The sequence below is a fragment of the Pteropus medius genome, unplaced genomic scaffold, assembly GCF_902729225.1.
Source record: "Pteropus medius unplaced genomic scaffold, Ma_sr-lr_union100, whole genome shotgun sequence".
NCBI lineage: Eukaryota > Metazoa > Chordata > Mammalia > Chiroptera > Pteropodidae > Pteropus > Pteropus medius.
Window position 1 is genome coordinate 64,611,645 of NW_024349800.1, and position 68,447 is coordinate 64,680,091.

A 68,447-nucleotide genomic window follows, 5' to 3' on the forward strand; every position below is an offset into this window, starting at 1 on the left:
ACCTCCTGGAATATGCCACCCATGCTTGTCTAAAGGAATGACCATCTGTCCCAATTATATAATACTATGTCCCTAATAAAATATTGTCCTTGTTTATACTAATAAACATAATAAAGACTAATCTATAATTACCATAATTATCATTATATTAAAATACATTGAAATACAAAGATTAGATGCCGTTGCACTAATCTTTAGCTATTATTAATCATCTTGTTAAAACTCTGCTTCTCTGTTCTGAATTTAAAGAGAAAATAATCTTCAAAGCTCTGGACTTTACCTCTGGGCAGCGGTTTGTTGTGAAATGTCCCACCCAACAGAATTCCTCCCACTTTTAATTTCTCAGTTTGAGATCTGGTGCTTAACACTCCCTACGGCAGTGATTCTCAAATTTTAATGCACATTGGGATCACCTGGAGAGCTTACTGTAACAGATTGCTGAGCCCTGGCCTGGAGTTTCTCCATCAGTAGGTCTGGCGTGGTGCCTAAGAATTTGCATTTCTAACACCTGAGGATATCCAGGTATGCTGCTACAGATCCAGGGACCCATTTTAAGCACCGCTGCTCTGTATAACTATCTGGTCCAGTTCTTTCCAGGAAACAGAAATTGACTTTCTATTGCACGAGTCATTTTTTATTCCATGTAACTTCACTATTACCCAGAAACCTCTTTTTTTTCCTAGCTTTATTGAAATATAATAGATTATTAGTTGCTCATATTTACATTGTACAATTCAATGAGTTTTTTTTTCAATTATAGTTGGCATACAATAATATATTAGTTTCGGTTGTACAGCATAGTGATTAGAGATCTATATAACTCAAAAATGATCACGCCGCTAAATCTAGTACTCCTCTTCCCCCTTACATATTTATTACAACACATTGTTAACTATTTTCCTTATGCTATACTATATATCTCCATTGTGTAACTATCCACTTGTATTTCTTAATCCCTTTGACTTTTTACACTGTCACTGTCGCCCCAATGCCTTCCCATCTAGTAGCTCTCGAAATATTCTCTGTATCTATGAGTTCATTTCCATTTTTGTTGTTGTTTATTTTGTTCTTTAGATTCCACATGTATGTGAAATCATGTGATATTTTTCTTTCTCTATATGACTTAGTTCTTTCAACTCAATACACTCTAGGTCCATCAAGGCAACATTCTTTTCCATCCCCTTCCTTTTAGTCTGTGTGTGTCTTTGAAATGAGTCTCTCGTAGGCAGCATATGTAGGGGTCTTGTTTTCTTATCCATTCAGCCACTCTATCTTTTGGTTGGACCGCTTAATTGTTTTCCATTTGAGATACTTGTTGATAGGAATGTAGTTATTACCATTCTTTATTCATGTTTTTGATACATGGTTATTTTCCTTCTTAAAGAAGTCCCTCCAACATTTCCTGTAATACTGGCTTGGTGGTGATAATTTCCTTTAGCTTATTTTTGTCTTGGAAGCTCTTTATCTGTCCTTCGACTCTAAATGATAGCTTTGCTGGATAAAGTGTTTTTGGTTGTAGATCTTGGGTTTTCATCACTTTGAATATTTTTTGTCAAGCCCTTCTGTCTTGCAAAGTTTCTTTTGAGAAATCAGCTGCCAGCCTTATGGGTGCTCCCTTGTAGGTAACTCATTGCTTTTCTCTTTCTGCTTTTAAGATTCTCTCTTTGTATTTAACCTTTGGAATTTTAATTATGATGTGTCTTGGTGTGGGCCTCTTTGGGTTCATCATTTTTGGGACTCTCTGAGTTTCCTGGGGTTGTACATCTATTTCCTCCATCAGGTTAGGGAAGTTTTCCATCATTATTTCTTCAAATATATATTCGACTTCTTATTTTCCCTCTTCTCTTTCAGATACCCCAATGACACAGATGTTTGTACATTTAACTTTGTCCTATGGCCTCTTTAAATTATTATTATAATCTTGGCTTCTTTTTTCTTGCTGTTCTGAATATTGGTGGTTCGATCCTCTTCCTTGTCTTCTGTCAATTCCCTCTAATATACTCTTCATCTCAGATAATCTATTCTTCATTTCTGACTGGTTCCCTTTTATAATTTCCATTTCCATTTTTATGGTTTTTTTTTTTTATCTCTTTGTTAAAGTTCTCACTGAGTTCATCTACACTTCCCCTAAGTTCTTTGAGCATCTTTATAACCAGTGTTTTGAACTTTGTGTCTGTTAGATTGCTTGACTCCATTATACCTGGATCTCTGTTCTATTCTCTCATATGATTTCTGCTTCTTTGTCTTCCCATTTTGGCTATTTTTCTGTGTCTGTTTCTAAGTACTAAGCAAAGCTCCTAAGTCTCCCGGTCTTATTAGCATAGCTTTGTGTAGTAGGTGTCCAGCAGCACAGTCCTGAGGGGTTCAGCTGCAGGCCAAGTTTAGCCCAGCCTGTGCCCCTCCAGGGCCACTTGTTAAGATTCAGCAAGCAATCCATACATGCTTTGCTTGCAGTTGCCTCAAGAAGCCATGTCAGAAATGGAGGCCAGCTGTCACTAGTGTGGGGTTTGGAGCTGATCAGCAAGGGACACAGGACTCACTGAGGACACAACTGAATGAGGTTTGGATAGAGCTGTAGGTTGGGGGAGATGAAGTTTCCGGGAATCTTCTGGGTGGAGAGATCTCTGTCATCCAGTTTGATGATGTCTCAGCTATGGCAGCGCTGCGTCTACATGCTGGGAACGGGGAGAGCTCAACAGAGGAACAATGGATACCGCCAGCACTTCTGCCTGGGAGAAAGCCTCGCCTCCGGCCCTCGCTCTAACAACTCAGTGTCTCCCTGTAAGTCCCTTGGTGCCCCCCGAGCAGCCAACCTGGTGCTGGTGCTTGGAGTGAGCGAGTCCATCACGGCAAGAGTCTGCTCATAGACATGGCCCCTTTAAGAGGCGTCTGCAGCTGCCCGCTGCCGCTGCCGCAACCTCTGTCCCACCCAGCTGCTGGCGACCGGGCAACCTCGTGTCTTCGCCCCCTCCTACCTTCTACCGTTGCAGGGTGATTTCTTGTTTCTCTTCTAGTTGTAGTGCTTCTGTTCATCTAGCCCCGAGGCAACTGTTTGCTCTGTGTTTCAGTCACAACTTTGATTTGGTCTCAAGTATAGAATTTGGTCTCAAATTCTATACTTTTAGGATGAACAAAGCCTCTATCATCTACATCACTTTGCCCAGGCTCCTTACCCAGAAATCTTGATGCCACATCCAACCCTATATCCTTAGGCAGACACTAAGGGCTTATTTCTGCTGCCAACTTTTATCTCAGACCAATTCTAGTTCGGTCCTTACTCAACAACTACCCACCACCAAACCCACCCTCAGAAATCTGGGCCTGGCCTGGACCAGATGCTGGTATTGTGAAAAATTACACAAGATTGTACCTTTTTTAGTCTTTTCATCCTATATGCTTTCTCTGACCAATTTCATATATAGTCATTACCATTTCAATTGTCTCCATTGATTCTCCAAAAATACACCTATAGTTCTGACCCCCAGATCTGCACATCTCAATTTCCCGTGTCCATCTCTACCTTGATGGGCCATAAGTATCTGAAACTCACTGCATGGGTGGCATTGAGTTCCCCAGATACATTGAAGTCTTAACCTCCCTGTAAATATAAATATGACCTTATTTGGAAACAGGGTCACTGTAAATGTAATTAGTTAAGATGAAGACATACTACAGTAGGGTGGACCCTTAATCCAATAGTCTGTTGTCCTTAAAAGAGGAAAAGAGACATATCACACACAGGGAGAAAGCAGCCATGTAACCATGGAGGTGAAAATTGGAGTCGTGAAGCTACAAGCTGAGGCACACCTAGGATTGCTAACAGTCAACAGAAGTTAGAAAAGGCAAGGCAAGATTCTCTGTGGCAGGTGTTAGAGGGAGCATAGACCTGCTGACATTTTAATTTTGGATTTCTAGGCTCCAGGACTATGAGACAATAAATTTCTGTTGTTTTAAGACACCTAGTTTGTTACAGTAACTCTAAGAAATAAATATACTCATCATACCCAAAACTGAATTGAATGTCCCCTATTCTCTAAAATAATGCTAACTTGCTTCTTCTTCTAAGTTCTTTTTTTAAATAATAGCATTACAGTCTACAGTCTTCTCAATCATACAAGCTAGAAACTTGGGTTTCTTTTATATTCTTCTTCACCCTTCACATCCTATAAACTACCAATTTGTATTACCTCTGTCCTTTGTCTAACTTTCCCTTTAACATCTTAGCCATTGCAGCAAATTTCAAAGCCATTCCTTTTTTTCCCCTTCAACTTCTCGTATTTCCAATTAATTTAAAAATATCCGCTACAATGGTCTATTATATTAAACTACTTATAATGGTAATAATTACCCTTTATTGAGGACTTACTTTGTGCCTAGAAACGTGCTAAGTTCTTCCACATGTATTTAATTTCCACAATTTCAGGTGGTAACTAGATGGTCCCCGACTTACTATGATTTGACTTATGATTTTTCGACTTTATGATGGTTTGATAGTGATATGCATTCAGTAGAAACTGTACTTCAAATTTTAATTTTGATCTTTTCCTGGGCTAATATGTGGTACAATACTCTCTCGTGTTGCTGGGCAGAGGCAGCAGCCACAGCTCCCAGACAGGCACATGTTCAGAAGGGTAAACCACCAATTCTCTACGGTGTACTATGTTGCCAGCGTTTTTGGATATTGTGTTCCGAGTATATTAAAGGTAGACTAGGCTAAACTATGTTTAGTAGGTTAGGTGTATTAAATGCATTTCTGACTTAAGATATTTTCAACTTATGACGGGTTTATTGGGATGTAACCCTACCATAAGTCAAGGAGCATCTGTACTATTAATATCTTCAGTTTATGGATCAAAAAACGGGTGCCCAAGTTCATGAAGCTATCAAATGTCAGAGTTGGGATTTGAAGTTTTATCCACTCTGCTACACTCTTTGTAGCACATTATTAAAATACAAAATACTGGGATGGCACTCAGGCCAACCCGAAGATACTTTTTCAGACTTGTTTCCGATATGCTCTTCTACAACCCTCTGCTCCAGGCGAACCAGGCTACTTACTCATCATCCCTGAACATGTGGATTCACTTTCCTGTCCTTGGGCTTTGATGATGAGTTCTTGCAATCTAAAAATTCAAGAATTTTTCACCAACCAAAATCCTTCACATACCTCAACGCCATGCTTACCGATGATTCCTTTCACCAATACCCAAGTCAGAATAACCTGTTCCTTCCTCTGGGTTGCCTCCTTAGAACTTATGTCATTCCACCCACTTTATAACTAGCCATTTACATGTTTCTTTGTTCCACGGTCTTGCTGGCCTCTAAATTCAAAAACCGTGTCATTTAACTTTGTCATTTACTTTCCTCCCATCTTTTATAACAGTGCCTCAATAAATGTTGATGGATTTGAATTGCTAATAACGGCAATAGTAACCATGATAATAATGTTAGCAAGCCTTTGCTAGGCATTAATATTCAACAGCTTCAGTGATATTCAAAAAGTAAAGTCTTTTATTTAAAAACATTGCATTAGTTTTTCTCTTTCCACAACTAAAAAGAAATTTCTTAATCTAATTACTATTTTGATGTAATATGGGAAGCTTCATTTGGAACACCTAGCCATTTCTATTCAATTTGATACTCTGTGTGATACTCATTTATTGTCTGGTAATATCAAAATCTGCCCATAATCCTTTAGAAATAAAATGCTCCCAAAGTGTGTGTGTGGGGGGGGGAACACCCACTCTTGTTTCCTACTCTCCAAAAGATATTCCATTTGTTCCTGGATCTTGAAGCAGGTCTGCAGTTAGTAATTTTAGGTTATGTGCCAGCTAGTCTGGAGCTAATCTAAGACTCAGTTATATTTTATGATAGGGGATCAGACTGAATTGACAACACTACATGCACCTCACTGCCCTCCCTGTGCTGGCAGCTTAAACCCAGCCTTCATTTATTTTGGAGTCTCTGAAAACTGATATAAGATCAAATTCTATACTTCTAGGCAAGCAGTGGGAACACGAAGAAGAAAACAGAGAAGAAACTAAATGATCCCGATGGGAAATCAAGCCACACTGAACGTTCTGGCAAAGTAGAATAACTTTCTGCTTAAATGAGAAATTATTTAGAAGTCAGTCACATGTGAATCATTAACCAAAATGGTTATAAATGTGGGTGCCGTCATGAGGAACAAAGTGAAGAAAATGATTATGAAATAATTAAAACAGTATATCCCACAAAGCAGAGAAATGTGATGAAAAATAAAGTGATCACTCTTCCCTCTTGGGCTTTTTATATTTTTTTCCAAGCTGGAAAAATACCCCTGTTTCTGCCCATAATTTGAAATATCTAGAACATTGAATTTATTGACAGCAAATATACTTCCCATCTAATTAGAGAAATCCTAAAGGGAAAAGAGTGCTATACACATCAGGGGTACCCTAGAGACTCAACTGTTCATAACTCTACATGAATGGGGAGAGAGGAGTGCCATATTCCCATTAAAGAGCAACACAGTTGGTTAAAGAATGAACAAAAAACAGCATTTCTTCATTAGTGTCATTGCAGGAAGCTGATGTGAAAGCTGGAGGCCATCAAATGGGATATTGCAGCAATAAAACAGAATAGAAAAATGAAATGCTCCATTCTCTTGTCAATCTCACATGCTTGTTTCTTTCTTTTTAGTATACTAAGTGCTACCCTGGTAAGCTAATGCATATTTGCGGTTTTGTTTTGTGCTTGGTAATTGTGCTATAGGCACTTATTCACTTGATAGAATTTGCTTTAAATGAAGGAAACTGGCAGGTTGGTAGAAAAAAACCAATGTTGCCGAATCACCAATTAAGGATACTGCCGGAGGGAAAACTGGTCCTGAGACTGTTATCATTAAAAATGATATAATGATGCTATGCTTCAAAAGGCATTTTGAAGAGACACTCAATGAAGGCGATAAGAGAGATGGATTACAGGGTGGCTAATATATATGACTGCTAAATTTAAATCACAAATATAGATACAATGGTAGTAGGTACAGTCATTTTTGCAAAAGTTTGGACATCTACACAACAAATATATCCGATCATGATGCAGTTGACTGGAGGGCTGATTCTCCGTAAATGGAGGAAGTCTTCCTCATAATCAATTCTATTCAAAACTCTTTATTGTGAAGGGATGTCACCTTGGTAGGCAGTAGGGGTATGAAAATTAAGAAGCCATAGTCCTGGCCCATCCTTTTGGATCTCATAATTTAGCAAAGGAACAGGCAGCTCACAGGCTAATTGTATGTAGTTTTAAAAGATGAGGCAGAAAATTCCTCTACTTTTCTCATCGGGTCACCTATCAGTATCAGGGTGATCTTGTTTTTTCTCTAATCTCCCTCACTCTTTTCTCCTATATTATCCTTGATTTTGTTCAATTTCTCTCGTTTCACCCCAAGACCCAACTCCATCTGGAGAGACAGTATCAAATCCTAAATGTTTTGGAATTGTTAGAGAGGCTTTAGTTCCTTCATATTCACAAATAAATACACCTTTTCTCTCTCGCTAGTATGAGACTGCTTCTCAAGAATTAACTTCAATGAATTATTATGTTAATCGTGTCCTTGTCTCTTTACTTTGTTTTACCAAAGACCTGCCTCTGCCACCAAAGTGTAAAAGGAGGAAGAGGGAAGAAAGTCCCATCTTGTTAGAGAAAAGATGCACCAAAACAGGGACATGAGCAAGTCCTGTGAAATTATTGAGAACGTGGGGGTGACTTCTATCATGAGAGACTTCATGGAAGAGGTGGTTTATTGAATGTGATATTTCTGCTCAAGACTGTGCTCTATACTGTCAAATTACCTAAGGTACCTATGACCCCTGTCCTGAAGAAGCTCCGAATCTAGCCAAGGAGATGAGATAAACACACTTGAAATAAAAAATACAACTTACAGTTACATGTGTGATACAAATGCATTGAAATTTTTACAACTGAAATTCATTTCTTTGCTATATAAGAGTTGAACTAGGCAAAAATAACTTTGCTATTTTTGCTACTTTCCAGGTGTTAAAGAACAAAATGCAACCCTAAGATCTAATTGGCTCTCCTAAGCAATTCATGAATGAGCCACCATCCCATCTAGCAATTAGAAGGGCACTCAGAGTTGTACAAAGGGCAAAGATTTCACAGGTGGAAAGAGGGTAGGACTAAGAAGTTAAAAGAGTGGATTGTGTCAGGCCAGGACACCTTCCCTTAGGGGAAGGCAGAGGGTTCTTATCAGGCACATTACCTCACTACAGTTGTCCCGGAAATTCCAGAGTGATTGGTTTAAAATTCCACTCTTAGGAGAGGATGAAACTTCAATTAGGTTAGTTATTAAGTTCTGGTTTGTTGATTTGCTTAGAAAAAAGTGACCCCATTATGGCCTTTCCTTTCTTTTTCTTTTTTTTTCAAAACAGGAAAAACTTATTTCTGGAAGTTAGCACTGTGAGCCAACGAAAATAGCTCACTTATCAAGACTAACAGCTTGCCTGTCAACATGCTAAGACCTTGCTCTGTGTGGTTACCATCCAAAGCTCACCTGTCATCAACTGATGTTTCCTCACTAATTCTCTACCTTGTAAGACCTGCCTTAAACCATCAGCCCTGGCCTTAAAATAATAAAAATATCCATCTCTGATGTCCCTGCTTCGAGATACTACTAAGACTGTGAAAATGACACTCTACTTTATTGCACTGACTCTAATAAACCTTGCTTTGCTTCATCCAAAGTTTTTCTGGTGCTCTTTTTGGTGACCGACAGAACAATTAAACAATTTTCCATAAAGATGGATGTCTGGGTTACCTGGTAATTTCTGTAGCCATACAGTCTGTGCATGAATTGTTCCTTTATCTTTTAATGTATCTGAGCATGGGGCCCAGAAATAAAGCAACAGCTGTGACTGAAAGGTCATGCATCTAAAACACCAATAAAGCATTGGATTAAAAGCGCAAAAAATAATATAAACTGAGCCACTTTAAAATGGAGTGGGAGCTGTCATTCCAGAGAAACTGCTGTGCATTTCTGATGCCTCAAACCTCTGGAATGTTATAACTGGGAAAAATAACTTTGGACTGGGCCTAGAACAACATTGTATTCCAAACAACTGTTTGCGAAGATAACAAGATGGCAGATACTATGACTAATGATTAAATCTTTAGAATTAGCATCACTATGTTACCTTATCTGCACCTATGGAAATGCCTTCCTTCATTGATGTAATTATTCCTTTTTTTTTTTTTTTGCCTTCACTTTCTAATCAGAACACTATTCAGGGTCCTGCCTGAATCAATGGTTCCTGAACAGCTATTCTCTTGGATCTCAAATAACTTCTTGTTGTCTCTCACTTTGGCCTTTTATTTTCAGGTTAACAAAGGAAACCATTCATCTGAGTGACCTGGGGCATGGTGCTGACGATGTCAGAGGCTGGAGTTGAGATTCTGGCACAGCTTTGAGTAAGGTTTTGTAACCACCTCATTCCCCAGGCTCTGTTAGCCAAGGTTCTTCCTGGAAAAAAAAAAGAAGAGCTTAAGTCATGTGAGTGCCAGGGGTCAGATACACACTGAATTGTCTGACAAACTGGGGGTGGAAGGACACTCTAAGGGAGCCAACTTATAAAGAAGAGTAGGGCACAAAAATTCATCATAAGGTGAGAGAAGATGGAATGAGCATCAGTGCCCAGCATCAGTGCATGTGCAGCTATATGCAGCCCTCAGCTTTTGGACTTAGCCAGGCCCAGTCATCCTGAGGGCACACATACACTCTGAGAAATGTGTATAACTAAAAGAGCCATCTCACTGGACTCAGCAACACCTTGGTGCCCAAGCTACCCGGCAGTGGTTGTCCCCCAAGTGAGTGAAACAGATGGAAGAAGTGTTTCTCTGGTTCAGTTCTTAGCAGATCAGAGGAGCTTGAGGCGCAGAGGACTGGAATGGTGGGGGCTAAGTATCTTTACGTTGGCAGGGCAGAGGCCCACAAAGAAGGTGCATGTCAAAGCAATAGAGGGCAGAGAGTGGCCTTCAAACATGAACATATGTAAGACACACACCACCCCAAACTTCCAAAAGAGCTTTGGGACTGGGATTTTATCAGGAACCAGAACTACTTTTAAGAGTCATCAAAGCTGAGAATTAATAATATTTAGGTATTAAATTAAGAATTAATAATATTTAGGAAAGCCAAGTTTGATTCCACAGGCTGGTGATGCTTGGAGACATCTGAGTCGCATCGCACAAGATGATTGATTTCCTGTAGAAGTCCTGTGGGAGGGAGGTGGCCTTGCGGTGGTGACTATGCATGCCAGTGCAGGAGATGATCGAACATCATTGTTTCTGTGTGTCTTTTGCTCATTGAATTCTTACTCTCTATAGACTGATCATACTGGAGAAGCAAGCAGTGAAGAGTATCAGGAATTATAGAACAATGAAAGCCAGTGGGAACTGGAAGGGTCACAGGAAAACGTATGTGGCAAAGATAGATGGCCTACAAAGGCTGGTAGAGAGTGTTATCATTATCTGTCTGATTCTATGTGTCCGCACACATTTACTGTCCACAGGCTGGGACCCCAGCAGGCAGAGCAATTATTATCTCAGAGTTTTTGTGCTTGGGAGAAGGAAAGAAAGGCAGAGGCACTAGACACAGTTATGTTACTATCTAGCACTTACCCCCCCGTTGGCTCTGTATATTGATGTTAATTACACATCCTAGCTTTCCCTTGGTAGCACTTTCAGATGATCTGTCTCACTCTTGGGAGAATGGTTAGGATAAAGAAAAAAATCGAGGTGCCAAATTATCAATGTTATGGCTCCAGTGCTGTTCTTTAACTAGCCGTGGGCCTTTGAGTAAGTCCATTTATCTCTCTTAATCTGTTCCTTCATCTGTAGCAAAAGGAACTCATACCAACCTTACGTAAATGTGATGCCCACTGCTGGCTTCCATTCTTCCTTTCATTCACAATAAAAAGAATGTAGCAAGGCATAGGACTGACCAGCTAGCTTTCACCATCTTCTGTGCAGAAGATGTGACTAAATTTTCTACAGTAAAATATGGCAGGAGTGACATGTCCCATCCTGGCCAGGTGTCTTGAAACCAGACCAGAAGAGGTCATTTGCTTTCCCCTTTGTACCGGCTGCAACCTAGATGAGGTGCCCACTCAAAATTAGACAAAGAAACAAGATGCACAGGAATTAGGACCTTGAATAATTGTGAGAAGGAGAGCGGCCTACTAAGTCAGTCTGTTTACATGAGGAAGAAATAAAATATCTTGCTCAAGCTATTGTATTTTGGGGGTCCCTAAAATTTAACCTTATCCAAGCTGAATACTGTTAGAACTACAGAACCACCAAAGCCAAAGAAAATAGAGGATATGACAATCTCCTTATAAACTAAAGTGTTTTACAAATAGATTATGGCTGCCACATAATTGAATGAGTCATCAATGGAAGTAACAATTCTGAAAAACTAAAAATATCCAACTGCCAAACTAAATTATCCAGCCTAAACTTACTACACGGAACAAATTAAACAAGGGTAATAGACACACGTTGCTATCTGAGTGTTTGATTATCAACTCTCGTGTCCTGTTAACACACATTCTCCTCTTTGAGGAGTCTTGGGAGGTAGGGGCCACAAAGCCTGAGGGGCCACATCCCATCTGTCTGCTTCTGTACTTAACCAGCCTAATTTGAGGATGGCCAAAGTTCATTGCCCATCACATTGCAGAGTGGCAGCAACAGACAAGACCTTGCCTGGGGCCTGCTCTTTGCCACCAGGAACCTTGGCTGATGCCCCAGGCAATTGTCAGCTCTCCACATCTGAGCTCACTCACAGATACAACTTAAACAATTAAACAATATCTGTTTCGAGAATCTCCCAGTTCCCTTCATTATAGCCCTTCACGAATCTTCTCAACATTCCTGAGAAAATGGAAAGCAGGTGTAGCTTTCCTAACCTGACAGCAAGCAGATGTTTGGGGAAGGAATTAGCCAGGCCACGAGGGCCTCAGTGAGCAGAGGCACAGCTGCCCTGGGCACCTGCATCAGACCAGAGCTGCTCAGCCCGCTCTCTACCTAAAAGAGTGTCCTTTCTGCCCACTGGCGGGCCAGGGTACTTGACCTGTCTGCTGTTGGAGATTAGAGACTCATTCCTTTGTATTTTCCAGGAATCATCTTTTTTTTTTTATTATTATGATGCAGAAAGCCTTGGGGACGGGGCTCACATGTGTTTCATTATTACCTAAGCTACTGAGTCACAAGGAGGCTTTGAAACCCTGGGGAGGGGCACCTAGAACACCCAGCTACAGATGACAGAACTGGGAGTAAGATCTACTTTTCTGTCACCGCAGAGTGCAGGCATGCCCTTTCCTTTTTACCACACTTTGTCCCCAGAGCCGAGGAGGACGCAAGTAACATTAATTGGATTGAATTTCTGAAATCCTCATTGTTTACCTACCTACAACTTAACCTCCTGAGAAACAGATTTTTGCTTCAGGTACTTCTCTGCTGGTCTCATATTTCCCGTTTTATTGTCTCCTTGTCAGGACTTCCTGTTTGTCCTTGAGCAGTGCAAATGACAGAATCTTTCCCAGTAGCCCCAGCAATGTGAAACAACTAAAGGAAAAAAAGATGCAGCATAAGACAAACGTGTTTCTGATCTGGGCACTCTGCATCGCTGCTCCCTCCAAAAAAGTTGTACAGTGTTTACCTTTGATTCACACACAGCCACCTACTGTCAAGTTTATGCCAAACAAGGCATAGTCTGAATGCTTTAGAACAGTTTTAGAAACAGAAATCTTCTCCTTTTCCTCTAACTTTATGTTTGACACACTTTTGTAGGATGCTGATCTTTGTTTAAATTCTCCCTCTGCCTTGGGCTTTGATTTTCCTGAAGACCAACTTTCCCTCCTAGCCTATGATCAAGTAACCTTTCTTTGAGGCGAATGTCATTTACTTCTTTAGGAGGAAAAGGAAGATCTAAAAGCTTGTTTCTCACTCATACTTTCACTTTATTCTCTACCAAGACAGAAACTTCCTTACCAAAGGGCCACACTAATCAGACAGGCTGCTGTCTTCACTACAGGCTGGTGCCTTGAAGGAGGAATTCTGGGGAGGCAGAACCTGAAATGAGCTCTGTAGTAGATGGATGGACCTGGATCAGGAGCCCAGCCTGGCTACTCACTAGCTGTGACAACATGGGCTAATAATGTTATGACCCAGTTTCAGGCTCTGTAAAATGGAGGATAAAACCCCCTTTCTCACGGGCTGGGTGTAATAATTATAAAATATAGCACATATTAAGAAACTGGAATATGAGTACCTGCCATAATACAGACATTTTAGTTTCCCTCATTTTCCAATATGCTGTGGATAAAGAATTTTGAGAGGTTAGTAACATTCAGACAAATAGCACTGGGGTTCTTGAGGTATAGTCCAGGACTGCTTCCGTCATAAAATACAAACAGCATTATAGAAAAGATTGCACAGTCCCCTTTAGCTCCTGGCTCTCATGCCATGAGACGCTGTAGTCTTGGGATTTCATCAAATGGAAACAGCAGAGTGGCAGCCTGTTGTTAACAGAACTACTCCTGCCAGTATTCAAAAGCATGTATAAAATGTCAGCCTGGAGAAGAGAATGGAATATGATCATTTACTTGCTTATTTTTTTAATTAAAAAAAAGTCTGAATAACTATATTTGAACTTTCTTAAATCAAAGTATACTTGAATTATCATTTGGATCTTATCTTTAAGATAATTATGTATTTCCAAACAGCCAACATTTGACCACTTCACTATATTTTTTGACTACAGAGGATATCAACGTCAAAAGATGGGCCAAGGTATAAACAGGATTATGTGCGAGAGATAGGATATGTCTCAGTCTTTCAACTATACCTTCAAAATATAAAATATAATCTTCTGAAAAGGAAAGTTTTATTAAATGATCTATAGAGCAAAGTCTGAAGTAGTCATGTGCTTCATGTGCTTGTGGTAATTCCCAGCATTTGTTGTTATAGACCTTGAATTCGATCACTAGTGTTTGGAGCAGGAGCTCCCACATGACCCCCAGACTCCTTGAAATTACTTGCCAAATTTTATACGCATATGACTATGAGTTTTCATTTTTTGTTTGTTTGTTTCTGTTTTTCTGGGTAGAGTCTCTCTTTCAGCAGATTCTCAAAGGGATTCTTTACTCCAGAAAAGTTTAAAAGCCTCTGGTTTGGAGATTGTCCAGTTCCAAGAGATAACCCATTTTTAAAGTGTCTCATTACCATGTCTAGGCCAGGCCATCAACTCTACCCTCTCTCACTGTTACATTCTCTTTTCTTCCCTACTACAGGCCCCAGGTGATGATAACTGAGAGTCCGATTGCATCTCTGTTCTATTTTATTACAGAAGGTACAGTTCACCAAACATCCCCAACCCACCAAACTAATCTCCTCATCTCAGAAAGACTCCTTCTCCAGATGCATCAAAACAAAACAATAACAGGTGTCAACCTTGTATTCATCAGCAGACACTGGGCACTGGTTCTCTTCCAGGCCCTTTTCTGTGATTAAATACTTTGTCTAATTTGATCCTCGCTACAACTCCATGAAGAGATTATTTTTACTAGCATTTACAGAGGAAGCGACTAAGTCTCAAAATGGTTAACTTGCCCAAGTTTATACACCTGGTTAATTCAAAAGGAAATGGTTAAAGAGTGTTTAAATTGAAGAGTAATATAGTAAGATTTACATTCTTAAAAGATGCCTGATACCTCTGTGGAAAATGGGTTGAAATGGCACAAGAGTAGGACTAGAGAGAACAGTTTAGAGATGATTTCAGTACTATAGTTAAGAGATGATGTGGCTTGGACTAAAGTGATAACAGTAGATAGAGTTGAAGTGTATGAGGTAGATTAGACTTGGTATTGACTGAAGGTGGTACAGATGTGTCACAGATGACTCCGTTTTCTGATATGAACAACTGGATAGACAGTGGTGTTAACCAGCCTCCAAGATGGCTCCAGTGATCCTCGTCTCCTGGTACACCTTTCCACACTAAATCATGGCTAGCCTGTGTGAACAATAGAATACTGACAAGGTAACAGTATTTACCTTATGAGGCTGAGTCACGAAAGATATTACAGCTTTCTCTTTGCTCTCTTTTGCTCTGGAGGAAGCCAGCCACTATGATGTGAGGACACTCAAGGAGCTCTAAGAAGCCTTGTGGAGAAGCTCATGTGGGAGAGACTGAGGTGTCCTACCAACAGACGGCACTAACTTGCCAGCCATTTGAGTCAAGCTATCTTGCAAGGAGATCTTCCTTCCCCACTTGAGCCCTCAAGTGACTGCAGCCCTGGCCAACTTCTTTACTGTAAACTCATGAGAGTCTTTGAGCCAGACTCACCCAGCTAAGCTAATCACAAATCCTGACCTATAGAAACTGAGAAAGAATAAATGTTCTAAGACAGTAGATTTTGCAGCAATTCGTTTCACTGCAGTAGATAACTAATTCAACATTAGTGCCAGGTTTGGAATTTTGAAGAAGGGGTGATGAGTTTGGCTTGGGCGTTTTTAGTTTAAGATGCCATCTAAGTAGAGATATTCAGTAAACAGTTATGCATAAATGTCTGAAGCTCAGAAGAGAGCTGGACTAGGGATTTAAATCCGGGAGTCTTTCACATGGTATTTGAAACTAAGAAAGAGTGTGAAGAAACAAAAGAGAAGAGAGCAAGAAAGCCTTCTGGGAGGGAATGATAGCTGGGCTAAATGTTGATATATGACTAGGGGTTGGCCTAGAAAAGGAGCTGGGCATATAAACTAGGGTGGGTGGAGGGTAAATCCCAGGGCATTCAGGAAGTTAGGGTATAAATAAACTACTTTGTGGGGTATGGAAACTTTTGGTTTCAGGCTACTGCATTTCTAAGTATCTCCTGACTGAATGATAAAGTTCTTAGTCCTTACATGTCCCCCCTCTGAAGGTCATCCCTTGTATAATGTTAAAGAATAAATGAAATTGAAACATAAACAAAATATTTGTGGTTAATAAAAGACATACATTCAATAAAATAGTCTCTTTTGCTGAGAAAAATTAGAATTAGCAATAACAAAGGAATTGGTAATATTTCTGCACCTCTTCAAGTCTTTTTTCACAAGCCAAGGGGATTGAGAAATAGGTAGTCTACACAGCTGACTCTTTTATTTCTCTCCATGTCTTGGTTGCTACATTGTATCTATATTATATACAAAACTTTGATATTTATATATGGAATGATATATAAAAATCGGCATAGAAAATACCCAGAAAGATTTCAGATATGAGTTAGATTATAAGAATCAGATAAGAAATATAGAGGTAGTAATCAGAAAATACATGGACAGATATTTACAGGTACTCTCTACTATCAGATTAGCCCAAATGGCAAGGGCCTATGTACACAATCCCCATGTTCAATAGAGAAGAGGAATATGTTTTTCTCTCTGGCCATAGGTATGTGAAAAAGGATTAACTCTGCTACCTGACTTTTGAAATTTAATGGATGTATTTATGAAAGAATATTAGAGGTGACTGGTCTTGGTTCAAAAATGCTAAATTTCCTTAACCTGGACTATGTTTTCAAAAATTTAAGATGCCTTTAGCAAAGCAAGGAAAAATAAATTCAGGCTGCTAGCTTGGCAGCTGGTCTGGATACAGTATTTTGCTCTGTTTACTCTGTCAGGAAGCCAGTTCCATTTGATTAAATTCTGAAATTAGAATGCATGCACTCTGAAAGATACCAAGCAGCTTCATGCTTTTACCCGTATGGAAAATGTGATTAAAGAAATGAACTCAACGGCTGTAGCATCAGAAGAGATCAATGCAACAGCTGTATTCAACTAGGCTCAACGGGCTAGACCTTTACTTTATTAAAATGGATGGCTTTAGCATAGAAACTGTGTCCACAACAGAGAACTGCCATATTGCTCTGAACTCAGGCCGAGGAAGGAGCCAAGTGGAACTGCCATCAAATATTATGGCAGCAGTGCAAATGCAGATCCACTCTCGCACCACAAAGCTAAAATTTAGCCAAAAGGAGACATAATTAAAGAATTTATATGCGCAGTCTTCCCACATCAACATACTGGATTATTTTCAAAATTGCCGTTATGTTCCGTTTTGGCAAGTTTTACAGAATTCCCCAATAGCAATCTTGAAATTCTCTATGGGGTGGCAATATCTTTTGCTTTGCCTGAAATGAAATAGGCCATTAAAAAATAATTTATATGCGAAACACTGTGCAGACATAACCAGATAACCTAGGCAAAAAAAACCAAACAAAACCAAACAAAAACCTCATTGTGTTCATTTACCCGGTTAATAGAGAAAAAGTTAGGATTTTATTGGAAAATACTGAAATTGGCATTTGTGATTGTCAAATCTTTATTTTGGCATTATAGGCTTGTTAATAAACTGAAAAACAAATGGAATTGAGGTATTATCACTGCACCTGTGAAACACAGAAGATGTGAAAGGAATGTGATCTAAGAAATGCTGAACCAGAGGACTGTCTAGATAAGACTTCCTATAACAGCAGTACATAGATATGGACACCATGTTCTAGGACTTAATCTTCAGGCTTCATATATCAAGGAGCTCTTTAGTAAGGGCCTCCAAATGTGATCAGATTCCCTGAGACTGTTTCATGTTAACCAAACTTATAAGAAGCTAGTACATAAAGAAGAATGCCAATAATCATAGGACTCGGAATGCTCAGATGGGCTGATGAGTACTTCCTTAAGACATGCTAGATAGACGTTTGCTTGGTCAGCTTGGAGCCAGAGCAAGAAAAGCTGATGGATCTCATTTGTCAGTTTTATCTGGCTATGTATCCAGCTCTACAGATTAGATGTTGGTGTTCTCACATTGGGGCACGCTATTCCTTCAACAGGAGAAAAGTTGGAAAATTTTTACCTATTGCACTGCTTTTTTAGAAATACCACATAGGTTATCCTTTCTGTTAGTGCAATCTTTGTTGATAGGGCTCAAGACAAATCATTCAGCAGAGTTAATGCATTCGTTCTTTAGCGCACTATACCTAGTTCTTGGCTATCACCCCTGTGTATTATCCATGATTACAGTTATGTTTAACAATATTTTGGTTAACAACAGACCGCATATACAAGGGAGGTCCTGTAAGGTTATAATGGAGCTGAAAAATACCTATTGCCTAGTAGCAGTGTAGATGTCCTGATGTCCTAGCACAATGCATTACTCACATGTTTGTGGTGATGCTGGTGTAAACAAACCTATTGCACTGCCCATCATATAAAAGTATAATATGCAGTACAGTACATAATACTTAATAATGATAATAAACAACTATGTTACTGCCTTATGTATTTACTGTACTTTTTATTGTTATTTTAGAGTATATTTTTCTACTTATAAAAAAGAGTTTGCTGTAAAACAGTATGCCATGATATGCTGGCAGCAGCCTTGTATACCTTGTGTTTAGCTCTTGATTGTGTCATTTTCTCCCATGTTGATTTAATTGTGTGTTACTTTGTACAGTCACATGCAGTACAGGTTTGTAGCCTAGAGGCGATAAACTATACCATATAGCCCAGGTGTGCAGTAGACCATGCCATCAGGTTTGTGTAAGTGTACTGTCATGTTCACACAATGATGAAATCACCTAACAATGATTTTTCTCAGAATGTATCCCTATTGTTAAGCAGTGCACAACTGTATTTTGAAGTGATCTACTAGGAGAACAATGTAAGAATTGATTGATTTATGTTAGTTAAAAAAATATCAACATAACCTAACTAAAGTTAATGTGATTAAAGAATAAATAGAAACAATAATGGCCTTATTAAAATATTTTACAGATGATTTAAATTTTTTAAAATATTTTCTGATAAAAGTAATTTTGTAAGGCCCGAAAAATATAATCAGCACATATAACAAGTCACACAAAATGCCACCACCCAAAAACAACGTTTTGGCAAAATTATTTCTTTTCTAAACATATTTTGTTCATACAATATATACAGTTTTATATTGTTTTTGTCATATATAACATCATTATAATACAATATCACATAAATTCTCATGTTATTAAAACTTCATATTTAAATGGCTAAGTGGAATGCCATCTTAAATCAGGGATTGCAAGCGCAAATGCCTTCAGGGGCCAGATAGGTAACTAAAATATGTGAAATGGGTGGATACAACACATGGAGGGGGTGGATATAACACATGGGGAAGGGGTTCTATCTCACTAAAAGGCATTAAAATTTAGTTTTATTTTAAAACATTTGCTGGCAAGATCGAGTGCAGAAAATAAGTTAGCCACATAAGAATATGTATAGTATAATATCATTTATGTTGTTTTAAAACAGGTAAAACAATTTTATGTTACACTTAGAGATATACTAGGGATACACATGTAATGAAAGTAGTTTTAAAAAATAAATCAGGAGATGCAAGACACCCAAATCGGGACAGTGATTACATCAGGTGGGAGGAAGTGATGTGAGCACAGGTTAGCAAAGTGGTAGACAGAAGGTATTTTAAGAGTGAGGCAATATTTTAAGTTGGGTGCTGAGTATACAGGTATTAGTTGCACTTTATTTCAACTGTTTTGTACATATTACTGTATAATGCTTCAAAACAACAAAACAACAACAACGACAACAACAACAACAACAACAACAACTGTGAGCTGAAGAAAACCGTACTTTAGATTTGGCCACCAGCTGCCAGTAGTATAGCATAGTCACCAAGTGTGTGGAGTCTGAGGCCAGGATGCCTGATCAAATCTTAATCCCTACTCCACCTCTAAATAGTTTTGTGCGCTTGGGCAGTTACTAAAATTCTCTGCAAGAGCAAATCCAGCCATTTGCCAATGTTTGTACAGCTCTCTGTAAAAGAATGGTTTGTACATTTTTAAGTGGTTGAAGACCTGCCGTCCACCACTGTTATTGAACTATAAATGGCTTTGGAAATTGGCTTTTGCTGCAGGCTTGATATGATTTCTCAATGAATTAAAACTAAAACTATAGGCAAAATAGTGCTTAAATACCAAACATACTATGGTTAAGTCATTTCAACAACCAATGTTGTTTAAATCACAAGCAATCTCAAGCTGCTTTGTATACTTACCGCACTGTTAATAACCTAAGAAGCAAGAGCTCCTTACCTACACAAATTTACAGTAGATGAATTTTCTGAATCCAAACTACAGTTCCAACAGCATCTTTTGGACTTGGATGTAGGTGCAAACAAAATTTCCATGTTTCAAAAATTCTTTTTTTTCAGTGTGAAAACAATATACATTTATTTATTATTTCGGTTTCTGTGGTCAGGGATCTGAAAGTGGCTTAGTTGAGTGGCTCTGGCTTAAGGTCTCATGTGGTCACAGTCAGGATTTCAATTGGGGCTACAGCTACCTGAAGGTCCAAGTGGGGCTGGAGGATCCTCTTCCAAGGTGACTTACTCATGTCTCTGGCAAGTTGTATTGGCTGCTGACGGGAGGCCTGTTTCTTGCCACATAAACCTCTTCCTTAGGGCTGCTTGAGTGTCTCCATACGATGGCTGCCTGGGCTCCGGTGGAGGAATGGCGGCTCAGGAAGCACCGGAGACACACAGGAAGAGACTGAGCTTCGTGGTCTCAGGGTGAGGGCATGAGAAACAGCTGCCATTGTCTCTGAGCCGAGCTCTCCTCCTTGCCCCCACCAGCAGCCAGCAGGCTGGCGCCATCCCTCCCTCCCCACCTTCAAAAATCCATTTAAACTGTGCAATTGCTTCCACCTACACTTCATTTGGAAGCAATTAATCTACAATGTAATGACATGCTAAAGGCAAATATTGAGAATTTAATGGTATTGTATAAGTGCTTTCCAATGAATATGCTCATGGACTGATAGCGGTTATTTGGCAGTACCTATGAAAAGAAATTTCAGACATTTTCAAAGATAAAATGCATAAAGTCGATTAAAAATCAGCATCAACAGATGAGCATTTACTGTTGGTTTTGATAGGGAACACTAACTTTGAACTTCAGTTAAGGAAAATGTTATTCCCCCAAATGAATTATATTTCCTCTAAGACAGTATTACCAAAAAAATTGTATCGATTATTATATTTTGAAATTCATCAACACAAATTTTGTGGACTTTTTTTTTCTCTCTTGTTATATAAATACCTACATACTAGCCTCGATTTTATCTCTTGGATTACGAAGTCTAAAATATTTATTACCTGGCTCTTCACAGAAAAAGTTTGCCAAAGCTGGTCATAAAATGACTGTGAGGATTAAATAAAATAATCCTTGTGAAAGAGGTTAGTAGCAACCTGTATGTAGTAAGCACTCATTTTTTTCTTTATCCATCATCTATTTTGTGTATATAGTTTCTATATTTTTATTATACATAAGAAAAAATTTAAATGCATTATTTACGTGCAAAAATATTTATCCACATCTTGGATGAGGACTATCTTTAGGTTATGTTCTTAGAGGCAGATCGATTTCAAATTGAAGTAAACCTTTAAAGAGAACTTATTTTGTCTTACCATATTACTCTTATCTGTCCAGGCGACTGGATAATTTTAAAAAGAGACTACAATTCCTGCCCTTGCCTTCCTGGAATACTCCATTTTTGGATTTAGATTCCAGAGAGATAGCCTATCTGTGAAGTTCATTCGTTCACCTAACAGGCATTCATTAAATATCCACTTTTGGGCACTTACTAGGTACAAATATAAACTGAGACATGTCATCGGCCCTCAGGGAGCTTCAATGTGCTAGGAGAGATAACACACAGATTACACTGCTATCCTTGGAACTAGATGTGAAGTCTCACCCCCAATACATGAACATATTATGAAAAAGGAGGCTCCAAGGAAAGGAAAACTGAAGTATTGTTATAGATGAAAGGTAGATAGAATATCAGCTATTATCACACTTTTCCAGCTCTGAGTCAATACAGTTCATTTTTTTCTTAACCTGGTTAAAATGGATGTCTCCTTTGCAATGTAAAGAACTTTGACCAATCTAGATAGCAGAAAATGAGGAGAAGCAACTTAGTTAAAAGTACTAGGTTATGTACAGACACGGTAGCAAAAAAGAGCAGCAACCACTGAGGGAATCATGAGTAAGGAAGAAGGCTGGTTGGTCATCTTTTGTAAAGTCTTAAAAGTCTGTTTATGGAGTGTGCCATTTTTTAGAGTCGCATTGCTTCAGTTACTCTCAGGTCTTTGGGAAGCTGAAGGCCATTATTTTTCTCCTCTGATTTAGAAGCAGTGTATTTTGAAGTAGGACTGCCTTCAGATATTCCAGTGAAATAAGTGAAGTAAACCATTACTTTTTAAAAACATTATTAGCATACTTAATAATTGCACCTACCTGTACTCATCAGGGGATGTCCCTAATGCGTTCATTAGTAGTAATGCCAGCCTTGATCCTCAGTGGCTAGGGCATCTGCAGCTGCATGCTTGCCTCCCTTCTCCCGCCCACTCGGCAAAGACATTGATGGGTACCAGTCATCCAGTTGAATAAACATGGGGTTGAACCTTGTCAAGCCACGAGTGAGGAAAGCAACCAATTTGCTTAACTAATAATATTTTGAAAACTTACTAAATTCTGCCATGCTATATAAAAACCCATTTCTAACAACTAAAGTGGTGAGGGAGCAAATGGAGCTTTTTAAGTAGGCAGCATTTCTAATTATTTTTATAAAACTGAAGTTCCTCAGGAAGATAGGTAGTATGCAGACTTTGGACAAATTATGGACAAATAAATTTGTGAAACACTGGTTAAAATGAAGTTAAAATTCAAAAATTTTCCCCCCTAAAGGAATTATCAGAACTTTTAACGTTATTACAAATTGATTCCCTAAGGTGGTGATAAAATACGCATCGCTTTCAAATTTATTGACATCTTGTCTTTTTTCAAAGGAGCATCTTGTATTTCTAGTGGAGGTTCTGTGGAATATACTATGGGAAACATTGGAGTGAGTAGTAATTAAGTGATCAGAAACATGCTTTAGGCTCCTTAGTCTGGAGGCTATATGTACATTTATGATGTAGAGAGAGGCAAAGAAAACAGGCTAAATGCCCAGGTAAATACAGTCCAGGTGATGAAAGTGATTATAGAAACATAAGATAAAGACACTTTGAAGATAAAATGGGCAGGACTTTGAAATTGAATGGATATAGGCAATGAGCACAGGTAACAGATGGTATGGCGTCATAGGTTTTCAAACTTACACATTCAGTAGGCTAGGAAATGAATACTTTTGATGGAAACTAGAAAGAAAAAGCTTCACCTGAGTGGGATCTGAATAGATCACCAAAGAGATGAAAGACAATTAATTTTGCTTGCCAAGCAGTTGAGCCTTTGACCATTAAAAGTCTACTTATTCCTCCCGTCTGCAAGACTTCCCACCCTCCCTTCCTTTTTCCTCCTAAGTTAGCACTCTTAGAGTTAGGCTTGCCACTAAATGTGGCTACTGAGGGAAACACTTTTGTTGGCGTTTTTTTTCTATACTCCAAATGGGCATTCTTTTTAAGAGTTTTAGTGCTGATGCGTAGAGGAAGTAAATATTCTAATAGGACTCCACTTGAACACATGCTGGGCAGTTGCTTAGTATGATATAATAAATAAGGGACAATAAAAACAAATAAGAATTTACAATGGCTTTTTAAAAACTTATAGAAGTATTTATTTTTTGGAATAATTTTTGTATTATGCTTAGAAAATTCATCTTTTAGAATGACATGCTATATTTAGCCACTGATGTTAAGTAAAAATTCATTTTGTACATTAACATACAGATATTTTAATAACATGGACTGCTTTTGAGAATACTTAAGTTATCCCTGCTTCAGGTAATTTGACTGAGAGGTTTCTGTTTGCTCTTGCTTCCACAATATAGACTTTGAGAATCTAGGAACACATTGTAACTTGGACCCTAGTGCAGATGTTAAGAACAAGAATTTCGATATTCATTACCTTGGATTTAAAATGATGGAGCATTTATGTAAATCAGGTTCTCCTCTTGTCAAAACAGTAATTTTCTTTTTCACACCATTTTCTTTTTTTCTGGCACATATACACTATTATTCAATCAAAGCCCTGATGACTCCATGCCAGGAAAGAAACAAAGTTACTCCTAATGGGTCCTCCCCTCCTCTTGTGCACTTTTGTGCCAGACTTTTGTTGCTTCATTGACGAATCTCAGCCTCCTTTCCCTGAAGTTAAGGAATTTACTTTAAAGGCGTATTTAATACTGTATCCTCTCCTAGGGTTATATAATCCAACCAATTTGCCTGGGACAGCCCTTTGTATGCCTGTTGCCCCAGTTTGATGACAACCTCTTCCACTCGCAGGTGTCCTGGCTTGCACGGTAAATATGGTTATCCTATATATTATACTTCATTTTTCTCTTCTCATCCCCCAGTTTTCCATTTCCTATTTGAATCATTTATTTTTTAATGGATAGAATCATAGGATAAATGGGAAAAAATCGAAGAAGTCAGCGAATCCTATTTCATACTTGACAGGATTTAGTCTCTATTTGAACTTTGGGCCGTTAATTCATTACTTTGTGAGGTGGTATTTTCCACTATTAGGCATCTCTTAAGTTTTATGAAAATCCTTACGTTCAGCCTTAATTTTATTCTTTCCCTAAAACTCTCAGCATATAGGTTTGGGATTCCTTTCTCAACCATGGGTTATTGCAATGCCCAGCCTAAAGGCATCCATCGTATATTATTATGAATTAACATTTTTTTAGATATCTAAAATAGTATTAGTTATATATTATCCTTGGGAGAATTGAGAAAATAGTAAATCCTATTTGGGTTGCATGGTTCAAATGAGGAACTTGGGCGTGAAGGGCTGCATAGTTCTATCATTTACTAGCTGCATAACTTTGGAAAGTTTACTTTTTGTGCCTTAGTTTCTCAGCAGAAAAAAAAAAAGTAAAGAAAGTATAATACCTCTCTTATGGGATGTTGTGAGAATTAAATAACATATATAAAGCTCCATAAAAGCAGAGACCCTATCTATCTTGTTCACAACTTTATTCTAAGTGCTTAGCACAAGTAGTAGCAGACACAGAATAAATTCTCAATATCTGAATAAACACCAAATTAAAAGCCCTTAGCACATTGCCTTGCACATAGCACTCAATAAAAGAGAGCTATTATTCTTTCAAACATTTTTCCTATGACCCATTTTAATTATTCTTATGGAAGTTCCCTGGTTTATCAACATTCTTAAGATGTAGTTCCAACAATTCAGTTCTGTATGGTGTGTGGTAATTTTGCTGTCTGAACATAATTTAAGATGAGTCCACTGGGAAAAAGCTAGTCTACTTGCTTACATAAAGAACTGGCACTTCCAACCCCACTAACTTTTTTCCAATACCATGCTTTAAATCTTGGGAAACGTATTGTTAGAAAAAAAAATTAGCCAATAAGGAGTGATCAGTCAGGTTAGAGAACCAAGATACTGCAGTATTATGGAAAGCCATTACTACCGGTGCTTATTATCACTGCACCTAATGAACAGTCCAGTGTGGTGATTACCTATTAATTAGCCTCTCCATCTAGAATATACACCATGATCTCCATGGCAGGACTGTGCAAAGTTCATCCACAGTGCTTACCACAGAGATCTTCATATATTGTTGAATGGTGTGTAAGTAGAGACAAACCAGAAAGTCCAAGGAAGATGCTAAAGTAAATAGATGAACAGCTTCCGAAAAGACTGTAAGATCACTGTTTCCAATTTTTGTTAATTTACGGACAACAGATTCTGATTAAGGAAGCTGGGATTGAATGTAAATCATAAAATGACAAAAGTATAAAAATTTGGAGCCTTTGGCAAAAAAAGAAATGTAAATTTAATAATTTGAAAGAGTAGCAAGGTTCAGGTTTTTGCTTTTGTTTTCAGTATGGCTGAGACTGAAGTTTTTAGATATTACCGAAGAAAAGGTGAAGGAGGGAGATGAAAGAGGGTAAATGTTAAGGATAAGCTAATAGGATTACTGGGCCACAAGGGAAAGATAAACCAAGATAATAATTTGAAGCATTTCACAAACACAAGTAAAGGTAAAGGGAATAATCTAAGACAGGCAGTTAATGAAGCTCAATTACAAGTCTCAAAGTAGGAGAATCTGCCAGGGAAGGGAAGTAAGTCTTACGGAAAGAAGAGAAATTTCGGATCCCTTGTTTGAATGAAGTTCATAAAGTGTGAATAAAGGGATTGTTGACCTCTGGGAAGGGTGGTCCCATCAGCTCAGTTTTGCAACTAAGAAAAAAAAATCTCTTCTACTTCCTTCCTGATCTAATCATTCTGGCCGCTTAGTTGAGCAACAGTAAACTGTTTCTTTGTGCTAGGCTATATTAACAAGCCTCCTCTGTATTTTTATATTAAAATGAAAACACATCTCTCTAAAAATTAAAGATTGCGGTTGCACCATGAAAGGATTTTAGAGAGGCCTTGTTCACAAGCTAATCAAGGGGCGGAGGGAGGTATTCGTTTTAAGACGAAAGACCGCCTGCTGCGATAACACCTCCAAATGCAATCAGACGCTGTTGCAGCACGCTTCTTAGGAGATCGAGTTTAACCCCAGGGGTCGGGTAAGGTGAGAATCTTGACTGACGGCTTCTGTTCCGCCCATCAAGGTCCCTTCCCTTTATAAAGCGCGTTGGGCCCCAGGCCCCACCAGTCGCCCGACGGTTTTCCGTACGAATGCCGGGCCGCACAGCCTGCCGAAGAGTATATCCTGGATGAATCGCCTCGGGTCTGGTAACGAGAAAGCTGTCTCCGGAGACCATCACCAATGCTAAGGCCGACGGGCTGAGGTCGCCACGGGAAGAGCGGTAGGCCACTCTGTTTCCTTGATCGCCAGCGGACATGGACACATAGTTTAGGACCATCTTCAAACCCTGCCTTTTGTGTTTGTTACGTCTCTCGGTCAAGGCAGGCCCTCCGCTGCTCCACAGATCAAGCCAGACCGTCTCGGACACGGAGATCGAACACACCTCAACCCATAACTAAAGCGGCGGCAGGCCGCCTTTAACAAACGGCTCTCTTCGCGAGCATGCGCAGTCCGTCAGCGCACGTCGACGCCGGCCGAGAGCGAGCGTGATTGACGTTTACGTCGGTGACGCCTAGGAGCGCGGAGACGTGTGTTTCCCGAGAGTGCGCAGTGGGTGCGTCGGCGACGACCCTACGGCCTTTTGAGGGAGGGTCGACGCTGAGATGGGGGCGGCGGCAGCCGAAGCGGATCGGACTCTCTTTGTCGGCAACCTTGAAACTAAAGTGACGGAGGAACTCCTTTTCGAGCTTTTCCACCAGGTAACCGGCTGGGATTAGCCTTTTCCTTTCATTTTCCGCTCGCGAAGGTCCCGGCCCAACGGCCATCCCCGATTTTTTCGCACAAGCTTGGCTGTTGGTCTGGGCACCCGACAGGTGAGCCGGATGGGGCTGGAGGTCACGCTTAGAAAGGTGTTTGCTTGGTGTCATTTTATTATCAAAGAACCCTAGTTCACGCGAAAGTGAGGATTAAAGGTGTTGGAGGGATCCTCAATGAAGCATTTCCAAGGTAACGATTCAGGAGCCCCAAAGGGACATAATACATGTGGGTTCTTCCTTGAGCAGTGTTTTTAAAATTTAAAAATATTAATTACAGTTGAAATACAATATTATGCTAGTTTCAGGTGTGCAATTTAGTGATGAGACATTTATATAGAGTAGCGTTTTTCCTATTTCTCCTTTTCTTATCTTCCCCTTAGGACACTTTGTCTTTGGTTTATATGACTAACAAATTACGTTGCCGTTTCTTTGTCATTATTTGTTTTCCACTTAAATTTCTTATAAAATTGCAGCATTGAAATACTTAAAATAGACTCAAATACTCCGTAGAAAAGCAGCACTGTGGCAGGCGTTTCTACGTTAAAATGCGTTAAAAATTCAAAGTATTTCAAAAATTCCCTCTAGTTCCATGCTCCAGCTGGTGCTGTTTGATTAATCGAAACAAAAGTCAATTTTTGTTCAAGAAGACCACTTTGTCTTGCCCTTGATGAACGTTAATTTCCGTGAAGTGGGAAAAAGACGGATATTGGTAAACTCGTTAGTCATAAAGTGCTGAGAAATGTAATTTACTGTTTCTAGTTCCTTATGGGCTCCCTTTCCCCAAATTAATCTGATCTTCAGTTATATCTGTAGGATCTTTATTCTGAGATGGAAATCTGTAATTCTTAAGAGTTCCTGATTATGTTTCTGTTCTTAAACTTTATAAAGCTCGAGTATTTTCCTGAAATTGCCTTATTTAAATTGTAAACTTTTTTGTCTATAGGCTGGGCCAGTAATAAAAGTGAAAATTCCAAAAGATAAGGATGGTAAACCAAAGCAGTTTGCATTTGTGAATTTCAAACATGAAGTATCTGTTCCTTATGCAATGAATCTACTTAATGGAATCAAACTTTTTGGAAGGCCCATCAAAATTCAGTTTAGATCAGGTAACTTCAAGGATATTTCGGGAGAGGGATTATTTGCTGCTTAATTTTTTTATTTTTAGTTTTATTCAGTTTAAAATTTTTTTTTTTTTTTGGATGAAAATACTGGAAGCTTTTTGAATAGTAAATAGTATCCCTGAAAATGGGTAACATTGACAACGTAGATTTTGACAGTCATAATTTTAAAACTGATTTGAAAATTTCAGATTGGGTTAATGAAAAGAACAAACTTCATTGTTAGAAAGACTTGGGGTTGGGTCCATTCTGTGAAAGGAGCAAGCAAGCATTATTTTCTGAAAATACTTTTCTTGGCTGCTTTGTAATTTACTTTTACAAATTTTCATTCTTGATCATGGGAGGGTAAAACTTTTCATGTATCCAGCCATAAATATTGTGTGAGGATCAGAATATTGTGGCCAGAGTGGATATTTACACATTGGATGTTACCTTTGGGACCATTTGTTTCGGATATATCTGCTATTAAACACTTAGAATTTTTGAAACTGTAAAGCAGTCTACTAAAATTTGAGGTTTTCTCTTTTAGCCTTTTTGTAATGATTTGTGGTGAGGGATATAATTTCAAATTAAATTTTCTATCAAGAAGAATTTCACAAATTATTTCATTATAGGAAGTAGCCATGCCTCACAGGATGTTAGTTTGTCATATCCCCAGCATCATGTTGGAAATTCAAGCCCTACCTCTACGTCGCCTAGCAGGTAATGTTCCTTACCTATTGTTAAAATTATTTATCAGGATTTTTTTAGGTAGTGATTTTAGAATATATAACGAGTGATTGTTTTTCTTCTTTATGCTCCTTTATTATTTGCTGTGTTGGATTATAGTTATGTATGTATCTATTTTAAGGAGACTATAGATATACACATTACATACAGTTCCCTTAAAATAGATACATATATAAACTATATTCATTTGTAAAGACAAACCCACACCCACATATACATGCATATAACTGAAACAAAATTTCTCAAAACTACCCTTTTACTTGGAAGCCTCAATTTTCCATTTTATTTTATCTTTTAAAAATTCAAGTTAGTTTTATGACCACTGATTTGTTGTTACTTGAAGTTTAAAAATACCTATTAGTAAACAGAATATTGGACTGAGTTCTGTAGAATTGGATTCCAGGTCTGCCTCTACCAATTGTGTAATCTCAAACTAGTCTGATTTCTCTGGTCCTCTCCTTCCATTTGTAAAGAAAAGAAGTTGAATCGAATGATCTTTAAAATCCCTTCCAGCTCTTGAAAATTAGAAAAGTTACTATGTTTATATTAAGTAATTTAATTTACTCTCAGGCTGGGGGCGGGGGGGTAGGCTGACATTTTACCAGGGACAGTTTTTTCCTAGTGTATCTATAGAGATATTTTATCAATCATAATGGGCTTCATTCAGGAGTTAACAGATACCTGTCATGTGTCAGGTTTTTACCAAGTTTTTTGCATTTATGATCTCATTTACTCCTCACAGTAGTCTTATGAGGTAGGGATTATTATGATCTCTTCCTTGTGTATGACGAAAATGAGGATTGGAGGTTAACTTGCTCAGATCAGAACTGCTCATAAGCAGTGGTCTGGGATGCAAACCCAGGCAGGGAGATCAAGCCTAGTCACTGTGATATACAGCCTTGAAGTCTAGACGAGGACACACATATTTTTTCTGATTACCTATTTAATTACTACAGTAAATTCTCTAAAGGAGTGGAAAGTGCTTGGAGAAAGTTTTAACAAGGAGAGATGATATAAATGAATGAGGAACTGAAAGAGGACAGTATACCTAGATCATAATGAGTGAAAAATAGAGAGTAGTGGATGATACTGGTGAAGTAGATAGAGACTGAATGATAAGTCCTTATAGGCTATAATTTGAATTTTGAGATTTTACCACAAGAACTATAGTAAGATATTGAAATGTTTTCAGTACAGTAGTAATAGGATTAGGTTTATATTTGAAAGAGTTGTTTGGTTGCAATGGGAGAATGGATTGGAGGGACAAGGATGAAAATAAAAAACCAATTAGGAAGCTATTGATAGCAAGGTATTGGTATTATTAGTAGCAAGATAGCAGAGAAGTTACTGGGGTGAGGTTGATGGTTTGGTTTAGGGTGGTGTCAAGAGCTAGAGAGAAGTGGATGGATATGAAACAGTATTGGAAGGTGAAATTATAAGAAAGCAAGAGTATAAAAAATAGACCCTCTTACCATTCTTTCTTGCCAGCTGAAATTGTGTTTAAATACTACTCATTATAGATGGAATTTGAAGCATCTCCAGCCACTTTTATAGAACCTTTAAAGGTATCTTAGATGGACAAAAAAATAGCTTTTACCTCCCACCCCCACCTCCATTAGAATTTCTTGGGGGAAAATATGCAACTAAGTACTTTAATGCAAAGCTAGAGTATACATTATTTTTATACTCTTGTTAAAAGTAAAATTACACTTTTTATCCTCTTAGCATACAGATAATATAACTGATTTAAGAAAACTCAAAAAGATCTAAACTATAAGACATCAATTTTAATTTGATTCCAAAAGCATAAAATTAATTTATACCATTTTCTAAATTGAGTTTTTCTGTAGAGCAAGTTGCCTGTTTAGGAAGTGAAGAATAAGGAATAATTCCTTAAAATTAATACTCTATTTATGTTACAGAACTCCCCAAAACCTTTTCCTCTCTCTTGTCTTAGTATATGTCTACCTAGTTGCTCAAGCTAAAAATGTAGATTCTATTTTTTATTTCTTTTGTTTTCCTAACTGTCCTATCTATTGATAAAATCCTTTCATTTTAGTTCTCAGTCTAGGCCTTTCCACTAGCCCAGTGATTGACAATTTTTTTCCTATAAAGGACTGGATAGTTAATATTTTAGACTTTGCAGGCCATACAGTTTTTCTCTGCCATTGTGGTACTACATAAATAATATAAAAACAAAACATCATAGCTGTGTTCCAGTAAAACTTTGTTTACAAAAACGATCTGGCCCACAGACTATAGTTTGCTTACCCCTATGTTAGTCCTTCCTTCAGCTGAAATGTTTTTTTCTTCCTAGTAACCTTTATATTCAACTCTGACTTCAAATGTCTCTTTAGAAAGGCCATCCCTGACCAACCAAGCTAAAATAGAACCCCCTATCTCTCTTACCTCTACTTGCTATTTAGTCATTCAGTATATCACTTATAACCATGTGAAGTCTCATTGTCTGAATCCTTACTGCAGCTCCATGAGAGCAGATGATAATCTTGTCTTGTTCCTACCTTTGAGAGCTGTGTCTTGCTCATGATTGGTATGTAAATAGTTTTGAATAAATGATTATATATTGGTTTTCTTATTTTTTTGCAGGTATGAAAGGACTGTGGATAATGTGACTTCATCAGCACAGATAATTCAGAGATCTTTTTCTTCTCCAGAAAATTTTCAGAGACAAGCAGTGGTAGGCTGATTTTTCAACTTGAGTTACTAAAAACAAAAAACATAGTTAAAATGTTCAGATGATTCTTAAATTAACTTCTGAAATTTTAGTTAGACTAGTATGATCTTTGCAGACTGATCACTAAGTTTTCACTGGCCCAAAATATATATTTAAAGATCAAAGATAGAAGAACTGCATTTAACATTTGTATTTTTCTTCAGCCATTGTTGGTGTGTATGTGTTTCAAATTTGTTTTCCTTCCAGTTGCCAAGTCCTTCTTTTTTTTTTTTCTCTTTCATTCCTTTCTTTTCTTCATCCAAATCACAGTCTTGGCTTTTGGTCCCTAGGCTTTTGAATTTGACAGGTCTACAAAATAAAAATATAAAAGGAAAATATAGTAAAATTGAGAGACCAATACAAAGGGACGCTAACTTTATACAAATTACTTATTTTTGTCTCATTTTGCTGTAGGCCAAAGTCAGAATTCTCTAGCTTCCTTATTAGGCATTTTATCGTCTGATTCCAATAAATCTTATTAGCCTTACTGTCCATTCACTACTTATGAGATCTATAACCTGTTTCAGCCAGAATTTACTTGCTATTCTATGAACCCATTATGTGTTTTCCTTTTATTTTTGTTTGTGCAATTTCCTTGGCATACTACTCCCTTAAAATATTTTCCTTAAAGTATCGCATTCATGCTTTTAATATTCTGGTCATACGCTACCTTATGATACTGAGCTCATGGCTCTTTATGTGTTTATCACACAGTGATTCACAATGTAGTCATTTTGTATGACTTCCATCTTAGTTGTATTCTTTACGGCAAAGTAGTCTGTACAGATATCTTATAGGTGTACATTGGAATGAATGATGCTGTCATACTGCTTTTAGTTATGTTTAACTTAAGATCCATCCAGGCAAGTGATTTTGCTTTTTCATTGTTACGTGTTTGGTTATAGTGATCAGATATCTATTGGCTTTGATAGCTAGAAATATCAATGCAGTTAACATTTCCTTTTTCTCTTCCCTCAGATGAACAATGTTTTGAGGCAGATGTCATATGGTGGGAAGTATGGTTCTCCTCATCTCGACCAATCAGGATATTCCCCATCGGTTCAGTCACATAATCATACTTTTAACCAGTCTTCAAGCTCCCAGTGGCGCCAAGATACACCATCACAGCGTAAAGTCAGACAGAATTCTTATCCCTACGTAGCAGATAGACATTATAGCCGTGAACAGCGTTACACTGATCACGGGTCGGACCATCATTATAGAGGAAGCAGAGAAGATTTCTATGAAGATAGGAATCATGATGGCTGGAGCCATGACTATGATAACAGAAGAGACAGTAGTAGAGCTGGAAAATGGCACTCAGCTCGACACTAACAAGTGTTCAAAGGACATCGTTTTTATGGGGTCATTCCAGGCCATTGTGGCTAAGTTGGTCTGGGAATGTTGTGTTAAAACTTTGCAAGTTGACACATTTCTTTATAAAATTTTTAAAACCTATAGCTACAGTCTAATACAGAAATGAGAATTGTGGTTCTAGTTTTTACATGAATAACCTTTCACCTCAGGGTTTTATGGAGAGGAAAGGGTTTTATACATAAAGTGCTATAATTCTTAATTGTTTTAGGCAATTAAGGAAGGGATGTATTATATGGATTGGTTGTATTATAAAACAAATATTTTCATTATCTGTTATCTTTTTGTATTGCAAGAACCTGCTTGTTAGTAAATCAGATTTTGGTGTATATAAGAAAATATTCAGGTTGATAGTCTGAAGTGACTATCAGTATTTTGTTAATAAATTAGAAGATGTAATTTTAGTGATTTAACATTTTATTCGAGAAAGTTTATTGGTAAAGTTTGGGGATGAATCATACTAACTTCTTAGGGAACTTAAGTGTAAGTTCTGTGACATGCTCTTTCGAATTTTACCCTAATTGGGCAGACAAGTATAAATCTGCACATGCTTTTTCATTCTAAAATTTTAGCATTTTCTCATTAAATCATGTTTGGTGTATGACTGAAGTCACTCAGGAAATTAAATATCTCTAATACAGTGTTAGTGTAAATCTTTTTTAGGAAGAATAAAAATGTAAATGCAGTCAGATAAAATGGTAAAATGTTTTATTGAAAGTATACTTATTTGGGAAAAGGTTCACAGAACTTTGAAGTGCTGCCTCTATCACTCAGACTTTAAAATTTGACCATTTTCAAAGTGCCCAGGGCGTTTGTAGAAGGACACATTTTATTTTTTGTGTGAACCTTTGAAAGAGTTTAGTCTTAAACACTTTCTGATTTAAAAAATTTTAAATCTTGTTAACAAAACTTTTATGTATTGAGATATTGTTTCCCTTTCCTTGTAGAACTTGTTTATAATTCATTCCTTGAAATATTTGGATCTTTTTAAATATTAACTTACAGCATTTGTATTATGATACTTTTTAATATATTGAAAACAAAAAAGAGGGATGTGTCTAATTTTTTGATGTCACCTTAGAGACACTGTACACAAAAAGTTAGCAACATACTTTTTAATTCAGTAATTGCCTAGCGTTAATGTCAGTTCTTTAGAGCATCTTGAAATATACTGTTTCTACATGTTGAACTAAATATTTTAGAATCAGACTTTCAGTGACACAGATTATATTCCAAGCACTGTAAACTAATTTAATCTCCCTGGTCAATAGCAGTTTATGTACATTCAGGTTTTCTCTGTTTCTAATGAATGCCATTTTTTTCGTGTGTGTCTAGGTAAATGGATCTGGCCAACTACTCAGCATAGAGAGCATTAAGATCTAAAGTTTGCTTAAGCAGTTTAATAGAAGGATTTGTTTCTAGTGAGCCTGGTATTTTCAGGTGTCTTATGAAAATTATTCAGTAGCAAGTGTAGATAATAACAAAGGTCAGTACTGCTTCATTGCCGTTTATCTGTGGGTCAGATCCTACTGATTCACAGGTGATCCTGGTTCAGAATAATCTTTTTCTTTTTTTAATGGCTTTTGGGGCACCCCTGTGAGGTTCCAATCAATCTTTCACTTTCATCTCACTTATTAACTAAACTAAATGTACTGTGTATAGGAGTAGAGCAAGACAGCCTCAAATAATTGAATATAGTTAGAGAATTCACCTAGATATTAATAGCTACAGGAGTAGAACAGAGGAGATTGTGGGAGGGTAGTTCCCCAGAGTATGTTCGTGAAATGGTACGCTCACATGATGTTCTGCAAAGTAAGGGTTCTGTAATTGAACGTTTGGTAAACATGTACTAACCCTGATGTTCTGAGAATGACAACACCATAAAACTGCTGACAAGTACGACAGTAAAGAAATTGTTTATACTTAACCTTGTATTTTCCAATTTTACCTGATTCTTTTACCCTTCTATCCATAACACGTATTAAGACCGACCGCCCCTCTCCCCAAAGAATCTTTGGCGACGACTCCATCCAATCAATCATAAACTTTTTATACCACTTTCTAATTATGTTGTTCAGGCCCATGTTCTCTGTATCAATTGCCATCATCTTAGAATGGGTAATTATCTCAACAGGATTATTCCATCTGCACTCTGATGTTTAAAAAGTACCAGTTTATTCTTACAGTGCCCTGTATTTCTCTTGTCATAGCCTTTAAACTGTATTTTAATTATTTGTTTTTCTCTAGAGTGCTTTATGAAGGCAGAGACCATATCTGTTCACCACTATTTCACTGTATCCAGTGCCTGGCATATATATAATAGTTGGTAAATTTTTGGTGAATGAGCAAAGGAAGATTTATCAAATTGAACAGATTTCCTAACCCCGAACCATTATTGTATCCTATCATTAAAATGATGTATCACAGTAAATTGTGCCTTTGATACACTCGAGAATTCTGTTTTTCAAAAATTTAAGTTTTGGATTTATATTCATGAGGTTTTTATTTTTAAAATATCTTAGTGATTTCAGAATTATGATTCTGCTAGTATAAGCCCCATACTGCATTGTTTTTTTGTTGTGAAAGCAGTCTCTTTTAAGAGAATTTAAATTAAATCTTATATATTTTTCCAGTAGTTAACCGTTTCTGCAGCTTTCCTATTATGTAGATCCACTTATCTGGTATTGTGTTTGAGGAACTTTTGATACTTTCTGTTTATTTTGTTCTTTAGATTCCACATGTACATGAAATGTGATATTTGTCTTTCTCTGACATTTCATTCAGCACAATCCTCCCTAGGTCCACCAAGGCTATATCTTTTTCTATCCCCTTCCTTTAAGTCTGTCTTTGAAGTGAGTCTCTTGTAGGCAGCATATGTAGGGGTCTTGTTTTCTTATTCATTCAGCCACTCTTATCTTTTGGTTGGAGCACTTAATTCTTTTCTATTTGAGGTACTTGTTGATAGGAATGTAGTTATTACCATTCTTTATTCATGTTTTTGATACATGTTTTTTCTTAAGTCCCTCTAACATTTCCTGTAATACTGGCTTGGTGGTGATAAATTCCTTTAGCTTATTTTTGTCTTGGAAACTCTTATCTGTCCTTTGATTTTAAATTATATCTTTGTTGGATAAAGTATTCTTGGTTGTAGATCCTGGGTTTTCATTATGTTGACTATTTTGTGCCAAGGCCTCTTGATATTTTTTATAGCACAAGTTGGCTGGTATGAATTATTTTAGCTTTTTTATGTCTGAAACTTTTTCGCATTCATTTTTGAACTATAATTTTTGTCGGGTATAAAATTCTAAGTCAAAAGGTTTTTCTCTTAATACTATAAAACTGGCTCCATTACCTCTTGCTCAGAATTTTTCCTCTAAGAAATCTGTCATGTACATGTGTTACTTTTCTCTGGCTGGTTTTGAGCATTTTATGATGTGCCTTAATGTAGTTTTCTTCATGTTCCTTTTGCTTGGGGTTCATGGATCTTCATGGGTTTAATCTGTGGGTTATCATTTTCATCAAATCTGGAGAATTTTGGCTATTACTCAAAAAAAATTTTTGTTGCTATTTTCCTTTTTAGAAACTCTGACTACACTTATGTGTGAGGCTGATTGATGTTGTCCCATAACTTGTTGATGTGCTGTTTATTTTTAAAATTATTTTTTCTGTTTCATTTTGGATAGTTTTATTGCAGTCTTCAAGTCCACCAATCTTTTTTTCTGCAGTGTCTAATCAACAATTCCAATATAATCTTTATTTTAGACATTGTAGTTTTTCTCTAGAAGTTTAATTTGGATCTCTATTTCCTTTTTTCAGTTTTATTGTGGTACAGTTGACAAAACAGATATTGAAAGTATATAACATGATGATTTGATATACATATACGTCATCAGAATTCCCCTCATTGAGTTAAAAAACACATGATTTGGATTTTTTTTTATATATCTTCACTGGCTTCTCTTAAATATTTGAACATCTGGATTAAATTTATAGTACTTTTAATGTTCTTGTCTACTAATTCTTTTTCAGTTCTGGGTTGGCTAGTGGTTCACTCTTAGCATTGGATGTATTTTCCTGCTGCTTTGCATGTCTTGGATGCTAGGCATTATGAATTTTATGTTATAGGATGCTTGATAATTTGTATTTTTATAAATATTCTTGAGCTTTGTTCTGGGACACAGTTAAGTTACTTGCAAACAGTTGTATCTCTTCAGGACTTGTTTTTAGATATGTTGGGCAGGATTTGAGAAATAACTAGGGTTAATTTCTCCACTACTGAGGTAACACTCTTGTATACTCTAGGAGCCTCATGAATTATGAAGAGTTTCAGTCTGGCTCGTGGGAACAGATACTGTTCCTGGTTCTAGATGAGTGCCAAATAGTATTCCTTTCTGATTTTGGGGGGGCAATTCTTTCTCCAGCCTTGGGTACTTTCTTCAAAGCTTTATGCTGATCACTATTATAATAAACACTGGAGAAAATCTGCAGATCTCTGGGAGTTTCTCCCTGTGCAACTTAATCCTCTTCAGTAGTGTATACTGGACATTCTAGCTGCCTTGGTTTTCTTTCTCAACTCTTTCTCAACTGGACTCTTTCTCAACTCAGCGAGTTTACCCAGGCTCTGCCTGCCCTGCTCCCCTCCCCCTACAGTCCCCTCTACCCCACCACAGCCTGAAAATCCCTTTAAGGAGACAATCAGGCTCGCCTCATTTATCTCGTTTCTCAGGGATCACTGTCCTTTGTAACTGATGTCCATTCTCTTGCTTCATATTTTTTTTTTTGGTTGTTTCATGTAGGAGGGTAAATCTAATCTTAATACTCCATCTTGACTGTAAGTGGAAGTTAATCCAAAGTTTTGTTCTGTAATGCAGTCATCATTTCAAATGGTCTATACTTTTAGGTTTGATTTTTCTCTCAAGTTATTTGGATTCTTATTCCTAATGACTTTTTTTTCTTTCTTTGATTGTGACATAAATTTTATGGAGTTGTGGACAGAGAATGTGGTCTATGTCATCACAACTTTGAGAGACAAACTACATCACTAGCTAGATGATCTCAGGATTTTTCCATGTTGCCTGGACACTAGCCAGGTTTAATCCAAGCCCAGGCACACCTCTCTAGAGGTTTCTGAGGGAATCTGGAACCACATCCATCTTTGGCTGACCCTCCTCCCCATGAGTTTCATCCTGTCCTATGTGATGTCTGCATGGTGTTTGCTGAGGGTTTCTTTTCCCAACTTTTATAATGATTCCATGGATATTTGAAAAACACTTGTTTCCTCTGTCTTTACAAAATCCTGTCTTTACAAAATTCTCTCACTTAACCAGATTTATAAATCAAAAAAGTCACAACGCAGAGCCATTTAAAAAATAAAAATATACACATTTTACTTTAATATGAATAAATATACATACATTTGCCAATATTTTGATGCAAGGCCAAAGCCTGTTCCTTAAGTCCAGGAACACTGGAGTTCAGTGGGTTTTCTTGTATAAATCAATACCAGAATGCATTGTCTATGATTTCCATTTTGGGTTTCTTTATAATGAAATGCAAATGTAGAGAAATTTGCGAAGTATTCAAGTTTCTAGGATTTGTATCCAAAATTTTTTTACAGTTGTCTTGCTCACACTTAATCCGATAGTAACTTTTTATAGTGATTTATCTTTACTCAATCTTTTCAAAGTATTCAACTAGTTTTCTAGAATCGACCACTATTTTTACATTCATATTTTATTGGTTCATATTTTTTAAATTAAAAACATATTAATAACTAGCATAAGCTGGATTGGGACAACTTAACCAGCAAGAGTAAGAGTAGGTGAACATGAGAGTAGCTTACTAGCCTCCAGCCTTACCTTCAGCAGGTCAAGGATGTTAACGTTTATAGAAAAATAGAGAACATTGGTTAATCCAACAAATCGGTTAGATTAAATGTGCTTTTAATATAGTAAATAAGGCCTGTTAATTACATTTTCAAGTCCTACATATTCTCCTACTTCTAAAAGAGGAGATATTTTAATTTGTCATTTTCTTTGAGTGTGTCTCAGTTTTTGCTTTAAATATCCTGAAGCTATGCTAGATGCAAGTATGTCATTTCCTCACCATGCACTATAACTTTTATCAGTGTAAATGTCCTTGACCCATTTTTATGCAGTTAACTTTGAATTCTATTTTGTTTTATATTGTTGTAGCTGTCAGCCCCTGAAAGATACACAGACCACCAGAAATCAGTGAGTTATAGGAAACACACTCTTTATTCAGCCAGCTGGGTCTACCGGGGGTACGCAGACCCCAAATTAAGCAGCCCTGAAATGTAGAGGTACAGGATTTTTTAAGCCCTAAATCCCATTCCTCATTCTGTCTTAAACACAAAGGTCTATTTTTCTCCTATTCACTACCTGTCAACCCACAGGTCGGGTGTGCAAGCGGGGGTACAGAAGCAGAAAGCTTATTGTTAGATGTTATGTTCCCATGGGTGATAGCCTATGTTCCCATAGGCAATAGCCAAGCAGTAATTTTCCAGCCAGCACAATATTACTATTGTCACATTTTAATTTTGTTAATATTTGCCTACTATGTCTTTGTCTATTGGTTAATTTTTAATACTTATATGTCCCTTGATTTTCGGAATGCCTCTTATATTCAAATATGTTTTTATATATTCCTGCTATAGTCCTTGTGTGTGTATGTTTATAAGATCAATCACCTTTTCTTTATTTTCTTCTTTCTAGAGCAGCATTTCATAACCTTGGATGCATGCTAGAATCACCTAGAAACCTTTCAAAAACAATTTAATGCCTCAACTTTATCCCAGAATCTCAGGATCTCAGAGAGTTGGTATTATTTTTTAAAAGATTCTAGTATGAAGTCAGGATGGAAAATCCTAGTATACTATTTCTAGTCCTGTAAGTGCTTCCCCTTAAATTCTCTACAATCACATTTAAATTTATAATTTTTGACCAAGGAATAGATTGAAACAGTTGTAGCCAGAAAGATAATATCAGAGAGGCAGAACTAAGTGATAGAGAATAAGGGACTTGTTATAGGGATTCAGCCTTATTCAATGGTGATTGCTGGTGGAACAATCTGTTGCCTTGCATCTGGCGTTGGGCCTGAAGTCATTATAAGTTAGCCAGGCTGGCAGCTGGGAAGGAAAGCTGAACAAGAACAAGAGCAGGGACAAACTAGAAAATGCTAGAAAAAAAAAATGGAGTCTGCACCTGTCCCTCATTACTCCACCTTAGAGGACTTGGATGACCTGAAACCTGCAGGTATAGCTGGCACCCTTGGCTATAGAACTGCACATATCTTTGGCCCAGGACTCAGAGCAGTTGGAGGGAATGTGGCAGGAGCTGGAAGAGCTGCATATTGGGTGGTGCCCCACACCAACAAGGTGAGCCAGGAGATCAGCAACAGTGTGCTTCAAGTACCATAGTGCCTGGCACCCTCCACCAATCTTCCAGAATGTAAAATACATGTATGCTGCTTCCCTTATGCTCTTCCAAATGTCAAGCAAATTTCTCCTGTGGACAACTACATTGCAATTCAGACATTAACGAGCTGGAGTTAGGCCGAACTTCACAGGTTAAGTGATTAGTCCTCTGAAGACTGCTCTCACTTCAGACACCAGCTGCAAGCTCAGGGACTCCCAGAACACTTAAATTCTGACCAGCTGGCCACAAATTTTGGGGTTTCCACTACCCCATCAGGTTTCATAATTCACTAGAATAACTCACAGAATCAGGAAACAGCTATACTTATGGTTGCAGTTTTATTATAGCAAAAGGATACAAACCAAAACCAGACAAACGAAGAGACCTGTAGGGCAGGATCTGGGAAGGTCTCAGGAGAATCTTCCAAGTCCTGTCCCCATGGAATCAGGATGCACCACCCTCCTGGCACATTAACGTGTATTATCACCAGCCAGGAGGCTTATCCAGGCCTCCAGTATGTCCAGAGTTTTTGTTGTGGTTTCATTACACAAGGATGACTGCTTGAATCTTTGGCCATGTGATTCAACTGAATATCAAGCCCCCTCCCCTCCCAGGAGGTTGGACTGATATCACATTGCTTAAACTCTAATCCTCTAGTCACACAGTTGTTCTTTTCAGCATGGCAGCCCCCATCCTGAAACTATCTAGGGGCCAACCATGAATACCAAAGACGCTCTTGGGAAAGTCCAAGAATTTAGAGGTTCTCTCCCAGGAACCAGGAACAAAGGCCAGCCAAATTCTTTACAACACCAACTCTAAACGGGAACTAGATAGAGAAGAGAATTCTGGAAACCATAGTTTCATCTTAGCTAAGATGACACAGTACAAAGCCACCACAACAGTATTATATCTGACGCCCCCGCACTCTACCAAGAAAATACCTTTAGCATACTTGACCTTTCCTTGATGCTCTTCTCTCACCGCAAGCATATAGATCACCCCCAATGCTTTATCACAATCACTTGGATCTTAGTTTCAGATTGCCATAATATATTAAAATATTATCCCTTCTCGTTCTAAGGAGGTATCAACACATAACTTTATAACTATCAAGTTTTACTATATTTTATAATAATTTTTAAATTTTACACTAATACAGAAAAGCAAGATTATTTGAGAAATTTAAAGTAATATGTATAATATATTTGGTTTTGGTCTTGGTATATTAAAATGTAGATGGAAATAACTTTTTTCCCAACAGCTAATATTTGTCGAGTATTTACTATATGCCAAAGATTGTGTTAAGCCACTTATGACTGTTTCACAGAAGAGAAAGTTGAGACTTACAGAATTTAGGTAACTTCTCCAAGATTACACAGTGGTAGACTTAATTCATATTCAGTCAGTCTGATTCCAGAGATCAAAGTCTCATGCTTATTTTAATTATGTGTGACAGCAGCAAAGGTAGACCAAATTGCTTTTATTACCTGATGTTTAGAATCTTTGTATTTTGTGTTAAAAATAAAAATTTATTTTTATAATTTTAGTATGATAATAGAAATGATGACAGGGGTATAACTGCTTCTGCCACAACTATAGTTGTATGTAATTTTTATTCCCAATAAATGAAAAACTAAATTGGGTAGAATTTTTATTATATTTATCTTAATAGTAGTTTTTGAAATACAAATATTTATTAATGTAACACTTAAAAATGTGTTTATTAGTATTGCTTTAAAATGTATTCCTTAGAATAGATCATAGATTTGCATGGTTCAAAAAAAACCCTGTACAATCACTTGCCTCATAGTGATGTTTCAGTCAATGACAGACCACATATATGATGGTGGTCCAGTAAGATTGTAAAGGAGCTGAAAATTTTTCTATCGCCTCATGATGTTGTGGTCCTTTTTTTTTTTTATTTTTTTACACCTACAGCATCTGGTCTCCCATCCAAGTACTAAACCGGCCTGACGCTGCTTAGCTTCTGAGACCTGACAAGATCGGGTGTGTTCACGGTAGCATGGCCCTGCTAATCTTGAAGTGTAATGCATTACTCAAATGCTTGTGTTGATGCTGACCCAGTGTAGCCACTGGCTTGGGACATGAGCGCAGCTCTCTGTGCTCCCTTTAGAGACTCCAAGGACTCATCCATTCGCTCTGTCGCATAAGACTCTGCACTTCCCCTGTGTGTTGTGTTAACCTGCATGGGCACCCGACCAGTTTATCTGAGAAGGTTCCACTCAGTAAAGCTGGCACTGTGGAAAGACACAAATGTGTTCAACAGTGTTACTTAGCCACTTTTCTTGCTTGCAACGATTTATTGCTTTTTGCAGGAAGGAAAAGATACGCTAAATTTCAAGAATGAAATAGTACTGAGTTTGTAGAGTTTGCATTTAAAGCAATGCTTAAATTTAGCAGTATCACTTAATAATTTTTGTAAGCTAAAATGAGATGTGCAATAGATGAAACAGAAATTAAATTTAAGTTGTGGCATGAGTTGACTAAAATTCAAAGGTAAATGATAAACTCTGAAGAGAGTCTGATTTCATGAACATACTTCTGGTATGTTTATTCTTAGTTTATTTAGTTAATGGCAATTTAAAAAACATGGAGGGCCCATTTGATTTAAGTTAATCACGCAATTTTCCCAACAATTGTTTTGTTGTAAGATTTATCTTCTTTCAAAATTACATACTGACTGTTGTTATGCTTATTTAAAATTTAACACGGGTATTTGAAGATGGTACTTAATTTACCATGTGGAAATAAAATAATTGTTATCAGCAATTATATTTGAAAAATTTTGTCAGGACAATTATTTAACTCATTTTATATTTGACCTGAGAATACTTGCCGGCAGCACTCGTGGCTGCAGCCTTTACCCCAAGATAACTCGCAGATTACAATTCTAAACCTTAACCCCAAAGTTTGCTATGAAATATCTCACTTTTATTATTATTTTCGCATTGCTCTAGTATATCGATAGTCTTTGGAAACAAATGACATCGTTCTATTTATAGCATTCTGTTTTTGGTAGTGGTATGTCCATTTACAAAATATAGTAATTCTCGATTGCTGAAATATCAAATCCTAAAAATGTAGCATTCCTACACATGATGTTAACATCGTTCTTGAACAGCTGTTAGCTGAAGATTCATTTGATGAATCCAACTTATGTATACATTTCTGTTACATTAGGATTAGAGGCAAGTTCTGTTTAGAAATAATTCCAAGAACTATTTTTATATTTTCACATTGAAAAACAGATTTGCTTCAGCCTCAAACAGTGTGTTTATGTAAAGTTAAATTAATGCTGGCAGCGAGCTGCACTTTTTTTTCTAAATGGGAAATGGGTTAAAAAACAGTGCTCATTCATTTTAGAATTATAATTCAAGGCTGTCTCAAGCTTTTCCTATTAGCTGCAATGTAGTCTTTTCTCTCAACAGACTTGTTTGCTCCTTTACTACTTTTTCTCCATTCTCTCCAAGAGACCAAGAAAGGACCTTTATTACCTGCTTTGTCAACTTGCAATTCTCATATTTGTTTCTTAGCTGCAGCAGAATTCTATGCACTAACGACCAAACATAACATCTTTCAGACCTCATCCTGAGTTTGATAGCAATGACTTCACATCTTCATTCAGACTTTTTCTTTTTTTGTTCTTTAATGCTGCATTTCCATGAACCTTTTCCTATTATTTTGACCAACAGTTATCTCTTTCTGAATTCCTTTCTTCACTCACCATTTAAATATAGGCGATGTCCAAAGGAAGTTTTGTAGGAGTTAGGAATTATGTTACATTATAAAAAAACAAAGGCTCAAAAATAGTGTCTTACCAAAGTAGAAATTTTCCTCACTTAAATCAAGTTGTTAGCTACTATGGAAGTTCCCTTAAGTCATCACGCATGGAGAGACCAGGAATGCTTCTATCTTTCTGTGTTTCACTGTCCTCAGCCCCCATTCTATGCTCAAGATTACATCATGTTCCAGACAGATGCTGGGGCTCTGGCCACCACACCAAAATTTCAGATATCAGGAGGAGTAAAAGAACCCCTCCCCATTAAATCAATTCCTTTGATGAAATCTTTTGGAAATCCCATAATATCATTCGTCAGAGCTTAGTCACCTGTCCACATCCAGCCACAATGATGGCTAAGTCCCCTGCTAAAACCTGGAAATATATTATTAATGCAGAGAGAAGTATATTTGATAGGTAATGATCAGTCTCTGGCCACTATCTGTTTTCTCAAATGCTGCCTACATGATCGAAAATGATCAGTGTTTATAAATGGGGAGTGGAGTGGACCTGTGAAATAATAACAATGATTTATTTATACTATTTATTAAACACCTACCATGTTTCAAGTATCGTGCTGCCTTTATGTATATTATCTCGAACTTCTACAATAATTCTTTGAATGAAGTAGTATTATCAATGTTTTAAAGAGGAGGGAAATGAGTCTCAGAGAGATTAGAGTTGACTTGTTTCAAGAAATATAAAGTAATTGAGGTAGGGTTTGAATTCAGCTAGTTTGTCTCCGAAGCCTACTGTATTTTTCATTATACATGGGCCGCACTGAATATTCCTGCCCATATTCTTTTGTCTAATAATTACTGAGATTGCTCTAGCTTGATGTCATAATTTCCAGTGGCGTTTACATTATTCGTAATTATAGAATTGTCTAAATTTGGCTGCAATGACAATGACTACTAATTGATTCAAGCTTGTTATCAAGACCCCTAGAGATCCCGAGGTCAATTGGTAGCACAAGGAGGTGGTTCAATCTCAACAGGGTGTGAGTGCAAATAAAGTCACACTGACAGAATGTAGGCTTAACTCTCTAGTGCCCTCCACCTAAATAACACAGGACCTCAGCCCTCTGTAAAGCCTCCTGCCTAAGTATTTGTAGGATTTTTGCGTTGGGTTGCCCATGTTTAATTTTTGTCTCAAATCTTGAAATGTTACTCTACTTTTTTTATGGCAAAATAAGAGAGGCCAGCTGCAAGAGGCCAGGCCTGTTATGCCTGTGGCACTTCCTCCACATGGAAGAAAATACCAGGAGTGAGAAGAAATATTCCTCTTTGCTCTCCATTCCTGCTACTGTCTTGCAGAGAACTTAAACAGGGTTGTGAGAGACCATTATCACAAGTGTTTTTTTTTTTTTTTTATTGAAAAAGCTCCTTTAAAAAAGCTCCTTTAAAAACAGCTTCTCTGTTCTCCATAGGACTTAGACAGGAATCCAGTACAGATAAATCTATGTGATGATAGCTGCTGTACTATCATCACATAGATAAAAGAGTCAGAATTACTCTTTTTCTCTGACTCAGTCAGCTTTTATATTGCACTGTGTCTAGGGGCTTCTTCCTTTAGCTGAGTTCTCTCCCAGGATACTCCTTATTCTTCCAAGAAATAGACTTCTGGTAGGCTTGCTTTTCCACTTTGTTTAACATGTGCCAAGATGTACAAATCAAGCTGAGAATCTTCTTTAGGTGCTTATTATGAAAAGTTTGCAAAAAATAAAATTCTTAGGGTTAAAATGGGCCTATAGCTGTATTTCTTAGACAAACTGCAATCTTCTCTTCCATAGCTTTGGCCCTCCTTTACATGGATGACCTCTAAATTAACATCTCTATCTCTGCCCTCCTCCTAGCTGCCTACCGGTTATCTTTATGTAGTTGTTTCTCTCAAGCACAACGTCAACCTTTCCAAAATCGAAATCATCAACTCTTACCTGTTATTCCTACAATTTGTTCTCTCCATTAAGTTTCTCTTTTATTTTAAAGGCTAATGATCCTAGCTGTTTAGGTCCCAGATTCTATCTGGGATATTCTTCCCCATAATCCCATTGTCAAAGTTTCCTTATTTCAGGATCTAATCCAATTTCCATCCTCCTGTATCTCTTTTGTCAAAATAAATCCCTTTCGCCTATATTCTCATAGCACTCTGTAATTCGTTAAAACATTGGCTCAATCTCTTTTGTATTAAATTTTGCATCTCCTGATTTGTTTACAGAAATAAATGAGCATTTACTATATAAAGTATTAGATGTTCTATGTTTTTATTTAATCACCATACAAATCATTTTACAAGTAAACAATTAAAGCTATTTCCTCATCTGCAAAAGAAACAACTCTAAACCCAAATGAACCATTAATATCTTAAATATCTTAATATAGTATTTGATATAATAAATATCAGCTCAATAAATGTATTTTTATTTTGGCATTCTAGCAGTGTTTAATATATACTAGTATTCAGTGTTTGTTGAACTGAGTTGAGATAAAATGCAATTCAAATTTCATGAAAACTTTAGGATATCCATTTCGTACAAGGTGCATTTTGAAGATTATGTTTGGCTCGTATTTTTACCTTGTATTTTTTACAGTGAGAGATGGTAAAGGCAAAATATTTATCATCCTTTAGATCTCTCCAGACCACTAGAATAAAGTAATAGCAGTTATCAGGTATCGGCAGTAAACCTGATGTTAAAATTTCTCAAAAACAATGTTCCACAAAAGAGGAAAAGAAGAGCTATTTTCATCAACCAGTAAGTCTCATGAAGGGCCTACTACCTATTTAAAAACTGCTTTATAAACTGTAGGATATTTTACAGTTGTGACATAGTCTCATTACTTTGGTGATTACTAACGAGTACAGCTACTGTTACTATATGGCTCTGTGCTAGTGCTACAGAAGTATACAAATAAATATATTCTGGAAATTAAGGTCTAGTTTGATAGGATATTGATAAAGCATGTCAAATAAAGCATATCAAATAGTGATAAAGCATCTAAAATACAGTCATTGTTACATGACTGTAACAATGTTAGGTTTATGAACTCTGTAACTATTAACCAGGGGCCTCTCCTAAGCGGAACCAGAGAAGCGTTTTTTAAAAAATAGCATCTGAGATGATTCTAAAGAGGAACTAGGGGGAGTGAGGATATCTCTGGATTGATTATCACGGTAATTTTTGTTCAGGAGGTGAGGGGAACAAAGCAGGGCTGTGTAAGTTCTGGTAAGAAAGCAGCAATTAAAAAAAAAATTAAAACCCATGTAAATATTCACAATAGCCAAAGGGTGGAAGCAACCCAAGTGTCCATTAATGGATGAATGGATAGATAAGATGTGGTGCACACACACACACACACACAGGAATATTATTCAGCCTTGAAAAGAAGGAAATTCTGACACATGGTACAACAAGGATGAATTTTGTGGACATTATAAGTGAAATAAGCCAGACGCATAAGGACAAATACTGTATGATTCTATTTACGAGGTACCTAGTATTATCAAATTAATAGGGATAGAAAGTAGAACGGTTGTGGCCATGGGCTGGGAGGTGGGTGGCTGGAAATGGAGAATTAGTGTTTAGCGGATACAAAGTTTCAGTCTGAGAAAATAAAAAAGTTTTGGAGATGGACAGTGGTGATGAATGTGCAACAATGTGCTGTATTTAATGCCATTGAACTGCACATTTAAAAATGGTTAAAATGGGACATTTTATGTTAAGTATATTTCACCACAATTAAAAAAATGAAAGTAAAAAAATGTAAAAATAAAGAAGTGGTTGTTCAATAAAGGAGGGTTTGTATGACCTTGTCCTGTTAGAAACATTGTCTTAGATCCTGTTAGAAACATAGTCTGCCCACCAGCAGAGTTGACAAGCTGACTCAGGGTCCTGTTTCCTTAGAAACTACAGTTAAGATAAATGTGGAACGCTGTGTCTGAAAACCTTTTATCTGAATCTCTGCCCCTTGGTTGGAAATAGAGGCAGCTTTTCTGTCAAAGTGACCTACATTGCTCAGATTCTTTAAGTAAGAGAGATGTTCCAGTCTCACCGAAACAACATCAAACAGCAACATTTCTCAGTCTATTTTAAGGAACAAGATTTCTTGGTTTTATACCCCTGATGTTAATAAACAAAGGTAGTTTTTATAGGCTCACAACAGAACTGAAAAAACAGTCTTTTGGCAGAGTGGTGTAGCTTTGAGATATATTCTGTTAAGAAAGGAAAAGAAAAAGAAATGATTGAGTCCACTATGGGACAAGGTTGCTTTCAGATTCAAGGACCCCATTTTCTTGTGTCTATCCTCCCTATTATTTACATGGTTTGGATTTGTTAATTTGGTGCATACATTGCTTTGCTTTGGGATATTAATATTTAAGATTACTAATCTAATGATGTTACACAGAAAAACCAATAAACTGTAAATTTCCTTACGTTATAACACAATTCACCTAAAATGTCTTTATATTTATAATGAAAGTACATTACTATGAAAACTGAAATTTCAAAAATGTCCACACATAATTTTAACTACTCAGTATTTTAAAATTATAATAAATTTTCAGGATATAAATTCTTAAATGTAAATAGCATTTTGTAAGTTGTAATTTGCGATACAACTGATCAGTGTTCCAGTGGTAACTTCGAAAACAAAAGTTCTTTGAAAATTTAAAGAATACTTTAGGAGGAGGATAAAAAGCCCAACTGAAAAGTTTATATACTTCAACTGAATCTACTTTCTATGAATGAAGTTTAAAACTAAGAAAAAAACTAAAAAGGAAATGTAGACTATTCCTTATAAAGAAGGCTACAAATTAATAAAAAGGCACAGCAGAAACAGTGTGACTCATCAGGCAATGCAGTTACAATATGGACACATTCTGCATAATGCAAGTCTTTACATTGTATGTATACCTGTGCACGATTTGATGACCCTTCAAAGAAGAGTTTCTCTGCGCCTGGGCTGGTGGTGGGTTGGGTACAACAAAGGAGTTGAAGGTGAAAGCCAGTAAGTACACTGCACTATTCTTACAGCTCTGATTAGGCAAGTTTCTCTCTCACAAAACCCGCTCACTAGGTATGAATTACTATGCGACAGACCACAAACTCTCTAATTAGTAGCAATACGACTTTCAGAAAAATATATAGAGGACATAATTCCAGGCTGAAATCAATGTTTGTGACAAAGTCGCACTCTGCACATAAATTTGCTACTAAATAGCCAGGATTTAAGAGACTTGAAAGGTCCTGTCGGTGGCTATTATGACTTGCGGAAATGATAAAGATAGTTTGATCAAAACCAAAGCAGCTAACAGAGCGGAGGCTGTTTTTAGTTCATTTTGATTTAATTTGCTGCCTGGATTCCTTATATAAGGCCAAGATTTAACTTTGAGAACTTGTAAGGGTGGAGTAGGAAGTCATTACCACGAATACGCACCAGCTGAGCTGAAACACAAATATCCCTCCGTAAGAAATAACCCTTTGCCAATGAAGGAAAGGGACTTCAGCACCTAGTGCGTACCAAGTGATCTCTCAGACAAGATCTCATTTAAGAATCTCTGAAGGATTCGATGAAAGCGGAACTGGCCTGCTGGCCTAAAAAAAGCACGCTGCTCTGCTGTCTCACGTAAATGAGAAAAATGACCAGTGTGTGGAGTGGAAGGGTAGGCAAATAAATAGAGGAGGGACGAAGGAAGCAAAGAAAGATACATTTGGGGAGAACAAAACAAAACAAAACAAAAATAGATAACCAGGTATTTTTCAACCAAAGTAAGAGAGTTCTTGCAGAACTAGGCAGTCTGCAAGTAATCTAAACTCAGGAAATAACCTCTTTGAAACGAACAAACTTACTTCTGAAAAACATGCGCGTCCAATAACATCCCCAAACACGTGGCGGGGGTGGGGAAATCGGTCGCAATACCAGGCGACACTCTAAGTCCCATCATCCAGTTCGGCAGTTAAACTGAGATGTTCAAGGGCGAGTCGGCGCACTGGGTGCCGGGACTTGTGGTTTTTGCTCCTGCACCTCCCCGCGGGTTTACGACGTTTAGCGACCATCGCGCCTGCGCCAGCGCCGGCAGAGAGGCTGGGGCAGTGGCGGCTCGTGCCGGGTGATGCTAGGCGGCTCCCTGCGCTCCAGGCTGTTGCGAGGTGTGGGTGGGAGTCGCGGGCAGTTCGGGGCGCGGGGTGTCCGCGAAGGTGGCGCAGCCATGGCGGCAGGGGAGAGCATGGCTCAGCGGATGGTGTGGGTGGACCTGGAGGTGAGTGAGGTCGGTGTGGGGGTGAGGGAAGGCGAGTGAGGTTTCGCGCGTGGACCGAGTAGCTGAGCCTGTCCGGAAAGAGCGACGGGCTTCTGGGTCCCAGGTGTGGCAAGTGAGTGCCGCCCGAGTGTGGGCGGCGCAGGGCAAGTCAGGGGGCAGGAGTCCTGCGGGTGTTTGGGACTATGCTGTTTTGTGAGGTTTCTTTTCAAAAGGGAGGCGTCATCTATATGGCTGTTTCCCGCCCCGCCCCCCGCCCTCCTCCTAGTTCCGCCCAGATGTGAACCTCTCTAACTCTCTGGTACCCCTGGGGCTTGGGGTCACAGGTGTAGGGGTGAGGACAGCGGTTCTGCTAGACTCCACTTCCCCAGCCTTACAGGACCCTAGGTTGTTGGAGCTAGATGGGACTCTGGAGATGACTCAGCTTTAACTCTCTTTCCATAAACTAGAAAACTGAGGCCCGTAAAGAGGATTCAGCTCATTCAAGGTCATACTGTTAGTGAGCATCTGAGTTGGAACTAGAACCCGGTTCTCTTTCCTTTAGATTTTCCATACTCAGGCCAAGGACTCTGTCCTTTCTCCAGCCTCAGTTTTCTCATATATGAAATGGGGATAATAACAGTACTTTCTACATTTGATTGTGATGACGATCAAGTGGTTAATTAATTAATATGAAACCTTTGTAAACTCTGCAGAGATGTAATGATGTTAGTTATCTAACGCTTCCGAAATTGAATGCTGTCAGCACTCAATTTTGCTTACTTTGCATTTGTCCTAGAGTAGAACCAGGTTGTTTGACATATAGCAGGTTTTTACTAAGTGTTTATTGAATAAATGACTAATGTTTAGTACCTTGAGGGCTTTTCTGTCCTGCTATGGGATATAAATTGAGTATGCTTGAGAGAATTCCTGTTAAATAAACTTTGTTAAAACAGGCCAGAAAGGTGGTTTTGTGTGTGTTATATATTTCTTTTTTATTGCAGATGACAGGATTGGACATTGAGAAGGACCAGATTATTGAGATGGCTTGTCTAATAACTGATTCTGATCTCAACATTTTGGCTGAAGTAGGTGGTGCCCTGTAATATAACCATACTGTTTAGTGTATATGAGAAATATAAAGATCGTTTTCCCCATCTCTTTATTTAAAAAATAAGAAAACCGAGGTTCCATATAGATGAAGGTACAAAGTAATGTGCTAAGTCATGGTGGGATTGGTACTAGAACCAAACTAATCCAGTTCACAGCCTAGTTATTTTTCAATAAGCCATGCCAAAAATTATAGAAACAAATGCTATCATTTACTGTGTGCCAGGCATAGCCCTTAAGTACTTTACATGTATTTAATCTTAATCCTCACAATGACTATAAGGTAGGAACTATTATACTCATTTTATAGAGGAGGGCATTTTGGCACAGAGATGTTGGGTAATTTGCCTAAGGCCACCTGACTAGTTATTAGGGGAACCAGGAATTTAACCCAGACATTCTGAGTAAAGTGCTCTTAGTCAATAAGACAATAATCTATAGTCCCATCAGGATTGGTGACTCATGCTGGAGTTGACACTTTTATATCATAACTGTAACTATAATTTGACTCTATATATTTAGTTTTTGCTTTTTCAACTATGATGTGTGATTCTTCTAGATCTGTATTAAGATGTTAGAAATTCTGCTGATGCAGAATCCTAAAACGTTCTCTTGTTGACATATTGGGCATGATTAAAGTTTTAATGTGCTGCCTTTAACTGAAACATTAAGTAAAACAAATAAAACACACCTGTTGCCTTTTGGCCACTCACGAAACATTTAATAAGTGTGTGACAGCATCTGATTGGTAGAGGGTAAAATCCCTGGCCTTGAATAACTCATTGTCAGCAATATTCAGAAGCAGTAAACTGTGGAATAGGAACACAGTATGGATGTTTGTGGGAAAGATAATCTTCTTAAAATAAGTCCCCAGAGGGTAGGATTGATATTTTACTGGCACTGGATAAATTTTATAAATCCGTAGTTAAGACTACACTTATTTTCTTGGGTAGATAAAAGAGAGGAGAAGGCATTTGTAGATGAATTGCTACTAATTGCGTACTAGGCTCACATCTTGGACTACCTCCTGATATATCAGCTGGAGGAGAATCATGAGACTTTGTATTTCTCATCATAACAACTAGCTTTTTAAACAACTATATAAATAAAGCCCTGAGTTTTAGGGTTTTTTGTTTGTTTGGTTTGTTTTTTTGTCACTTGGAATTTACTAGGATGAATAGTGAAGAGAAGTGTCTTTATTTTACCAGCTCTAATTACTCTTGACTAAAGAAGAATTTCTCCCTTAGACTATTGATATAATGTGAAATACTGACAGTTTAATGGACCAGTTAATTGATATGTACCCTGGAAGAAATTTGGGTCTGTGTTCACCAACTGCAGATGAGTGCCACATTTGTAAATGGACTCAGATGAGGATAAGGATGTTAAAAAAAATGCTGAGGGGCTGTTGGCACTTAAGTGTCAGTGGAAGATAAGTTTTATTCTTGTATATGAGTCTGAGGGAAAATGTCTTATGATAGTAGAAGAACAAACATCCTACTCTGAAAATTTTTTGTGGATAGCTTAATGTGCCAAACTGGGATCTAGAGTAAGTTATGCAGCCTTCGATTGATAGTAGTTTGCTTTTTCCACTTTAGTGTGTTAGAATTGTTTTTGACAATGTGAGGTTTTGGGTTTTTAAAAAATATGTTATCAGAGCAATTTTTTTTTGCTTCATGGAGATTGCCATTACCAGTTTTCTTGTTTAGTTAAAACTCCTTGTTGTAGGATGTCAGGCACATTTTAGTCAAATTCTAGCTATTCCTCTCAGTGATTGCAAACTGTTTTACCACCTTAGTAGTAATGATACCTTGGATTTATAGTACTTGTAGAGAGTTCAAAGAACTTTCATGTCTCTAATGTTTTTTATCCCTTTGAGGGACGGGGATAGTTTGTTATCTCCATTGTACAGGAGGAGAAATTAAGCCCAAGGTGACTTGCTCTAATGCCACAAGTCCGGCTTCTCTTACTTCTGGGACTCTATCTAAGAGACAGTTGAATGTTCTATTAAATGGAGCTGAGAACTCGAGGGCTATTTTTTTTTTCCCCCAGATGTCACCTTTTTAATTCTCTAATATAAAAATATTGTTAAACAGTATAACTTTATTCAAAATATATGTACAGTAAGCCATTGTTTTCTTTGCCCTGTTCTGCCCCATTCTACTCCCCCAAGTTTGTGTATTTTCTTGGTATTTTGTATGCATATATAAGTAAATGTTTGTATTTTTTTAAACAAGTACAAGTGAAGTCATGTATGTGTATCTGTTGTTGAGCAGTTTTTTTTTTTCACTTGGCAGTATGGACACTTTTCAAAATGAACTCAGAAGTTGGCAAGCTTTTTCTAAAAAAGACCAAATATTAAATATTTTAGGTTTAGTGTGCTACCTACCTCTCTGTTACATGTGTGTTTATTTTACAACCTTTTAAAATGTAAAAAGCATTGTTAGCTTGCTGACTGAAAAAGTAAAAGCCACATGTGGGCTATGGTTTGTTAACCTTTGATAGATATCTATTTCCTCTATTAGTAAGCATTTCAGTTTTTAGGTGTTTGTGTGTGTGTATGTATGTATGTATATATGTATATACGTGTGTGTTCATTTATTCTTTTTTGCCGTAAACAGTGTTAGAATGAAGACCGCTTTTAGAGTTAACAAAGTACCCTCATCTCTTACTTTCTCCGGTGTACGTGTGTGTGTGTGTGTGTGTGCGCGTGTGTATTTATATTTAATCCTTAAAGAAGCTTAAACTTTACCTTAGAAATCAAGGTTGTCCCTGTTGATTCTGGATGACTAATGGCTTTTCTCGTCCCCAGGGTCCTAACCTGATTATAAAACAGCCAGATGAGTTGCTGGACAGCATGTCAGATTGGTGTAAGGAGCATCATGGGAAGGTAACATTACCAAATGACAGGATTGCTGCTTTGGGGATCAGTAACAACATCTGAATCCTATACCATTGTTGGATGGTATTTTAAGAAAGGGTTAGAGGAAGATTGCTTGGCAAGCCTGGGAAACTGCTTGCTTGTTTACTTTTCATCTCTGGGACCTCTTGAGATCATCTCCTGAATGTCCTCCCTTTTGCTCTCCTACATCCAGTCTGTCACGAACGCATTGTGGATTGTCAAGTATTGCTCAAGTCAGTCTTTTGGATAAGGTTAGACATCAACTTTCAGAGAAGGGGGAATGCTGCTCTCCTGCTAATAGTTGTTTCTTTCCAGAGATTATATGCTTGGACTGTGAGCACCATCTTTTTTGACTGGAGATGCTATTAACAATCAGGCACATAGCTTCTTTGACTTGGATTGTTTAAGAAAAAAATCCGTGCAAAGATGGCAGTTTCAGTTTGAACTTGGCCTCTGTAAATGGTTCATTCATGGTTGTATTTGGCCGCTTTAGAAGTAAAGTTTTGTTTCTGGATGCCTTTGAAAACTGACTTCATGTGTTTCTGGTGGGGTTTGGGGATTCTCTCTTGCAGTCTGGTCTAACCAAAGCAGTGAAGGAGAGTACAATGACCTTGCAGCAGGCAGAGTATGAATTTCTGTCCTTTGTACGACAGCAGACTCCTCCGGGGCTCTGTCCACTTGCAGGTAAAATCCAATCCTACATATGCCTTGTAGATAGTCTTCCATTGTAGTGGTTCAAGAGACTGCAGTTCCAGAAAGATCAGCCAAGACCATCGTGTCTTCCACTTACCCTGATGGATTATACATCTTTTGTATTCAAGTATCCTTGTATAATTTGTGCATAAATATTGGGAAAATGCCCTGACAGCTGACATGAGATCTGGGTACTCAGACTAACTATAAAGTTTTTCCCCTTATTTTTATTGTGGAGAATTTTCAAATGTACAGAAAAGTTGGGTTTAGTAATTGTTAAATTAACATTGTGCCATGTTTGTTTTACCTATTTTTTGTTGGACATTACAAAGTAAATTATAGGCATTGTGATAACTTTTTTCCTAAGTACTTCATCAAACATTTCCAAGAATAAGGACATTTTCTTATGTAACCACAATATCATCACATTTACGATAATTAAAAATAATTCAGTAACATCAGCTGATATCTAGTCCACACCCAAAATGTCTAATTGTTTTTGAACCATGACTCCATCAAGGCTCATGCATTGTTTTATTTGGTTATTACGTCTCTTTAGTCTCAATCTAAAATGTCCACCTGTATTTTTGTTTCCTTGTGACAATGACTTTTTAAAGAAACCAGGCCAGTTCTACCAGAATTTTGAAAGCACTGCCATGTCATAGGAAAGTTAATGTTCTATGGAGGTGTATTTGTATTTGTATATGTAAATAGATGTCGTAACTCTTTATAAAAAGAGTTTTGACTTTAAGTACTAGAGCATATATTGTATAAATTTTCCTCCTAGCCTTGTAGCTGGTGTCTATATTGAAGTTCTCATTTAAAATTTAGTATTTTTAATATAAACTGTATAGAAATATGAATATGAATATAATTTGTTAAAATTGGAATGTAAATAAAGGTTTATTAACTTATGTGATTCAGTTACATTATTAGTGTTAGTGGTGTGGATTTTGTGACACTGGGAGACAATTTGCACATCTGGTATGATACAAAAAAAATAACAAATAGATTTGTGTATCATTTTAGGTATGTGGAATGATTGATTTATCCTTTTGTCCATAGACCATTTACAAATTTATTATGAGCTAGAGTGACTAAATCCTCAGAAATTATACTCATAATCTAATCAGAGGCACTCAAACCTGAGATACTTTTAGGACTTGTTTGAACTATAAAAAAATCATCTCCATTTCAATACAGTTTATGAATTTTATATCCTGTTGTATATTACTAGAAATACACAGATGCAGTATACTTCGTGTCTTTCTAGGAAATTCAGTTCATGCAGATAAGAAGTTTCTTGACAAATACATGCCCCAGTTCATGAAACATCTTCATTATAGAATAATTGATGTGAGCACTGTTAAAGAACTGTGCAGGTAAGGGCTATATTTAGGAACCATTAAATTTTCTCATTTAGCATGTTTTAATTGAGAATTTGTGGAAATTGACTACAGCTGTAAAACTGAGGGTGCCAAGTGGGTATATAACTTTCTCATCCCATACTCGCTTGGATGGGATCATCATTCATTCTGGACTGGTGAGAACTGGGGGAAACAGTGTCAAAAATTTCTCATATAAATTTCATTAATCTCGAAAATTTATTGAGTACCCATTGTATGCCATGTATTGGCCTATGTGCTGGGAACATATAGATGAAAAGCCCTTAAGTAGCTTAGAATTTAGGGGGTTGACACGTGTTAAAACCCTACAAATATACTGTGTAATGACTCTAATGGAAATATTCATATAGCATCTTGAGGGCACAAAGGAGTGAGCTGGAGTGAGGGGAATGGGAAAACTTTACATAGAAACTAGCTTTTAAGTTGAGATTTAAAGAAGAATGCAAGTTTTCCAGGTATTTAAGTGAAAGAGCATTCCAGAGAACGGGCAGAGGTATAAAGGTATGAAAGAGGAGGAAGAGAAGAGCAGAACATGTTCAGGGAATTACAAATAGTTTATTAATGCTGGAGTGCAAAGCATGAGGTTGGAAAAAGTGGAAGATGAGGCCCAGTTATGAAGGGCTTGTATGCCATGCTAAGGACGTTGAAGTTTATCTTGATAGGGATAGAGTCTCTTTGAGAAGTTTAAGTAGAGGAGCGAGTGATATGATTAGATCATTCTGATTAGAAAATTACAAGAAAAGAGGGAGATAAGAAAGAAGACTTTTGCATCATCCGGGAGAGAAGAATGAGCTAGAGAAATGGCAGTTGGGTGGTAGAGAAGGGTATGGAGATAAGGTATTTGAGAAAGTTGGCTGGCAGTGAATACTTGAATTGAGTGAGGAAAAGGGAGGTATAAAGAGATTCTAGTGTTTCTAGTTTGGGCAGTTAGGTAGATGATGGAACTGTTTGAAGATAAAGGGGAAAATAAAAGTAGATTTGCTAGATGGAGGAAGGGAGGTGTTGAGGATGATGAGAATGGTTTTATGTAATTGAATTAGAAGTGTCTGATGGATTTTCAGGTGGACATGTCTCCAACAGGCAACTAGTTGGCTGTCCATGACAAACTCAGGAGACGGCTAGGCTGGGCTTAACAGATTTAGGAACCTTGGTTCATTGGTGAGCTTGCCGAAAGAGAATATAAGAATGAAGAGAGGAGAGGGTGGAAGATAGAGGCCCAGGCAATGGGGCAACTTGATAGTCACAACCTGAATCCCTTTTTTAGTGTTCATAAATTACATGAAGGAGGTAATTATTCAGTGTATTTGAGACATTTTCCTTTGAGAGTTCCATTTTTTGCTGTGTGTAGACGCTGGTATCCAGAAGAATATGAATTTGCACCAAAGAAGGCTGCTTCTCACAGGTAAGGTTGGGTCCTTCCAAATGCTTGGCAGTCTGACATGCCAAATTCTCAACTGCTTGAAATAATATCTCCTTTTTTCCCCTTGGGGGAAAACAAAGGAGAACTAGTATAAAGGTAATTTTCTTTTGTTAAGATTATCAGAAATTCTGGTCAAGATTCTAGCATTCCATTCTGAGATATGTAGGGTCTTATGTCTATTGCAGTTTTAAAACTTTTAGATAACTTAGTTTGTAGGTATATGAAACTGGCTAATTTTTCTAGTACCAAGCAGTATTTATTTTCTTCCCAGCAAGAATATGGACTTGTAGCCTTTTATAATTAGACTACATTGTGATTATTTGTATATACAGTTAGCCTAACTTTGACACTTTTTCATTTTTCAGATTGTTTCTTTTATGTTTGCAACTTTCAGTACAAGTACATAAGGAATTTAAAGATCTTATGTATTTAGTGTTCTCTTTTACTTTTTGATTTTGTCATCTTTCAGGAGGAACGTTGGTCTCTTTACTGAGCGCTAATTGTGTGCCAGGCTAGTTCTAGGTAAACACAGAAAGACCAAGTCCCTGCTCTAAAGACTGGCATTTTTTTTTTTTTTTTTTTAATTGGACATACACGGACGACAGCACAGTAATACATGGCTAGAATATCTTATCTGAAACAGTTGGGATTTGGTGTGTTTTGGATTTCAGAATTTTCTGGGTTTTAGAAAGATAACAGTGCATCTGTAGTGTTTATCATTATATAAGACCCCTAATAAGTTCTGAGGAGGCACCCTGTAATCAAATACATTGATATTTCTCCAGTGAACCATATGGATATTCAAACCAAATGGCATTACCGATGACTATAAATAGCTTCATGTCAAGATTAGTCAGGTTTTGCCAAACAATGGGTTAACAAAAGTACTTTGGGTTTTCAGATCTTTTTTAGATTTTAGTATTGTGAACAGGATGTGGTGCACCTTGATTTAGCCACAGGTTTTTTTTGTTTGTTTGTTTGTTTTTTTGACAGTTTCAGCTCTCTATGTATCCAAGACCTGGGAAGAAAGCAAAATTGTTGCCTTAACCACAGAAATAACTGTTGTAAAACTCTTACACTAAAGTTTGTGCAGTTTATTCCCAGAAGAGGCCCTTGGCCCATCATTCAGAGCTTATTGATTTACTTGCACATTGTTCTAATAATCTTGGTTACCTGATTTCTCAGACTACAACAGATGAGAAACAGCATGTTGGAGGAGAAGAAAGGCTGTTAGATGGAGGCAGGCTGCCACTGATTATAGCACAAATCATCACGAGAGAGGAGGTAGATCCTCTTTTATGGTTAGGTACTGTCTGATAATTGATGTTTATTATGATGCCTGAATCATGAGTTACATTCGAGTATGTCATTGTATTTTGGGATGTCATTAAGTATTGCACAGTGTTTCCCAGGCTGTGTTCCATGAGCCGTTAATAAGTTTTCCACAGATGTGGTTGATTAAGTTTTATAAATACCGTGTATGTAGTACAACCATCTCTTGGAAATTCTCCATACACATCAGTACATTAAATGCTTTATAAAGTTTCAAAAAAGAAATTTTAATCTAGTTTTCCCTAAACTTATTTGACCCTGGAATTCTTTTTTTTCTGTGGAACACCTCACCATCTTATGGAAATTTTGGGAAATTTTACTCTGTTATATCTTACACATTTTTTAAATCAAACTTTTTAAAAAATAACAAAGCACTTAAATTTGCTCTACTGAAATGTTCCAGTTCTTGGTGTCAGAGAGTGGCATTTACAGTAGTACCTGTTCTTAAGTTATTTTAAAAAGTTATGCTTTGTAAAATGATTATCATCTCCTGTTCTGGGGCATTTCAATTCAGTATAGTATGTTTGCTTGTAGGGCACTTGATGACATTAGTGAAAGCATCAAAGAACTTCAGTTTTACCGAAATAACATCTTCAAGAAAAAAACAGATGAAAAGAAGAGGAAAATTATAGAAAATGGGGAAAATGAGAAGACTGTGAGTTGATGCCAGTTCTCGTGCTGCCACTACATAGTTCTCTGGAAGCGACTTCTGGTGGTTTTTTTGTTGTTCACGCTGATTGCTTGGCAGAGCACCTTTTTTCAGTTAATTTGCATCTCCAGATTATTCAAGCAGACAGCACCTGAAATATTATTTTTCTCCTAACATTCTGTTTTCATTTATGACACAACAGCTTCTTTGTAAAGTACCAGGTCATGTCCATCCCTTGGTACATATCTGCATTTGCTTTTAGACCTATTTTTTTGTCGTTTAAAAAAAAATAAAGCTAGTTCTATTGAAATGCAAACCTTTTTGTACCATCTATTCTTTAGTAGTTTGTTCATTGCAAAATGATGGCTTTTTCTTTTTTAACTGGTGTGGCTAATATTTATATTTTCATAATGCCACGAGGAATGGATTAAGTTTATGTTAAATAGGAAGTGAACTTGTTCTGTTTTGCTTTACAAATCATGAATAGAATAACTAGAGATTCAAGGAGTAAATTTCGGCTGATTGTTATTGAATTAACAGTTTGGAAATAACTACTCTTCCCTACATTCAAGAAAGTCAAGCAAGCCATCAGACAAGAATTCTATAGGTCATACCTAAGATTTATTGCATAGATGTGACATACAAGGCCATCACTGTGCTAAGTTTATAGAATGTAGAGAGGTGGCTGCCCTAGGTTTAATGGTCCGTAAGTATTTGAGAAAGGGTTTCAGTTGGAATAGCTTAACTCCTAAGTTTGTGTATGTTAGAGCACAGTACTAAGGTGAGTCCTTAGCCCGAGGGTACATTAAAATCATTTGTCTGTAGAACATATCTCATTCTGCAAATGCCTCATTAAGAAATTAGAATTGGGAAGGGCCCACAGGTGACTTGTCTCCTTGAGACTGAAAGACATCTGTGGTGGTCTCAAATTACATCCCCAACTCGATCATGGCCATTATGTGAACATAGCAGTGTGATCCTAATGTGTGAGAGTTACAGATATAGAAATCACTAGACCGTAGATCAGAATTATCTCGTAATTTCATTTACTAAGTTGTTTTACTTACACAGCTTTGTGAGTGGAGAGAGACTTTAGTGTAACTTTTTCAAATGTGTAAATTAAGGCTCAAGTTCACAAGTATAGTAAGTGTGAGTCGATGAAAACAGGTCTGCTGACTTTTCTTACTGGTGTTCTTTCTACTGTTTAGAATGGCATGGGTCTTAGATCTTGTACCAACAATCAGTGTTTTGGAAGACAAGATTGCGTAGTAAAGAACAGGGCTCTTGAGTCAGATTTTGGGTTCATATCTGAACCCCATGACATACTAAGTGGTTTTCCAAGTTCACTTTTCTAAGCCGCAGTTTCCTTACCTATAAAACGAGAATGATGGTACCTAACTCAAAGAATTGTTAGAAGTCAGCTAAATACCACTCACATAGTTCTGAGCTCTGCTTGGTAGTGATAGTGAGTACTTAATGATAATGGATCAACTCCGCCCAGGATCTCTGGGGAAAGGTGTTATGAATGATTAGTTATGGTGGCTGGCATTATCTTAAATCCGTGTTCATTTAATGCCTGTGACCAACTGTACGATGCTGAGGACTGCTATAAACTTTACTAACAGCGTGACCTTGATTGGTGTAGTGCTTCTCATTAAATTTGGCAAGATAGTCTTTGTCCTTACTTGGCTCTCAGGAATGTTATAAATTCTAAGAATAGATATGAAAACACTGGGCTTGTGAAAGGTTCATAGGCAGCAGATACTACTATTAATGCCAAAGAATTTCTGCCACACAGCTGGCTGTTTATTCATCAGGTTAACTGAGCCCCACCATTTAGTTTTCTTAAGGATTTTAACTCCTGGGTTCATTTTAAATGTGTCAAGCAAATGGCCAGCTTACTCATTTAATTTTTTGTTCTGTATCTTCATTATGTACACAATTCTCTCTTACTCCCTAATGGAGCGTGTGTTAATTTTTAGTAAAATAATTGGCAGCCTGTGAGATAAGCATATCTGGTCTGATGCAAGTCTGTATGAAGACATGATAGCTCAGTGATTAGTTCATTATTTATTATTCTGCTTATAAATAAGAGATATATATTTGTAGTGCTGGTAACTGATTCACAGGGGATTCCTGAAGCTATGAAGTAATTTCTGTGAAATGAACTGCAATGCAAATTGATTTAAATATAACTCCAGCCTTCAAAATGATCAGTATGTTTGTTTAGCAGAGCTTGCCATTCCAGTGCTCCCAGGGGCTTTTCCTTTGGTGGTTCTTCTGTCTGTGCTGTAATTATCCTGCAAGCTATATTCTTAGGATCATCCAGATATATTTCCCCCGTATTAACTCATGAGGTGAATGAATCAATGCTGTGATGACAGTCTCCAGTCAAATTCTTTGAGTGCTCATGATAATCTAGCCATTGTATTGAATACGTGGACAAGAAAAACCACCTTTTTTTCAGCGGTGTAGCCACAGGTATTAAGAATGGAACCTGAGACACCTGTATAGGTCTTCTCATTCACCTGACAATATATCCCCTTATTAATAAACCAGCTGACAAATTCATAGGGAAATTTATGGTTTCCTTTGGTAGAACTAGGGTTATTATATATATGTAAGCCTTAAAAATGTAAAGACTAGCTAGCTAGTCATAATGTTCAAGTTCAATTTTGTTGTTAAATAAAGTTTGACACATTGATTGCCTTGTGACAGTACCTGAAAGTCCTAAGTACACTCCAGTGCCCTAAGATCTTGAAAAATTAATAGGCAGCAAGGACAGTAGAAAATGGGTTGATGTTAAGATAAACCATCAGACTGTGGCAGATTGATGAGGGCAAAAGCTATTATGTCTACATAGATGAGGTAAAAGCTATTATGCTATCTGTTGCTACATGCTGTATTTCTATTGTGAAAATAGGTTTTAATTATTTGAGCAAAGTTCTTAATCTTATGTGGATCTTTTTCTTTTTACCCTGTGAGACCCACCTCATGTGGATCCTGATAAAACCATAGCCGTGCTGGAAGTGCAAATGAAGAGTTCCTCCTTAGCTGAGTATTTTCTGTTGCATAGAGGGACGCTTGAAATTTTCTAAGAGGATCAATTTTAAATCTCAGCACACAAAAGAGTAACTATGTAGAGGTGATAAATTATTTAGCTTGATGGTGATTTTTCACGATGTGTACATTTATATAAAATCATTCAGTTGTATACCTTAAATATATTTCTATATGTCAGAGATATCAATAAAGTTTACATATGTTAAAGAGGCTACTAAAAAGAAAGGATTAGATATCTTGATTCCACTAGAATGCAGGCAGATGTGACAGTTGCTTTCATAATTTATTTGTCAAGTTGAATAACAACTTGGTCTTCAGGGTAATTTAATCAGTTTAGTTTTTACCTGGGTTATAATACCACTGGTCTTCAGTGATAAAGAAAACAAGAGTCTCTCATCAGGAATAGCCCAAGAAAATGGGAAGGTTGGGGAGTGCGGAGCAAAAATATATTCTTGTGCAAATGAAAACATACCATGAGCAGCCTGCAGAATCCTTGGGGACCCAGGGAAAGTTGCATAATTTGGGTTGTACGACAGTGTGAAAATACTTAATGCCACTGAACTCTATGCTTGAAATGGCAAAAACGGTATTTTTTTTATGTATTTTACCACAAAAAGATACACAGTTTGCTGCAACCCATTTTAAGAATGATCTTGTCTTAAGACTCTGTGTGTAATGAAACTCAGCTTGGAGCTGTGAACTCTGGGATCCTCGCTTGTGCCCTTGAGAAGAGGAATGGACAATTTAGGGCAGTGCTTTCTGTTATGTCAGCAGCAAAGTGGCATAAGGAATTGCTGGTTTTGCTTACAGACAAAGGAGATTTAACAAATTAATATTCTTTAGGCACATCCAACCTCCTTACTTCGAAATTCAGCCATGTGAGTTGGGGAGAGAGGTTGCTGAATTCTGAGTTAGGTGTACTTCCTGGATAATCTAGGTTAATAGGCTCATGTAGGCTGCCTTTGAATCTAGTTCTATGTTGTTTCTGTGAAAAAAACCTTCCATTTTGCATTCTATCTCACCAGCTCACAGTTGATATTGAGCAATAGAATTCATTGTTGAATTGGAGACTATACAGTTTTATACTTTTACTCATCTTGGTTGTACTCTGTTCAGATCATTAATTTATTTTTCTTATACACACTCTCATCTTTACTATTCTAGGGATTCTAAAATACTCTGTTATTCTATCGTCTATCTTTAAAATCTTTCGTGAGATAGTTTGACACGATAGCCCAATCATTTTACGTGTATATTTAACAACCAGCAGAAAGCAATTTCAGAAGAACTAAAAAGTAGGACAGATGTTAGAGATACTATGAAGAAAAGACCTAGCCCTCCCAGGGGAATAGGAGCAAAGATTGCTCTTGTTTGAACTATTTATGTTAAATATAAGCTTCCAAAAATGTGGGGATTGGCATTATATGCTTTAGAGCCAACTCTTAACTAGAAGACTTTTTTCCTTCCTCAGGTTATCAGTATTTGTTTTAAACATAGTAAAACATTTTAAAAATAGTAAAACGTTTACATTTGGATACTCTATAGAAATTGCCAACTTCTATTTTGCAAAATAAGGATGTTAAAAATACCATTTCCTATCATCACCATTTCATACAATATTTTAAAACATACAAAGGACATAATTTCAGAATAAAGGACAGGCACTTTACATTTAATACATTTAGCTTTATGAAAAATCCAATCGTGTCCTTATCTTTTGCATTTTACTTCTAGATTAAAAAAACACCAATTTCATCCTGGGCTTATATCAGTTCCTAGATTGGAGTTTGGGAATCACTGGTGTATTTATGCCTGGGACTTCTGCTGAAAATGTTTCTGGAGGAGTAGAAGAGAGAGAAAGAAGTTGCATTCTATACTACCTAGATTATTCTTTTCTTTCTTTCTTTTTTTGCAAGCTATTAAATGAAAATATCTGGAAGATACCGACAAAGCCTTGTGGTTGAGATGAAATCGTGTGCTGTGTTAATGGTTGGAGCATCAAAGGAAGACAGTTTGTCCACGTGTTTCCTACCACTATTGACCTGTACAGTCTTTCTAAGTGATTCTAGGAATGCTGCTAATTCCTCAGTTATTAGAAACTTTGTTTTTCCAGTTTTGACACTCAAATTGGTTTTATGCGACCTTTAGCTATAGAGTCATTGATGTTTAAAATATTGCCTTTCTGAGAATGCATGGGGAGAGGGGACAGGTATGAGTTTTAAATTTATTTTAGAGTTTCAGATAGAGCATGAAAAATTTTAAAGTAATTTTATTTGAATTAAAACCTAAATCTAGTTTAAGTTCAAAGAATATAGAAAAGTGCTTCTATGGTTAATACTGGTTTTTGAGAAAAGCATACAAATAACTTTTAAACACTGAGTTACTGGAAGACCCTTGGGAATGGAGTGTCATAGACCACTGATAAAAAACAGTTCTAAAATTATATGGGAGAATGGCTCATCCTTTGGGAATTTCTCCTGTGAACAAATATACTTAATAAACTACTTAAATGTGATAGCACACATCCATGTCTCTGGAGAATTAAATTAGATAGTTGATAGGGAGAAATAACAATTTTATGATTAAGAATTCATTCTTTCACTTATTTCAGTACATATTTATTAAAGATTCTTATTCGTGCTGAATATTGTTTTAAAAATCGGAGATTCATCCAGGACTTTGACATATTTCTGCCCTCATAAAGTTTATGTTCCATTGAACAAGACAGATAGTCCATAAGTAAAAAAGTAATTGTGTTGTTAAATAAAAGGGTGCTATGGCAAAGGCAAACAGTGATGGGGACTGGGGAGGAGGAAGGGCTACTTTAAATAGGATGGTTACTGCAGGTTGCCTTGATTAGGTAACATGTTAGTTTAGTCCAGAAAGATGAGAAGGAGGCTGTAGGAGGCACAGAGTACTATTGCCTTGAGGTAGCAAAGATCTTAGTGTATACTTGGAACTGTCAGAAAGTTTCATGGTTCAAAGTTCTTTGAAGCCAGTCACTAAGCGTAGCCCACATTTCAGGAGGGGGAGGGTTAACTCTACTTTCTGGAGAAGGTGTGGGGGGATCCGGAGAGTTATTTTGATATGAAATAATCATTTTTCCTGATTGTCTCTTGGGGCTGGTAAAGCATAGAAGATGAAAGAGTGGACTCAGAGCTGATAGATACTCCAGGAGAATGTAAAGGGAAAAATGGTCAAAGGGAGCTCCCTTGGCTGATGAACTGTAGGAGCTGTCATGACTACAATTTTAGGTTTGTTTTTTTTAATGTGTTATTATTCATAACTTTAATGATATTTATTAAATGCTTACTATCTAACATCAGCATTAGTTAGCAAAGCAAAATTGAGAGAAATGGAGCATGTAAAGCTGCAGTAATAAACTGGTCGGTGGTTCTCAAAGAGCAGCTCTACAGCTCTCAGTCATCAATGAAAGGTGACAGGTGACAACCAAGACATATAAACCCCTCATTGTAATCCTCAAACATTCAGGAGGGATTTGAATTTCTTATAATAAAAGAAAAGGTTTTTCTTTTTTTTTCTTGCTCATTAGATCTTAAGGAAAAAGAACCCCAGGAGGCTGGAATTTCAAGATTACTCATGATACATACAAGTTTTCCTAAAGCAAAACGAGTATAACATGATGAATCAATCAGGAATTACAATGTGAAACAGTCTTATTACATGGGCCTCCATTTGTTATAAAGTGTTAGTATTTTGGATACAGCACAGAGCCCAATAAGAAAAGAACTGTTTATGAGTAACTCAGAGGAACACAGAGCTCTTTGTTTGATGGTTGGCCACTTAGGTTTTTAAAATTTAATTTAATGTTTTATTATTCTTTTGTTTTTTAGTGGTAGTGAACTGCTACCAAAATTGCTAGTTCAAGGCTCATGATTTTTTTTTTTTTTACTTTTTAAAAATTAAGTTTATTGGGGTAACATTGGTTCATACAATTATATAATTTTCAGGTACATTATGATTTTGATGACCTGGATATACTTTTAATGTATGTTTGCCACCTAAAAGTCCAATTTCAGCTACCATTTGATCCTCTTTATCCACTTACCTCCCTCTCACCCCTGGAGACAACCCCTTTCTGCCTTCACTCCCTCCTAACTCCTCCCTCTCTTACTCCTCTCTCTGGTAACTTCAGTTCATATAGTCCACATCCATGAGTTTCTGTCCTGTTCATTTGTTGCTTTTAGGTTTATATCACACATAAAGTGATATATGGTTTCCAATATTTTCTGTCTGGCTTCTTTCGCTTAGCATGATTATCTCGAGGGCCATCCATGTTGTCGCAAATGGCAGTATTTCATCTCTTCTTATGGCTGAGTAATATTCCATTGTATATATGTACCACAGCTTCTTTAGCCAATCATCTATCATAGGATACTTTGGTTGCTTCCATGTCCTGGCTACCATGAATAATGCTGCTATGGACATCAGTGTGCAAATACCTTTTCAGATATGAGTTTTCAAGTCTTCGGGGTAAATGCCCAGTGGAAGGATTGCTGGATCATATGGTAGATCAATTCTTAGTTTTTCTGAGGCACCTCCATATTGTTTTCCATAGTGGCTGCACCAATTTGCAGTCCCACCAGCAGTGTATCAAGGCTCATGAATTTGTTTTTTCATGAATTTTTAAAAGCTCTTGAGTGTATACATTTAAAGGCTTATGAGATTTGGTTTTTGCTCAGGTTTTGTAAAAAAAATTTTTAATTTCCTTTTTGGTTTCCATATTTACTGAGTTGAATTAATTATACCTTACAGTTCATTCATGGCACATTATTATTGATCAATGCAAAAGCCTTCTTTTATATTATTACATTCCCCACCTCTACTTTCATTCCCAATCCTCAGTTCCTGTTTTATTGAATACATGTCCCTCCGTTCTACCTTTTTTATTCTTAATGTATATGATGCGTGTATATGTTTTAACTTGATATAAATTATATTATGATGTAAATCTCACTTTACATCTTTTTAATGCCATACTGTGTTTATGAGGCTGTGTATATCACCACTAAGTAGACATTTA

General features: G+C 37.2%; 3 protein-coding genes and 1 long non-coding RNA gene across 7 annotated transcripts; 2 read left to right on the forward strand and 2 right to left on the reverse strand.

The window, feature by feature from the left end:
- Window positions 1-23,672: 23,672 nt before the first annotated feature.
- On the reverse strand, window positions 23,673-27,135 carry CUNH11orf71 (chromosome unknown C11orf71 homolog). The gene has a single exon (XM_039887953.1). It carries the CDS (start codon window positions 26,924-26,926, stop codon window positions 26,528-26,530), a length of 399 nt encoding a protein of 132 aa, XP_039743887.1. The 5' UTR covers window positions 26,927-27,135; the 3' UTR covers window positions 23,673-26,527.
- On the forward strand, window positions 27,133-35,286 carry RBM7 (RNA binding motif protein 7). Of its 2 annotated transcripts, none has more exons than XM_039887950.1 (5): window positions 27,133-27,347; window positions 28,348-28,510; window positions 29,137-29,224; window positions 31,859-31,949; window positions 32,964-35,286. In XM_039887950.1, the coding sequence occupies exons 1-5, from the start codon at window positions 27,252-27,254 to the stop codon at window positions 33,318-33,320; spliced, it is 795 nt and encodes a 264-aa protein (XP_039743884.1). In that variant the 5' UTR covers window positions 27,133-27,251; the 3' UTR covers window positions 33,321-35,286. The 2 variants fall into 2 exon arrangements, with proteins under 2 accessions (XP_039743884.1, XP_039743885.1); XM_039887951.1 differs by lacking the exon at window positions 27,133-27,347 and adding an exon at window positions 27,348-27,461.
- On the reverse strand, window positions 31,019-50,575 carry LOC120622013 (uncharacterized). Its single transcript, XR_005658388.1, has 3 exons — window positions 50,443-50,575; window positions 42,877-43,053; window positions 31,019-32,294 (listed from the first exon to the last, which is right to left on the reverse strand). It is a non-coding gene; the product is annotated as an uncharacterized LOC120622013 (long non-coding RNA).
- A 37-nt stretch (window positions 50,576-50,612) lies between these two features.
- On the forward strand, window positions 50,613-60,656 carry REXO2 (RNA exonuclease 2). 3 transcript variants are annotated; one of them, XR_005658387.1, is made up of 8 exons: window positions 50,630-50,852; window positions 51,833-51,916; window positions 54,751-54,828; window positions 55,413-55,524; window positions 56,807-56,915; window positions 58,288-58,341; window positions 59,545-59,665; window positions 60,226-60,361. XR_005658387.1 is itself a non-coding variant. In XM_039887952.1 (7 exons), the coding sequence occupies exons 1-7, from the start codon at window positions 50,706-50,708 to the stop codon at window positions 60,353-60,355; spliced, it is 714 nt and encodes a 237-aa protein (XP_039743886.1). In that variant the 5' UTR covers window positions 50,613-50,705; the 3' UTR covers window positions 60,356-60,656. The 3 variants fall into 3 exon arrangements, 1 of the variants encoding a protein (XP_039743886.1); XR_005658386.1 differs by having other exon boundaries at window positions 59,545-59,643; window positions 60,226-60,301; XM_039887952.1 differs by lacking the exon at window positions 59,545-59,665 and having other exon boundaries at window positions 50,613-50,852; window positions 60,226-60,656.
- The last annotated feature ends 7,791 nt before the right edge of the window (window positions 60,657-68,447 follow it).

Coding starts and splice junctions, on each gene's coding strand:
- CUNH11orf71 (XM_039887953.1), bottom strand. CDS start 26,926: ATGGTCCTAAACTATGTGTCCATGTCCGCTGGCGATCAAGGAAACAGA.
- REXO2 (XM_039887952.1), top strand. CDS start 50,706: ATGCTAGGCGGCTCCCTGCGCTCCAGGCTGTTGCGAGGTGTGGGTGGG. Junction 50,853..51,832: donor TGGTGTGGGTGGACCTGGAG/GTGAGTGAGGTC, acceptor TTTTTATTGCAG/ATGACAGGATTGGACATTGA. Junction 58,342..60,225: donor AAGAAGGCTGCTTCTCACAG/GTAAGGTTGGGT, acceptor GTTTGCTTGTAG/GGCACTTGATGACATTAGTG.
- RBM7 (XM_039887950.1), top strand. CDS start 27,252: ATGGGGGCGGCGGCAGCCGAAGCGGATCGGACTCTCTTTGTCGGCAAC. Junction 27,348..28,347: donor TTTTCGAGCTTTTCCACCAG/GTAACCGGCTGG, acceptor TTTTGTCTATAG/GCTGGGCCAGTAATAAAAGT. Junction 31,950..32,963: donor ATTTTCAGAGACAAGCAGTG/GTAGGCTGATTT, acceptor CTCTTCCCTCAG/ATGAACAATGTTTTGAGGCA.